This window comes from Poecile atricapillus, chromosome 2 (assembly GCF_030490865.1).
Source record: "Poecile atricapillus isolate bPoeAtr1 chromosome 2, bPoeAtr1.hap1, whole genome shotgun sequence".
NCBI lineage: Eukaryota > Metazoa > Chordata > Aves > Passeriformes > Paridae > Poecile > Poecile atricapillus.
Genome location: NC_081250.1, coordinates 80,898,692 through 80,956,261, shown reverse-complemented (window position 1 = coordinate 80,956,261; position 57,570 = coordinate 80,898,692). Strand labels below are relative to the sequence as shown.

At 41.7% G+C, this 57,570-nt stretch overlaps 2 protein-coding genes across 2 annotated transcripts; both read right to left on the bottom strand.

Moving 5' to 3' along the window:
- Positions 1-10,990: 10,990 nt before the first annotated feature.
- Positions 10,991-18,324, bottom strand: LOC131575766 (carboxymethylenebutenolidase homolog). The gene is made up of 6 exons (XM_058831689.1): positions 18,014-18,324; positions 15,304-15,526; positions 14,698-14,805; positions 13,504-13,646; positions 12,265-12,356; positions 10,991-11,276 (listed from the first exon to the last, which is right to left on the bottom strand). The coding sequence occupies exons 2-6, from the start codon at positions 15,516-15,518 to the stop codon at positions 11,097-11,099; spliced, it is 738 nt and encodes a 245-aa protein (XP_058687672.1). The 5' UTR covers positions 15,519-15,526; positions 18,014-18,324; the 3' UTR covers positions 10,991-11,096.
- A 28,976-nt stretch (positions 18,325-47,300) lies between these two features.
- Positions 47,301-55,956, bottom strand: LOC131575767 (carboxymethylenebutenolidase homolog). The gene is made up of 6 exons (XM_058831690.1): positions 55,923-55,956; positions 52,276-52,489; positions 51,551-51,658; positions 49,553-49,695; positions 49,083-49,174; positions 47,301-47,480 (listed from the first exon to the last, which is right to left on the bottom strand). The coding sequence occupies exons 2-6, from the start codon at positions 52,479-52,481 to the stop codon at positions 47,301-47,303; spliced, it is 729 nt and encodes a 242-aa protein (XP_058687673.1). The 5' UTR covers positions 52,482-52,489; positions 55,923-55,956.
- Positions 55,957-57,570: the final 1,614 nt, after the last annotated feature.

Genomic DNA, 57,570 nt, shown 5'->3' with positions numbered 1-57,570 from the left:
AGACTTGCGCACAGGCCAGATGGGGCTGTTGAAGGGTGAGTGGGTTTTGCTGACCACCCCTTGGCTCTCCAGTTCTCGGATCATCTTGTGGATGGGGATCACAGCATCTCGATTTGTCCTATACTGTCGGCGGTGCACCGTCGAGGTGGCAATTGGCACTCGCTGTTCTTCCACCTTCAGGAGTCCTACTGCAGATGGGTTCTCTGATAGTCCAGGCAAGGTGTTCAATTGCTTAATGTCCTCTGCCTCCACAGCAGCTATTCCAAAAGCCCACCTGAGTCCCTTTGGGTCTTTGTAATAGCCATTTCGAAGGAAGTCCATGCCCAGAATACACGGGGCCTCTGGGCCAGTCACAATGGGATGTTTCTGCCACTCCTTTCCAGTCAGGCTCACCTCAGCTTCCAACAGAGTCAACTGCTGCGATCCCCCCGTCACCCCAGCAATGGAAACAGGTTCTGCCCCCACATGTCCTGACGGCATTAGGGTACACTGTGCACCAGTATCAACTAAAGCTTCGTATTTTTGTGGCTCTGATGTGCCAGGCCATCGGATCCACACCGTCCAAAAGACCCGGTTTTCCCGTGCCTCTTCCTGGCTAGAGGCAGGGCCCCTCTAGCACTGGTCATCCTCTCCTCCTTGGGCATACATGCTAGAGGTTCTTTCAAGGGGATCATCCTCTTTTCTGTAATATCTGGCAGTTTCATCACGGGAGGTTGAGGCTACCTTCACTTTAGTGGAACCTTTCTGGTTACTGGTTCCCTGCCTGAGTTGACGCACTCGTGCTGCCAGGGCAGAAGTGGGTTTCCCATCCCACTTTCCCATGTCTTCCCCATGGTCACGTAGAAAGAACCACAGCTCAGCTCGTGGGGTGTACCCTCTCTCTCTAGCTGGGGGACGTGGGGCTTGGAGTTTTGGGCTTGTGACCCGCACTGGTGCCATATGGGAACTGCTCTTCCTCATCTCTTCCCTCATTTCCCTCATCTCTTCTTTGAGTTCCTTAATCACAGCAGAAATCTTAGCTTGATGTGGGCCATGGACCATACTGTCATAATTTCTAAGCCTGGTGGCAACAGAACCCACCGTCTCTCGGCCGTTATCGGCATTAATCGTTGCAATATAGGTGGTGTAGTCACGTGGCCCTAGATTTGCCAGACTCCACAACATCTGCCCAGTGCACCTGACTTTGTCGGGGTCATTATCATGCTGTCCACCCCTTCCAAAAAGGACCTCTAATATTGCCACTTCTCTCAGCTGTTGGATCCCTTCCTCAATGGTTTTCCATTCCCTTCTATGATAGTGCTCCTCCATTCTCTCTCTATGGACAAACCTTTCTCTTACACTCATCAAAAGCCGCTCCCAGAGGGAAAGGGGCCCTTGCTCCCTGACGAATATCTGATTCACACCTGAGTCCTGCGTCAAGGGTCCCACATTCCTCGCTTCACCACCATCCAGCTGCACGCCTGTACCCATAAGGTCCCAGACTCGAAGTAACCAGGTGGTATAAGGCTCACGCCCTCGCCTCACAATGTCTTTTTGTAACTTACGGAGACTGTCATATGTCAGAGACTCAGTAATGATTTCAACTTCTGGCTCCCCTGTGGGTTGTGAGGACCCTCCTTTCTTATCTTTATCAGCAGGGTGCTGTGATTTCATCTTAGACTTCCTTGTTTCCACAGGGGCAACAGCTGCTGGCTGTGACTGCCCTTGTGGTTCAGCTGGAACCTGGATGGTTGTAACATCTGTGGGTTCCACTGCTGCACCATCAGACTCTCCCTCTTTGGGGCAGGGGAAGGGTTTCCCAGCAGCTGAGTAAATGCACTCCTTTAGCATCTGGCCCATCTCATGCATCTCCTTCACCAGCACCCGCACCCACCCTGGGTGGTTCATTTCTGAGGTGGGCTGTGGGGCAGGGGCAGGCTCTGGAGCAGCACTCCCTGGGGCAGGGGCAGGCTCTGGAGCAGCACTCCCTGTCTCTGGGGCAGGGGCAGGCTCTGGAGCAGCACCCCTAGTCTCTGGGGCAGGGGCAGGCTCTGGGGCAGCACCTCCGGTCTCTTTCCCTTTGTCTCTGAAGGTTAAGTAGAACAGGCCTATCAGCAACACCAGCCACTGTATGATGTCATTAGCATCCAGAGAAGATTTTAGCCCTTTGAAAACTGGCGGGGTAGGCCCAAGGAACTGGGTGAAAGGTTGGGAGAAAATTTCCCCAGCTGTCTTTTTCTCCCAGTAGGTACCATTATTAAAGTAACCTGAAAACCATCCAGTTAGTGTGTGACAGCTCTGAATCCATGAGCCCGCCGTCCAGAGGACGTTAAAAATCCATGAATTCCTCACCTTATCAACCCACAAAACAAGCTGGATAATAGCCACAGTAGCCTTAGTTATAGGACCCATATTTAGGTAAGGTGCAGCAAATGGGAGAAATATAGCTGTGACCACATGGCCCACGAACCTGGGTAAGCTAAACAACATGGTTCTACCTAACAAGGTTTCTAAATCCAGCACACAAAAGTTAGGTTATTTAAGAACTGTTATTCCTTTTTTGCCCTTTTTCTCTCAGTGCCCCACGTTGGGCGCCAAAATCTGTCTTGGTTCTAGAAGACAGGTGTCTGCTAGGGAGAGCAGGAGCCTCCCTTGCGATGAAAGAATGTAGACCCCCTCTCTCCGAATTATTATAATTTTGAAATTAAAGGGTTTTCAGGCAGCGATCTGGGGATAGGAATAACAGTTCTTTACTAGTATAACCAGGTAAACAAACAAACAATAACTACAGCAATAACAAGAAAACAGAACCAGGGACCCCGGGACAGCTTTCTCGGCTGAGACGGGATGGAGGAGAGGCTTGGTTTTCACAAACCCCTCGGGCAGTCAGTCCTGGTGCTCCTGCAGGGCTCCGAGGAAACAGTCAGCTGGAACAGCAGGGACGAGCTGCGATCCTGGGCTGGTGGATGAGGTGTATCAGCAGCTCCACGGCGATGCCTGGCAGGACAGGGGGTGCGAGGCCACCAACCAAAGAGGGGAGAAGGAGAGGCAGCAGCTCCGCGACCCAGCGCACGAACGTCCTTCTTCCCCGAAGCCGAGGAAAAAAAAAAGCCAGCCAAAAAACTGTCCCCACCCTCCTTTTCTGCCCCCTTCCCCGCCACCCTGGGCCCGGCTACTCTTTGTCCTTCGTGAGCACCCTTAAGTACCGGTAGTTAGGCTTCCCAGCACATAATGGGTAAAAATTCCCACCTAACCCTCAACAGCAACACAGTTAAAAAAAAGAAAAAACAACAATAAATGTGAACTTGACAGAGAGCAGTGCAGAAAATGGAACAGAGTTGAAGAGGCATTTTGTGGCTTAAAAACTGTTGCCATAAAGATTTAACTGAAACCCATAAAAAAGCTCCCATTCAGCATGTAAAAAAGGTAAACAAATTGAAGTTAACCCAGCATAATATTAAACTGACTAAAGATAAGAGATGCTACCAAAATGCTTGTGCCAGTATTGAGTTTTCTGAGTCTTTCATCTTAGCTAGTGTATTTTACAGAATCACAAAATCACTGGTAAGGTTGGAAAAGACCACAGTGGGTCATCCGGTCCAACCTCCTTGCTCAAGCAGTCATCCTAGAGCTCATTGCACAGAATTGCAACCAGATAGTCCTGGAATACTTGGAATACCTTCAGTGAGGGAGACGCCACAACCTCTCTGCTCCAGTGCTCGGTCACCTGCAGAGTGAAGAAGTTCTTCCTCATGTTCAGCTGGAGCTTCCTGTGCATCAGTTTCTGCCCGTTGTCTCTTATCCTATTGCTTGGCTCCACCAATAAGAGCCTGGCTCTGCCCTCTTGACCCCTTCCTTTCAGGTATCTATAGACATTGATGAGGTCTCCTCTCAGTCATCTCTCTTGAGGCTGAACAGGCCCAGCTTCCTCAGCCTCTCCTTGTAAGACAGATGTTCCAGTCCCCTCATCATCTTTGTTGCCCTCTGCTGGACCTGCTATTGTACAGAGGAGTCCAGAACTGGACACAGGCACTGGCACAACTGGCACTCCAGATGTGGCTTCACCAGAACTAAAAGGTGCAGAATAACTTCCCTTGACCTGCTAGCAATGATCTTTTCTAATGCACCCTTTTTTTTTCTTCCTTATAAAAACCTATATATATAATATATATATTATATATATTATATATATTATATATTATAATATATATAATTATTATTATGTATAAAATAGATAATATATTATATATATAATAATATAATAAGCTGTCCTGCAGCAACTGATGCTGAATTCTCCAAAGAAAATTAATTTTGGCAAAATACTCTTCAGTTTCACAGTCTTTCCCTGTCTCAGTGAAAATTTGGCAGCACTTACCCCTACTCTGTAAGACATCTATTCATTCACATAAAAAAACCCCAAGCTGGACAGGTTTGCCAACCAAGATATTACCTTCAGAAAAACCAAGACTCTTTTATTTAACATCCAGATGAGACAATAGCTGTAGAGGGTTCAATTTCATCATCTCTCTCTGTTCTAATAGCACCCCTGATAAATTTGGCATGAGAGCTGGCAATTAAATTTGGCAATTTAAATTAAATTTGGCAGAGCTGGGAATTAAATTTACACTTTATAGATTACCTGAACTACACACCTGTCAGAGTATTGTCAAGTACAGCTAGCCTGGACTGGACAAAGTAAATCTGACTATAACACAAATCCAATTTAGCTAGCCTAGTTCATGCCTGAACATGTCCCTGGATAAGTTACAGGGGACCCTCAGCCATCCCCATTCAAGATGAGAAGTAAGCACACCACTGGCCAGGAAGCTGGGCAGGGAGAGAGATCTCAGCTAATAGCTGTATAGCCTGGGAGATTTGAATTGGGTATTTCTTGAGATGAATAATGAGGAATGGGACCACCATGCCTTGAGATGATTTATTGCTCAAGTAGCCAGATAAGATATCATAAAGGCATGAGTTTTAGAGGAGCAACAAGTCAGACATAGGTCAAGGTAGTCATCGGTTTCTTCTTCACACAACAATATATAACATTTTGGTCCAATAGACGGTTAATATGAAACTGGTTTCTACTTATTAACCTATCATCTTTGCTTAATTTTGCTGCACTGTGTCTGTCTCTTATCCACTAAGCTCATAGGCCATGTACTCATACACACACCTCTGTTATAATTTCTAGATCCCTAGCTTACTCTACAAATCACATTATTACAGCTCAAACCTCAAACTATTTTACCTAATATAATTTCTTACTCAAGACATATTCTTACTTATAATTATAGGAACATAAGTATATAATTTTTCTACCCTATGTCTGTGTACCTTCATAATTACATCAACCCAAGCTCTTTCCAAGGCTGAAGATTGAACCCTCCAGCATCTGTAAAATTTTCCATTTTTCCATTTCCCATAGGTATTTAAGTGAATTCTGAATAATAAACAAGGTTGTTTGTCTCATGAGCACCGGGAGCACAAGTTGTGGATTTTCATCTTCTCACCCATGACCAGCACACTACAAGTGGTGACCCCACACGTGAAGGCATAGTCTTTCCTGTGAGCAGAGCGGGGGGGAAGACAGAGTGTGGAGAGATGTTTGCGGTGAAAAAAATCATTTAAAATCCATCTTTTTTTTTAACTTACCCATAAAAATAGACAAAAATACTCATCAGAGCCATGGGAGCTGGGATATCAACTCAACCACCTCCAGTTTTGAAGGTATGGTTGCTTTTTTTACAAGATTGGTGTCGCACTATATTTGAAACAGCAAAGTGACAATACAGTCTCTAGCCTTAGTTGCAAAAGAGAGCACTTTTTATTCATCCATATCTTCTTTTATAGACAGTTCCGAGAAGGTCCAAAAGGTAAAGCTTTCGTTGGTCATTAAACCAACACATCACCATCACTGGACAGTTAGGAACTACACCCCTTGACCGTTTCTTACAAGGAACAAAAAACACCTGTAAAGGTTGTTTTCCTTCCCTATGGAGTGTTTGGATTCCTCCTTATGATTTCCCAGGCCAGACTGAGAAAGTTGTGTACTTGACTTTCCCACAGGCTCAAGCTAGTGCCTGAAGCCTAAAAATCTCTTATTTGACCACTGTCAGTTCCCACAGAATGGGACTTAGAATATGGTGAAAATTCATTATTAGCTTTAATAACATTGGCAAAGAACCATGGATTGGACACAAAGAGGCTGCCCTTGATATAAATACATGGGAACGAATTGGACATTTTATACTTAGGGCAGCCTCAAGGGGAGACGAAAATGCTATAGAAGTTCTAAAGCCTTAGACATTTATTTTCAACGAGACAGATGAATGCTGGACTGGAGAGCAAGAACAGAGCTCCGGAGGGGACAGAGGGAGCTTGGGATTGTCACAAACGCCAGAGGTTTATGTCCAAAAAGGAGACAGAGGAGTCCCTTTTTCTTTATTCGAATAAAGGGAGAGGCCATGGGGCATTCCCCTGGGGTCTCTTAAATTTTTGGAGGGCGCAGCCTCCTTTATATCCTAATTCCCGGCCGCTTGTCCCTTCTCTCTTTCCCCATAGGCTGAGGTACTTGAGAGGTACAGGCTTCCCGGAACGCCTGATACCTGCGGTGATACCTTTCCCCCCCACCCCCCATGCATAATCCCTTCTTAACTTTTATGGAATTCATAGTGTTCTTTCAGTGCCTCTTTGATCTTCTACTGGAATCCATCTCATTGTTTCTGTTGTCTCTCACTGATAGCTACATCTTATCAACTGACCTACAGCTTGTTTGGAAAGAGAAGCTCATCATTCCTCTCAGGATAGCTTTCCAAACCCACGGGGGAAAAGCAACACCGAACAGCTGCCCCACACGGCCAGGCTGCTCTGTATGCTCCCCTCGCCCCAGGACTGCTTTATAACGAGCTGTTTCTTGCAACCCCGCCATGCTGGAGAGCACAGGCAGCTGGCAGTGCCCTGGCGGGTGGACAAACCCCAGCGTGCGATACCGAGCCTGGATTGCGAAATCCTGCCACTTGGCTGGAGCGGCGGAGCAGGAGGGAATGGCGGGGCCCCAGGCTATGCCAACACCGCCGCAGCCCAAAGGAACGCGGCAGGCGGCAGGGGTGTGGCTGCGCCAAAGAGGTGCTGCGGTGCTGTTCCAGAGTGCCCAGCGGCTGCCCCGAGCCGCTGTGTCACGCGGAGCTGCCAGCCCGGGGGTCAGAACGCCGCCACTTGGGCCCCAGAACCCACGGGCGCGTCGCAGCCCCACACCACCGCCGGGACCACCCCCCAGCCACCGGCACCGCCCACGCCCCTCGGCACCATGGAAACGCCTGGAACCGCCCCTGCCCAGAGCTGATTGGCTTAGCCCAGAAGCCGCGCCCGCGGTCCCGCCTCTGCTGGCCACGCCTGCCTGCCGCTGCTGGGGGGCGGGGCCCGAGGTGATGTCACGTGGTGTCCGATCCATACCCGGAAGTGCACCAGAAGCAGAAAGCAGCGTCCCAGTGCCGGGCCCCGCACCCAGCACAGTTCCAGCTTCACCACAGCTACAGCCAAGGCAATCCCAGCCCCAAGGAACCACACAGCAGAAGGAAACGCAAGATCCTCACAGAGAGAACCAAAGTCTTCACATAACATCAGCTCCAGCTCCACCACCACTCCTATCAATCACCATCCCAACACATGTTAACTACAGACTACAAGCCTTAATGAAAAATGCATGCATGTCTACTCCAACCCACAGGCACTCAAGCTTGAAACAAAAACTTATGTATATAAGCACAAGGACTTCTAATCTGTATTACAGTGTTTATTATTATTGTTAAATTGTATCCTAAAGTAATTATTAATCAGTGGGTACAACAGTGGTCCCTTGTAAAGGAAAAGCTAGATGCACTAAAATCATTAGTACAAGAACAGCTAGCTCAAGGACACATAGAGCCATCTATGAGCCCTTGAAACGCCCCAGTATTTGTCATAAAAAGAAAAAAATCTGGTAAATGAAAGTTTCTCCAACCTAAGAAAGGTCAGTTCTGTGATGGAGAGCATAGATACTTTGCAAGCTGCTATGCCATCTCCTGCCGTGATACCTACCTCCTGGGACCTTCTGGTAGTGGACTTGAAACCCAAAAAATTTACCCCAGACGCAAAAGCTGCTCTTGAAACAGTAGAGCAAGCTATCACAAACAGACAAGTCCACCGGATATGCCCAGAGTGATACAAACTATATTTGTTCTCATTGTAAATCGTCACCCTGGTGGTATTATAGGGCAGTGGAACACTCACTGGCCTGATCCTCTGCACATCCTAGAGTGGATGTTTTTACCTCATTGCTACAAGTGTAGACAGTAAGGCCATGTGAAAATAAACTGTCCACACAAGTCCATTCCACAAGAGACATCTTAAGGACCTGCTCTACATCCTGCCTGGGACCACAAACAACACTGTCCTAATGGCCCCACAATGGATGTGATGAAGCAGAATGAAGAAGAGTAACCAGAACAACCTAATCACCTACCTCATGAAAATCTGAGATTCTTGAAAAGGCAGTTAATTTAAAAACTCTGTTTGTTTACAAATTGTTTTTTCTGTTGTTTGTTTTTTCTCACAGTTCTAAAGGTTGAATGCTTTTTGTTTCTTGTTTATAAAGTATAATCTCAGTTCTAAATATGTTTTTTTAGTTCGAAATAATGTTTTTTTAGTGTTAAGTTGTAACTACAAGTTGTTAGTTTACCCGTGGCATGTTAGCTTGAAGGATTGTAATCTTGCCTGCCAGTTCCTGGAAGTGAGTGTTGCAAACTCAGTTTAGTATGCAAAGTATGTTGCTAGCTGAGGGGAACAAGGTTTGTCAAATTAAGTGGAAAACTTTATTTGAATTAGACCCATTCTGTCTCCTGTCACCCTGTCTGCAAAGGGCCCTTACAGTTAGGATAACAGAGCATTTTATATTTTTTAATTTAACCAAAGAGGGTGAATTGTCACAGTATTGTCACAGTATTGTCACAGTACAGCTGGACTGGACAAAGTAAATCTGACCATAACAGGAATCCAATTCAGCCAGCCCCATTCAAGATGAGAAGTAAGCAAACCACTGGCCAGGAAGCTGGGTAGGGAGAGAGGTCTCAGCCAATAGCTGTATAGCCTGGGAGATTTGAATTGGGTATTTAAGTGAGTTCTGAATAATAAACGAGGCTGTTTGTCTCATGAGCACCTGGAGCAGGGGTTGTGAATTTTTGTCTCCCCATCCACAACCAGCATGCTACACAAACCTACCTTGCTTCCTTCCAGGAAGGTTTGTGCATTGTTATGTTCCCATTCCCTAGAGTAGGCACATGCATCAGATGTACCCATGCCAGTGCACGGAGGTGTCTGCAGTTCTCTTCTGGGAACTGTTCCTCTTCTACCTGCTGAGAACAGAACCATGCCAGGACTGTCAGGAAGGACAGAAATCACTGTCTGGCTCTTCTCTGTCTGTAAGTCACTGGAAATCTGCACAGATTGAGCACGAGGGCAGGATCAGGGGAGGCATCATGGAACTTCTCACCTCCAGTGTGGAGTAACTATTACTTCCAGCATGACAATAATGCCCTGCAGACCTGAAGAGGCTTTCCCTGCACTGGCTGGACCCAGCAAGAACTGAAGACCCATCTCTCCTGAAATCATTGAGCAAGAAGATGGAAACACAATGTGTCCAAACCACAGAACAGAAGTAATCACTGACCAAGGGCATAAACCAAGGAGCAAAGGAAGATTTTGCATTTTTTCCTCAGAGGTCCAAATGAAATCTTTTTGAAAGATAAGAGATTTTCTTTAATATCAACCACTGTGGTGCAGAGAGAACTATTTTCTCATGGGACATAGAGAGTGCATTGCAGGACGGAAAGGAGTGATGTGAAGAAGGGAGTTGAAATGGAGGGATGATTGAAGCACTGCTGGGCATTTGGTATCTGAGGTGGGACCCACATGGTGGGAGACTCTGAAGAGACACCATGGAGTTCAGACACACATGCAGCTACAACTCCACCGTAGACTACTTAGGCCCCCAGCAAGGAAAGATCCAGAGGCAATGACTTCCAGAGCTGTCAGGCATGGCTGGCAGCAGCAAACTCAAAAAGAAAAGCTGTTGTGGGGCAATGGAAATCATGGACAGGGTGCAACTTCAAAAGCAATATTCTGTGAAAGTTCCCTGGGCTCCCACGTATTTCCCTGAGGGGAAGATAGGCAATGTTGAGTACATTTTGGCCACATGTACTCCCTCAGCATCAAAAATGCAGGCAAGACCTCACCAGATGTTTTTTGGGAATTACAGTGGGAGGGACCAAGGGAGCTGAAACTGTAATGTTCCCCCAGGCACTAGGAATGGGCTGTGCCTTACCAGTAACAATGTCCAATCAAATCACAGCAGAGAGAAACCTGATGATAAAGGAAAGATTTGTGGAGGTGAGGAGGTAACATTGGAGGCTGGTTTAGATTAAACTCTGAATTAGGTTTGGTAAATGCAGCAACTGCCTGAAACCATGAGAAATGAAGGATTTGCATCAAGATAATCGTGAAAGGATGTGATTTCCTCTAATTTCTTCATGGTTCCCAACTTCTTGCGGCTCCTTTTCTGTTTCTTTCCACTGTCTTTCCCCTTCCTTTCTCTAGCTCTCTTTTCATGAATTCTGAATAGGATATTCTGTTTCCAAGAAAATCTCCCACCCTTCCAACCTAGAACTATATTTACCTAAAAGTTGAAAATCTTGGAGCTGAAAATCTCACAGCTGAACAATGCTAAATACAACTTTAAGGAGATAATTTCTCAAGCGTGGGCAGAGTTTAAATGATTTTTAATCATGTTGCCATTGATATAAAAAAATTAAACTTCAAGTGCCAGAAAATATGCCATATGAAATTCTAATAATTTTAAGATATACAAGACCAGTGTTAAACACCTCTACGTTTATAGCTTTCACCATTTGAAAAGCCATTTCTAAGTCCTTATTTAGAAGGTAAGTGCAAATAAGTAGTTTTAGCAGAAGAGTTTTACAAAATATTTTTATGGGTTAAAGAATATTTTATGCAGTATAGTCTGTATTATTTTCTGATTTCCTACAACAATTGATTTTGTTTATTGACATTAATTTAACCTAAAGATATTTATTCAGCCAGTTGATCATATCCTTTCTTCCTTCCTCAATATAAGGTTTATCTTGAGGATTGATATCTTCTCTTTTGCGATGCACAAACCCATGTGTCTGTCCAGGGTAAATTTTAACTTCATAATCAACTTTACAGTTTTGTTTAAGCTTCTGCTCCAGCAAGGTGACCTGTAACACAGAACATTCTTTGTTGGCTGAATATAAAGTTAACATATTCTATATTTACAGTCCCAAAACTGTCCTCATTTTTTTACTTTTCTGAAAGAAAGACATAATTTATCCTTGCCACCTCTTTCTCTTCTACTAATTTTATACCTAAATGTATTTCTGTTACTGCATTTGCTTTATTTAACAACTTTTTTTTCCCAGTAAAATACCAGCATGTGACTGTATAAAATGTAAAAAAAAAAAATATTATATGTATTATTATTAATACCTGTAAAGGTGAAAAACCTACTGCTCAACATCAAAAGACAGTTATCATGTAGTGAACAATGTATGAATTACTGCTGACTGACCTCACATAAAAAAATTTGGTCTAGAGTTTGAATTAATTTGAAGTTGAGGGAGGAGGGGCAGAGACAAAATCAGCAGTTCAAACTGACTGAAATTTTTTCTAGGAAAGTTAAAGCCAACATCACTCAATAAAAACATGTTTCACTTTGATCCACTTGGCAAAAAATCATCTTTCTCCAATCATTCTTCACTCAGGCTCCAGAGAAAGGCTGTTGGCAGAGTGACAGAAAGGAGAATCTGTGCAGAACAGTGGAAAAAGGAAAAGGATAACCACAGGATCTTTTTAATTCTCCTGCAATAAGTGATTCCATTGGAACAGGCATATTTTATGGGCCAATGGTATCACTAAAAATGGTGTCCTATCTTAAACTTGCCAGAAGGCTTTCTTTGGATTCTTGCTCTTTTCCTAGGAACTGATGAAAATCATCCAAATTTTCAAACAGGAACAGAAAATATTTTTAGCGTCATTGTAAAACTTTTTGATTTGGGGATTAACAATATGAATTTGTGTAGAAGTACTGTAAGAATTAGTGAAAGAAAAAGTGCAAATTAGTTTTCTACTTTGTGTTCATTAAAAACCAAATTACAAAACAAGCATGAAAAGCATTAAAAAGACAAATATCTGTGATAGGAAACTCACCTGCTCCAATGGAATAATGTCATCCTTCTCACCAAAAATAAAGAAGGTAGGATGCAGCAGACTGTGTTTGTCATCAAAATGCCTGATCACTCCTAAGGAAGAAGAAAACATACAATAAGTTATGCTACCTAAAGTAGCTAAAACACTACAAAATCTATACAGTGAGACTTTGAGACATTTTTATCAGTTACAGCTGAGCAGTTTGTAATGGAATTTAACTCACTTTGCTTAGAAGTCCCTTTTGTTATGGAATGTTTGCAATGTCATTAAAAAGATGACATCAGCTGTGTGAAAAAGAAACCAGAGACCAGTTCTGTGGCAGAAAATCACAGAAGAATTGTTACACTTGCCTGATTTTTGTGGGTTGCTTTGAGCAACTGCTTCTGACTACTGTGAGAGACAGGGTTCTGTGAGAGATGGACACTTCCATCTGCTCACCTCTGGTTTGGGAAGACCATTTTTAAAATAATTGTAAATATATATCATTCTAGATACATGGTTACAATTTCAGTGTACATATATTTACACTGATATGATTTCATAACAAATTAACATTCTAATTTTGACTATTCAAAGATATTTGAATAAAAGTTATAGTAGAACTGAACAGCTGCCACTCTGCTACATTTTTAAATCCTGAGATTATTACAACAAAAAAGTAAAACATTAGGAAGCAGCGCTGTTGAATTGACTCAACTGATCAGCATATCAGTATAGCAAAACAATTCCAATACTCTTTCTGGAAAAATTCCTTCAATTTGCTTTCATCTCTAATTAATATAAGTTGGTCTGGGTTCTGTAGAAGTACAGAGTTAATAAGAAAAATATCAAAGGCAGCATAAATGCATTGAGTGTGAGAGTACAAGGTTAAAACAGAGAGTTAAAAACAGTTCCTATTAGTAACGAGGGACCACTGTCTAAAAGATGTAAAAGATGTGCCTAAAAGACCTTTTGTCATTGTCAGCCAAGAGGAGCCTCAGCCACAGTGAGACCATGGCATTTGGCACTATGTTCACAGATGTGATCCTGGTAATGCCACTCTTTAAATACATAGATCTTGCTGGGTACACTTAAGTGTAAAAATGTGAGTGTGCAAAATTAAATATCTTCTAGATTATTTTTAATAAAACCATCTTGTTCCACTAGATGCCACACTGAATTTTATTACAACACTAGCCCTACAGAATTGTTTTCTGCTCTGGTATTCTGCTCAGAATGTAGCAAGCATTTCAGGCTTACCATAGAGGGACACTCCAGTCTTTAAATGAGTATTTTTCAGCATCAGATGTTGCACTGCTGCTCCACCCCAGCAGAACCCAATGACGCCAATCTTCTTCACACCACATTGGTCCTTTAGATACTTGAGGACGACATCAACTTCTCTAAGACATGCAAATGAAAGTGAATTAAGGCTCTAGCCCTGTTTCTCTGGCCTCCTTGGTGGCTGCTGCTCAGAGACTGGGTGGAGATCTGGGACCAAGTGACTGTCTTTGCATCACTCCTAGTTTGTTTCTTTCCCTTACTTATCAAATTTTCTTTATCTCAACCCATGAGTTTTCTTGTTTTATTTCCCTTATTCTCTCCCCTGTTCCTCTTGTGGGAGTGAGTGAGTGAGTGAGTGGTAATCCAGGTTGTTGGCTGCTGGCTGGGGTCAACTCACAACACTGCTTTGCTATTATTCATTTCTAAAATGCAAGACAAACTCCAGGGGAGAAGACAGAGGAGAAAACCAGTCTTCCCAGATGACTGTTACTAGGACACGAGGTGATTTTATAAACAGCAGTTCAATTAATTTCACAAATAGCAGTATATATCATATAGGCTAACAGAAAAAAAGTTTGAGACACACAACCAGTCAAGAGCATCCTGTTATCACAAATGCGACTAATATGCAAAGCATCTCTCACAAAGATTTTTCTAAACCAGCAGTTACTTTATGCAATCAAGCTATGTTTCAGATAAAAATGGCAAAAATACCAGAAAATAAGAAAGCACTATGCTTTGAACTAGCTGTGATCTGATGGGGAGCAGAAGAAACGTTCCCTTATTATAGTGTTTGTGTTTGCACCCTATCTAAAATCCATTTTAGGAATTTGTGTCTTCCTGAAGGATTGAAGTGGCTGAAGTGAGCTGCATTTTCTAGCTTTTGCTGGTTCTTTTCCTTTGAGTCATGAATTTTGCTTCGACTTTCTGTATAGACAAACACTGGGCACTTTTATTCTTCAAATGTCTACTTTTATCCATAAAGCACCACTCATGAGCTTTATGGATAACCATGAGCTTGTCCTGTGAGCTGCATGAAGTTTCTATTTGTGGCCATCCAGCCATATTTGACTCAGTAATAATTTAGGATCTAATTTTACATTTTTACTGAGGCAAAAATTCCTATGAAATACGGATGTCCCATTGGTGGACAAGGAACAATGGCTGTACTTGTCTATTTTGCCAGCATCTCGTGATTTCACCCAGTCATTGAAAGCTGCCCAGTCATTAGAAGATTTCCAAGCTTCTTGTCCCACAAAAAAATCTGGGCAGATGGCTCTGCAAGAAAAATAAAAATATTTTAGTCCATGAAATAATACTGGAAAAGGGTTAAAGGGAAGACCATATGTACCGCACAACAAATTAGTTTTGCTGAATACATAGTACGTAATACATAGTACACTTTCCCTTCATAGAAAGATCTTTAGTTTCTTTGGAATTTTTACCATAACAGCCAAGGTGCACAGAGGAAGGGAGGAAGCAGTCTGCTTCAGGCTCATGGAAGACAAAAGATGCAGATTAATAAAATATTCTGTTTCCCCTCTCTTCTTCTGTGCTTACCTACTAACTTGTTATGGTAAGACTACTCAATTGTTTTAGACTTATTTCACTGTTTTACCAGAAAGTTTCTTGGAGAAAGGGGTAAAGAAAGACTGTGAAATTATTTGTGTTTGTATGGTTTACATATGACTAAATGGAAACAGTTCAACAAAAATAGAAATGGTTCAACAAACTTTCTTATAAGAAAGACACTTTGAAAACAGTAGTATTTCTTACATGTATCCATTAGCTGTTAGCATATCAGCCATGTATCTGGTGTTTGGGAGTTGCCATCCAAATATATCGTGAATCACAATCACAGCTTTGTCAGTGCTGGCAGAAGGTTTGCAGACATATGCCTTGATGTGCCCAACTTGCACCTCCTGCCCACAGCCTCCATAGTCAAATCTGTCTCCAGGATCACATGGGCAGGGCCTTGATTCATTTGCCATGTGTGATACTAAAGAAAAATAACATTCAGTAGCAAATACCAAAGCATGCCACATTGAAAAATGTCAGAAGACAGCAGTATCATTGGCTATTGAATATTTTAATCATTACAGTAATAGGATGAACATGCTTATTACTGTTTGACCTAAAATGAAGCGTTAGTCAATAAACTCATGGGACTATTTAACATAAATAAGATTCCTGTTAGAGTTTCTTATGTTATGAAGTCTTCAGCTGGGACCTGGTACATGGCCTACAGTGAGTGGTACAATAAAAATAAAGTTATGAGCAAGCAGCAAGGCAACCATCACAAACTATTTACATAGTGATGAAGCCAGTCCTTCCACTCTTCATCATGTGTATTTCCTGTAAGGAATGCATAGCTTTCTTTAGTAGCCATAAAGGCTTAATACAAGACTCAGCATTTTGAAAGAAAAAAACCAACAGCCACTGTGTAGAAAGATATAATTACACATAGATTAAGCATTATATTTTCATTCAGGGACTTAAAATATTACATAATTGAATTTTTCAATGTCAATAAACCCATTTTTTAAACAGCTTTATCCTCAGATGTTTCAGACTTTTGGAGAAGGATACTTAAGAAAGATGTCAAGGAAAATGTACCAGCGCAAGTCAGAATAAAAAATTGTATTTCTTTAATATTAAATAAAGAATGCATTAAAACTCTAAGATAGGAAAGAAAGATAACTGAACATAAAAAAACAAAAAATCTTAAAGTTGAGCCAAATCTTTTATCTCGAAGGTAAGAGTAGAGTATAGTTAATTTTTTTTCAAACTATTGCTTAAATGAAAATAAACAATTCACAAAGGTCAAAAAGTACCAGAAGAATCTAACACACGTGTATGTAGCTCCTTAGACTCAAGTTAATTATTTTCTACCATCAAACTTAGGTTAACTAACTGAGTGAACAGACCTGAATAACTCCTTTGAATATTCACATGCATATTTGCGCATGATTCAAGAACATGGAAAGAATTTAGATAAAGCTTTGCCAAAGCTCTCTACAGATAAATCATGCATATTGCCATAGAAACTTTGCTGGTAAAGAAACAAGGATCTTCGAACTTGACTGTGTCAAAAATACAGAGAAAAATAGGAAAAAGCAGATTACAGAACTGTCCCTGGACAAGTGGGATTTAAAGATTTGTGGCAGTAAAGGGGCAGCTTTAGGAAAGCCAGCAAGCAACTGGGCAGCCAGAAAAAATTGACAGAATTCAATATATTCTGGATTTGCTGACTTTAAAATTCAGAATCTCCCAAGCAGCATCACCAGGGCTAGATTGCAGACACCAGGAGATTTAATTTTTGCAGATCAGTTCAGAACAGTTCAAGACAAGCTATGTCATATTTGAAAGCTGTATTATCTCTGGGTACACATCTATACTAGTACTCTACTTTTTCTTTTTTAAATAAGCCACACCCATAAATGTCCTTTTTTACCTACATGTTGTAGTCTCATATATAGGACTTCTAACTTAAAACAAGTTTACCAGGAAAAAAATGAATGAATGAATAAATGAGCATGTAAGGCAAAATGCAGTGCAAATATATAATAGGAAAAATTTCATAACTAATTTTCCATTCACAAACTGTTTCTTTTTGATTAGACTAAATCAGAAAATATAACAACACCAGGGATTAAATATTAAAGAAACATATATTTCAGAACTCCAGAAACACAAATACAATGCCCTTACCAGTATATCCTCAAAGGCTTTGAAAACATTTCATACTCTCTGATAAAATGTAAAGCAACACATAGAACATGAAATATTTAAAAATGCAGATTATTCACTGATGATAACATATCCAGATAAAAGACTGTGAGGGATAACATTGTCTTGTATTTATAAGCCATATAGACTTGCAAGTTCTGTAGCATAGGCAAGACCCTTCAGAGTTTCTGCATCTGCTGTAGTATATACAAACAGCATTTTTTTCCATTTCTAGATGCTGTTGAAATATTACTTAAAAATTAATTTCTCCCTTTTGCATTTGTCTATTATTTTAGGAGGATCTGAAAACCCACAGCCATGGTGTACCACCATTTCTACCTGCAAGGACTTGAGAATTTATTGGAAGACCAAGAAAGAATTAATTTTCAGATACTTGAATCTACAGCCAGTAAAAATATAAAGATATTGCTGTGTGGCACCAGCACTTTCAACACTTTCAACAGACTCTCCTGAGTCTTCCTCCTCAGAGGTCTTCCCACCTCTGGAGGGAAAATAAAAGGTTTCTGAGCCATCATCTCAAAAAGATTAAAAACAAAACCAAAAAAAAAAACAAAAAAAACAAACCAACAACTAACCCCCAATTGCATTTAAATGAGATTACACTCTGCCTGCAAATAAAATGCAAGTCTGCCGAATATGCTGAGTCACACCTCGCAAGCACTTGTTCTACGTTTCTGGGGAAAAAAAAAAAAAAAGCTATGAGTTTAAAAAAGAATCCAAACTAACCTACACATACCTGTAGCACTGCAAGTGTGCGAGACAGTAGAAGCAGGATGCAGGAGCTCAGCGTGTATGGTTACGGCTGAATTGGATCTCCAAACAAAGCGCTAACTCACAAACGAAAAGGGTGAGCACAAGGATCAGGTTCCTTTAAAAGAGAGTTACATAAGCCAGTGCCTGCCTTTATCTTTGTGCCTCTCGGAGTGATGAAGGCTACTCTTTTTAAAGCTGTTCGTTTCACTGCTAGCGTAGGTGGGGTGTGCTGCAACGAGGAGCAGCGGTAGCTGAGTACCAAGCCATGAAATGGTATTCGCCCCTGGAGGGCTTTTTCTTTCCGTTTCGAAAACATGCTGATTTAGCTGAAAAGCTCTTTTTTCTTTTTTTCTGTTTGTTTTTTTTTTTTTCTGGTTTTGTTGTTGTTTTGGGGTTTTTTGGGGGTTGTTTTGTTTTTTTAAAGGGTAGATGCTTTTAAAGTTTGGGGTTGCACAACTTTTAAACACTACATTGGCATTATTAGTTCCTTAGATTATTCATCCATCGATAAAAGACATATTTAAAGTCATCAGCAGGGTGAGGTAGTGAAGTAGAGACATCGTTTCAAAGCTCTATACTAGACAAAGCTTATACACTACAGGAAAAATATTTTCAGATGAAAATAAGTAGCATGTAAGAAAGTAATAGCTTTCTAGATTGCTGTACCTCCATGCTATACAATAAGTGTTTAAAATATAGACATTTTTGTCCTATCACAGGATATTTTACACATTTTTTTTTTCTTTTTTTTTTTATTTTTAGTCTCTGGCTGACCCTTGTATTCTTCCCAATCTCCTGATTTTCTTTTTATGGAGTAACTAGGATTATTTTTTAAAGATTGCTACTTTAGCTAAATATATTAGCAATATAAATATATAACTAAATAGATTAGCAATCCAAAATTCCCTGTTTCCTCAGAGGTGCATCTATGAAGTAGACTAAATGCACGTTAGTCTGCCACACTTTTGTCTTACAGTTTAATATTCATATATAAGCTGTTTGCTCATATTCTAAGTAACATGGTTAGCGCTCTTTGTTTGCAATCTCTAAAATAAAACTAAACAAATGAAAAAAAACTATCCAAGAATTCCAGAGCAAAGTCATAAGGGTCAAAACCTAACCCTTTTGTTTTAGGTTTTTGGCTTGTGAAAAACAGGGTCCACTCTCTAGAATTTTTAAAAGTCTAATAAAGGATGAAAGAAGGACTAACAATCCAGCACTGGGGTGTTTTTGGCAAACGGCCAAAGAGCATGAAGGTAGCTTAAAATCATGTTTGCTATATACAGTTACTTTGCTGCAGTTACATGCATATTCATTAGCTTATACATTATTCAAAAATACCTTTGAGTTTTTGATGTTTTAGGAACTCTCCGGTTTTAACCTCTGACTTGTCTGCAGGACATTCTGTAAATTAGGTCCATATATTTTATTTCTTCCTGTAGTTTTATTCTGTTGGTTCACATTCTCTGATGGTGCTGATAAGAGTCGATAAATCCTTTCCAGATGCTTGTGTTGTTTCCTGTCACTGTTATCACTTGGAGAGGCCAGTCTCCAGATACAAGAAACAGGATAATTGCTTTACACCATTCTCTAAGTTAGTTATAGTCTCTATTTTAACATTTTGCTAAGGCCTACAATATAATATACTTGTTATAAATGCAAAGGCAAATTTGGGATAAAATCAAAAAGAGAAATTTATTAATAAACAGCAAAGAATGACAATGAGAGAGAAAAACCACAATAAAAATGGTCAGCGCAGCGCTGGGTGGACAGGGTCTACACCCGAGGTGTAGGGTTCCCAAATCTACGTCTGAGCGCTCTCAGGATTGGGGTTTTATAGGATTTTTAAGTCCTCAGGCTAAAATTCCAAGCAGGCTCCATTCACCAAGTGTTCTTGATTGCTCGGTGAATAGATTTCCTGGCTTGGAAAAATAGACCTAACCAGTGTCCGGACAGAGTCTCCTCATATGCAAAGAGACTCTGTATGTATTTTAATTTTGGGTTATCAAGGCTGAAGTGATGTGATCCGGGGTTGGTGCCGATGGAAATCTCGGTGGAGTCTCCCCCTTTGTTTCCAGTGATTGTATCTCCAACACTGGTCTGACAGGTGGGCGATTCAGGACTAGCGGCGGATACTTCTCTGAGGCTCGTCTTTGTCAACTTTGATTGTTTCACAACCGAGATCTGCAGAGACGTTGGTCAGGTCCGGAGTTGGGTTCCTCCTCCGAGCTAGTCCTTTTGTTGTCCTTGATGGCTCCCATCCTGTCTATTTTCCGAGTTAATGTTCGTTATCTGGGTGTTGGCTACAATCCTTTGCCTTCGGAGAAGAACTCCCGGCCAGGCTTGGGAGGAGGGTTTCTTTCTTTTTACATACACATCTTTGGTTTTTTATTATTTCAATATATACATCTCATTTATATCTTTACGAATTTTTATTTACACATAATTTATTACATACTCATTAAACTACTATTCATATAAACTATACGGTGCATACATAAACGGAAAGATTATACAAAGCAGTTAGAAGTACATATAAGTTGTACTATATCAAAATACTTCTGATACAAAAAGCTAATCCATGAATGCAAAAGCCAGTATTATTTTATCATCTATAACAGGCTCTTCCCAATTGTGTGCTACAAATTATAGCACACAAGGACATTAGGTACTCCATATCAACTTGAGAGAACCGCAGTCAAATAAATGAGAGAACAATTGTGCGTTTTCATCATTCCTAGAAAACAAAAATGACAACAATGCTTGCAGAACCTTCACTACAGCTATTTAACCACATTTCCACTTTCTTAGTCATGGGGTCCCTGGAAATAATTCTTTATATATAAGACTATTCCACTTTACCTTAATATTAACATTAAACTTTGGAAACTAAACTACTTTTAATTTGATTTCCTTTTGTTTCATGTTCCTTGATGGGCAATCCATGCTGTTTTTTCACTTAGAAGTCAAAACTTAATTTAATGCATCCACGATTTCCATACATGTAGTTGGCTGCACTTCACACTGTAAACACACCTCTTTCAGATCCCACATTTCCAGCTCCTACTCAGGGGCTTACATTTTTATCATGAAGATTTGGCTGTACTTGTAGTAACTATAATAATATATTAAAAACGAGATTTACTTAATAAATTATAAAAAGAATTTAATATAAACAAAAAGACAATTAGGAGACAAAAGAAATAAAGCAAAGGGTTAAAATGGCTGGGTGCCCTGGCGGGTTGCCAGGAACACACCTGGTATCTTGGGAACACTCTTTTTATTCCCCCCTGCTGTGAAGGTTTAATGCATATTCAAAACATGTCCCCTCCCTGGTTCTGCCTTCTTAGATTATGCTTTTCCATAATTTTATTTTCTGCTGGTCAGCATATTTTTTTTTTTTTTTGCTGGTCATCATTATTCTAGCTGGTCAGCATTATTTGAAGTTTGGTTTCCTTTCTTTTGCAAATGGTCACTGTTGATAACCGTCAGGGCCTCTCATCCTTCCTCAGAGGGCAGCTGGGCTTCACATCTTCTGCGGATAAGTTTGGGCTCTATTGTTCTCCTGATAAGCAGCTTGGGCCCCACTGTCCTTGCCCTCTGGGGTTTCCTTGCCCTGTACCTAGGAAATTCTTTCAAGCTTAAAACTTGTTAAGAAGAAAAAAGTACATACATAGCTAAAAAGTATTTAACATATAATATTCATCTACGAAAGCCAATATCACAATACAAATTTATAACAAATACATACAATGTATATATATATATATATATATACATATATATATATAAACACACATTTATAAAATAACTATGATAATATGGTTCAGCAGCTATCTACCCTTTCATTTCATGAAAATACTGCATGTCAATTTGGTTTTTTTCCCTTTTGCTTAGTCACAGTGTTAGTATTACAGTTCACATGCCATTCCAGAATTTATGAATGACTGCTGTTCTGTAAATAGATGTTCTGACTGTCGTCTCCCACAATACCTAACCTTCTAATACTAATGCAACACCATTAATGTGGAGTCACCCAGGTTTGACACTGGGGTAATTAAGGCACAATACACTTCCAGACTTCTGCATTCTTCTCCTGAAAAATATATGTTTTGACAGCTGTATCGCCCAGGAAACAGCAGGGTTATATTATTACATATAGGTGGCATCACATGAAAATCAACAGTTAATCAGCAGTTTCAGGTCAGAATTCTCTGAAGACCTCTCTGTGGGAAAGATGGAGGGCCATTAGGAGCATGTAAAGGAGGAAAACTTTTACAATTCCATTAAGAGAAACAGAGGTCATTAGTGCTGTTGACTATATTTACATGGGGGACATCATAATAAATATTTCTCTGCCAGTATTTTTAATTTGAGAGACTGTCATTAGTAAAATTAAGACTTCCCTAAATTACATTTTCTCCCCATTTAAATTACATACAGTCTTTATCTGTAGCACTGAAAAGGTGAAAAGGGACACACACACCTGTTTGGTTTTCTTACAGCTTTGGAAGTATGAATGAAGATGAAGATGAAGATATGAGGCAGCTGGGTTCAAATGAATGATAATGAGCCTTTCTCCCTCTTTAATTATGAGTCATAATTAAACTATGGAAGTCACTGTAACAAGGCATGCTAGAGCTTAGCAGTTCAAGCAAGTTCCAGAAAGAGTCTGGCAAATCCACAAACTCTTGGTCCACCAAGTGGCCATTTGACACAGTTGCAGATGTGAGATTAGAAATTTCTAGCTCAGAAATCCCCTGAAGCACAGGTTGCCAGGATGTTTAGTGCCGCGGCGGTGGAAAGCCCGGAGCACCGCGACTTCTCCAGAAGCAGCCTTGAGAAAGGCTGGCCCGAAGCGCATGTGAGCAGCTTCGAGCAGTCGAGTGATTCCAGCTCAGCTCAGTAATAGTATAGTGATTTCAGCTCAGCTCAGCTCGGCAGCGGCGGCGGGCAGGCAACACAGGAAGCAGGGACGAGATAGCTGGTCCAGCGTTCCACCGAGGCACAAGCCTTTATTCAGGCAAAGCTTCGGCAAAGGGTGCCGGTAACAGCGAATCTCCCGAACAGAGGAAAACCCGGGATATTTATGGGGAAGGAGAGGGGCGGGGGGAAGCCCGAGATACCTGTATCGGGGTGGGACAGCAGGGGGAACACCAATGAAACACAACAGTTTAACATAACTAACTCAAAGACCCCTGGGAGCAACATTGTGTCGCTCTTACAGAGAAGTATCTCCTCTCCAGGGGAGGGCCAGTATCTCGGGCCCAGCGGGCTCCTCCGTACCCACAACTCCCACTTCTTTATTTATTAAAAAGGCATCCCCTAGAGAGTTAGCTGATAGCTTCTTAAAACATGAAAACATACTTAGGAAGATAATAACAACTAGGAAAACCCAAGAAAAAAAAATATTTTTGAGGAGGGAGGCAACCCATCCTTTGAGCCCTTAGTTCCCAAAAAGGTCCTCAAGCCACTGGGGCTCCTTTTCAGTTTGGAGTTCCTGGACCGTGTGTTGGAGTCTCTGGATGCGGGCGTGGATGCCTTCACTGGGGCTGGAGAGGTCAAAGCAGCACAGTCCGTTAAATTCTTCGCAGCCATGTCCATGGGCCAGGAGCAAAAGGTCTAGAGGGTTGGTGGCACTGCCCATGGACAAGCACATGTGGTCTTGTTGGAGCGTCTTTGCAAGGGTGATCCACACGTTCTCCTGGGGCTGTGCTACTAGCCAGGCATTCACAGCTGATGTTTTCAGGAGCATCCAGATAATCAGGGACATCAGGAACTCAAGGATGGTTTTGCTCTCCATTTTCTACAACAGGACATAGAAGATTAGCTCTAATTTTTGGAGGGGGGGGAGCTATTTTCTTTCTCCCTTTCCTCTCCCGTCTCCCCCCTCTTTAAAAAAAACAAAAAACGAAACAATTATAAGCAAGGTTATTCTGTGTATTGGGGACACAAGACTCGACACCAGCAGCAGCAGAGGTGCACTTGGGTGTAAGCTGGCAATTTGGGCTAGGCAACGAGGGCAAGAAGGGGAAGGGGGAGGGAGTTAAGAAGACTTGTGTACTGTCACGGTGTCAGGCGTGACGTTGGCAGTCGTCTCGTTGCAGCTCTGGTAGCAGGACGGTTTGGCCTCTGTCTGGTTGTTGGTCTGGTGGCAGGTCGGTTCTGTGGACTCCGACGACATCTCCGCTTCCAGGCTGCAGTGGGCTGCTGTTTTTCTGGACCTGTGTGGGTCTCAGGAGACTTTGAAAGTTCTGAATTTGGTGCAGGGTTTGTAGGGCCTAAGTAAGGTTTTACATTTTTCCCTGGGAGCCACTTAGGTCCTGATGGTGTGGACACACACGCATACCCTCTCCCCCAGGTAATCAGTGGGAAGGGTCCTGATGTCCGTTGTGATTCAGGATCCTTGATCAGCACCGGCGGCTTCTCTGTGAGTTTGGCATGAGTTGAGTTAGAGAAGTGCCGTATTACAGGGGGGTCAGGCTCTGTAGGCGAGCAATTTAGAAAGTTCATGACATATAGAGCCTTACAGAGCCTCTCAATGGGAGGAATGATCTCTGTTTCTCCCCGCTGGTGATTAAGGACTCTTTTTAGGTTTTGGTGGGTTCTCTCTACTATTGATTGCCCTGTAGGGGAATGAGGAATGCCCGTGGTGTGTTTCACCCCCCACTCATTGAAAAAGTCTCTTAATTTGTGAGAGGTGTAAGCAGGTCCATTGTCTGTTTTAATTTGTTCTGGGACTCCCAGGGTAGCAAAAGCAAGAAGAAAATGTCGGATGGTGTGCTTGGCATTTTCTCCTGCATGGGCTGAGGCAAACACTGCACCAGAGAAGGTGTCTACGGAGACATGTACGTATTTGACTCTCCCGAAGGATGGGACATGAGTGACATCGGTTTGCCATATCTGGCAGCTGTTAAGTCCTCGGGGGTTAACCCCGGAGTTAACAACAGGTATTTGGAACGATTGGCAATTAGGACAGGTGGCAACTATTGCCCTAGCCTGGTCTCTGGGTAGTCTGAACATTCTCATCAGTGCAGGCACATTTTGGTGGAAGAATTGGTGGGACAATTTCGCTTGTGCGAAAATGTCAGGGACATTGGCTGCTCCAGCAGGCATGGCTAAGGCGTCTGCCCTCCTGTTTCCTTCGGCAATGGCACCTGGGAGGTCGGTGTGCGCCCTCACATGCATGACATAGTAAGGTTGCTTTCTGTGAGAGATAAGATATACTAATTCAGAAAGCAATTTGTATAAATTTGGGTTAGAGACCTCTTTTAGAAATGCATGTTCTGCTCTCATAGCTATTCCAGCCACATAAGCCGAATCAGTCACTAGGTTGAAAGGTTCTTGGAATTTCTCAAAAGCTCTGACAACGGCTGCTAATTCAGCAATTTGTGGTGATCCCTCGACCACTTGGACATCAGACTCCCATTTCTGTGTCCTGGGGTCCTTCCAAGTCATGACTGACTTGTGGGATTTCCCTGAGCCATCTGTGAAAACCGTCAGGGCCTGGAGCGGTGTTTTGCTCTGTAATGATTTGGGGACCAAATTAAATGTGGTTTTGAAAAGTTTGTGGCCAGGTGGGTGTATAGAAATTTGGCCTGAATAGCTATCGAGAGCGAACTGAAGGCTCTCATTGGTTTGGAGCAAAGGCTCCAAACTTCCAGTTGCCAATGGGAGGAAGATGCAGGTGAACTCACAGGCTGCAAGAGTGCGGAGACGGACTCTAGCTCTTTTAATGAGTTCAGCCATGATTTCTTGTGGAGTGGTGATAGTCTTAGTGGGCTGGTTATGTGTAAAGATCCACTCAATGATAAGGAGAGGATCCTTCAATGCAGTGTCCCATTGAAAGATGAGTGCGTGTAAGCGCGGGGCCTTACCCAGGACAACCAGCTGGAAGGGCAGGCTGGGCTCATACCGGTGGGCTTGCCGTGAAGACAGGGCCTCCTGGACCTTGGTGATGGATTCTCGAGCCTCCGGCGTGAGGGAGCGTGGTGAGTCGAGGGCTTCACTGCCACGGAGCAGGTTGAAGAGGGGTGCAAGGACTTCTGTTGTTACCCCAAGCAAAGGGCGTATCCAGTTGATGGACCCACAGAGCTGATGCAAGTCTCGCAGGGTCTTGGGGTCGTCTTTGATGGTCAGCTGCTGGGGCACGATGGTCCGCTCACGGATCTGGAGTCCTAGGTAGGTCCACGGGCAGGTGTGCTGGATCTTGTCCTCACGGATCTCAAATCCAGCGTCCTCGATCGTCTGGATAGTTTTTTGTAAAGTCCGGTGCAGATAGTCATCGTCAGCAGCACAAACCAGGATGTCATCCATGTAATGGAGGATGACGGCATCTGGGAACAGGGTCCTCACAGGTGACAGGATGCGGGCCACGTACCATTGGCAGATGGTAGGAGAATTTTTCATCCCTTGAGGAAGGACTAGCCAATGGTATCTTTTTAAAGGTGCTTGTCTGTTTGGAGAGGGAACCGAGAATGCAAATCTGGGGGCGTCCTGAGGGTGGAGGGGTATGTTGAAAAAACAGTCCTTTATGTCAATGACAGCCAGCTTCCAATCTCGGGGGAGCATTGAAGGGGAGGGCATGCCAGGCTGGAGGGGGCCCATGTCTTCAATAACATCATTGATTTTCCTGAGGTCATGAAGGAGTCTCCACCTGTCCTTGCCTGGTTTGCGTAGGACAAAGACAGGGGAGTTCCAAGGGCTATTGGTCTCAGTAATGTGGCCCTTGGCAAGCTGCTCTTCCACAAGGGCTTCCAGTGCGCGCAGTTTGGTCTCAGATAGGGGCCACTGATCAACCCACACTGGATGGTGCTGTTTCCAGGTGAGTTGGGGGATGGTAGGCATGGCGCGCTTCTCAGTGACCCCCACTAAAAATCCCTGCTGGGAATCCTCAGAGAAGCTCCCCATTGGGACAGGAGATCCCGTCCCCAGAGGGTGATTGGTGCTCTCACCACAAATGGCCTGATGGTTGCCATTTGTCCCTCAGGTCCTTCGATGACAATATTCCGTTTGCTCCTCATGGAGGCTGTCATCCCTCCAATTCCTGAAATCATGCCTGCTACAGGCTGTAATTCCCAATTGTCTGGCCACTCGGAGCGGGCGATGATGGTAACATCTGCTCCAGTGTCTATCATTCCTGGGCGCTGAATCCTTTCCCCATAACAAAACAGGCTACAGTCCACAATGGGTTTGCAGGAGCCCACAACCTGTGTCCACATAGCACTGGGGTTGAGGGGAACATGATCTGGGCAGTCACTAGGAAGTAAAAAGGCCTGTGCCACAGGGGTCTGTTCCTTTAAATAATAAGGAGGGTCTATGCAGGCCAAAGAGATGGAAATTTCATCTCCAGGGTATATAGTCTGGACTTCAGGAACAGTCTGAATTTGTCCTGGACAGTTAGTTGGATCCCCAAGTATTAAGATGTTAGAGGGACCACCTGGTGGTCCACGTTTCCCTGTGGGGACTTTGTAAACACAGTCACCTTTCATATGTAAAGAGAGTCTAGTTACCAGTTGACGCCGAGTTCCCATCTGAAGCGCTCCACCTGCTGGGTTTAATATTGGGGTCCCCGTGGAGGCAGGATGGTGGGTTTGGCAGGAGGGGTGGAACGGTGCGGCATTTGACTTGATGTCGAAGTGCAGGGCCGTCCCGCGCTCTGCTTGAAGTTTCCCGAATGCCAGTTCTGTCTGGGGAATCGTTGGTGGGCTGGCGGTTGTATAGAATGTCTCTCCGGACAGTCTTTGAAAAAATGTCCAGGCTCACCACAATTAAAACAACAATTTCCATTGGGGTTTGCAGCATAAGCTCCAGATATCGCCTCTGCCACTCCTTTAGCCACTGCAAGTGCCACTGTATTCTCACTTGAGGCAGAGGAGTGTTTGGTGCAGGCTTCAACCATCTGATCTATGGTTGGTTCGGGGTCCAGAGGGAGGGCTCGTAAAACTGCTTTGCACTCCTGATTAGCATTGGCCATTGCTATTTTTACTAATAATTCCTTTTGTGCCTGAGGGCTCTCTATCTGCTTTTCAATGGCTATTTTTAACTTATCAATATACTTAATAAAAGACTCAGTTGCCCCCTGCTTAATATTGGTGAAGCACTGCGTTGGCACTTCATCATCAGGGGTGGTAAAAAGAGATATCTTGGCAGCATTAGCTATATCTTGTAAGGCTGCTTCAGGCAGATCCCTGGCCTGATCTCGGGGCTTTTGGAAATCTCCTTCTCCTGCTAATTGCTCTAAAGTAAAATTGGGTCTGTTAGCATCTCTTGCATAAACATCTGTCAATTGCTTTAAATGTTTTTTCCACTGCCTCTCCCACAACATGTATTCTGCTGGAGAGAGGAGGCAGTTCATAATATTTTTGATGTCATGAGGGACCATGACGTGGGCAGAGAAGGAGGCTTCCAGCAGGTGTTTAAAAAAATGTGAACTCCTGCCATGTTCCTCGGCAGCTTTGCAAAGTTCCTGCAGTTCCCTATAGTGAAGGGGTTCCCATGCAGCAACCTGTGCCCCTGTCCTGTCTCTCCTCATTATTACAGGAAAGGCAAGTATTTTCTGTGACAGAGCTGAGTTCCCCGCCCGTGTGGCTTCCCTCTGCACCTCAGCCCAGTGATCTTCATACTCAGAATCTGAATAAGAAGATTCACTGCTCTCATCTCCTAGTGGAGATGGGGGGTGCTTGGTGGCAGCGCGGGGCCGGCTCGGGTGTCTAGAGCTGGCCCTTTTGTGGCTGCGTGGGGAAGCGGGGGTGGCCCCGCTCCGGCCGGAGCCGTCCCGGCCTCCGGGGCACAGGGACCCTGGAGCCGGAGCGCCACTGGGGACGGGGCCCCGGCACAAAGGGACAGGAGCGGGGCCCGCGACGAGAAGTTTCCCGATGGATGGGGGAGGGCCCGACGCGGTTACACCCAACGACGCAGTGGGGGGGGAGGAGCCGCAGGACGCGGCAGGAAGAGAAGGGGTGAAGGCGGGAAAGTGGCCATTTTGGGCATCGAGGGCGGGAAAACCGGGGTGGGAGTGGGACAAAATGGCGGGGCTGGCCACGCTGCCGGCGCCATCTGTGCTAACGCTAGGAACTGGGGGGGACACAACCGGGTGTGAGGGCATAGGAGAAAGGGTAGGGGAAAGACCCAGAGCGGCATGGCCACTGCCACCCTGGTGCGGGTAGAGAGACGGTAGGAGGGTGTCAGGGAGACGGCAGCAGCCCTGTGCCTGGGGGCAATGTCCACCCGCCGACCGGCTCTCAGATAGGGAAAGGGGTTCAGGGACACCTGGAGGGGCTGACGGGGTTGGGGGATTTAACTGGGGACCCAAAACTCCCTCTTCTTTTTTTCCCTCTTTTTCCAATGAGAAAATAATATTTTGAAACACAGGAAAGAACTTTGCAACAGAAAAATCCCCTTTAGCTTGAACTGTATATAACTTTCTCCCCACATTATCCCAAAAAATTCCTGATTTAGCAGAGTCCGAATTGATCTTAAAATGTTTAAAAACCCAATGAATAAATCTTTTTAAATCCCCTTTAGAAAACTTAAAATTTCCCGCTTTTAAGGTAGTTACAACTTGGATATAAAAGTCCCTCTCAGGTGGGGTCAGCCTCAATACAGAGGACTCATTCCCCATCCTTTTTCACTCCCCACCCAGCAGTAAAACAGCAAAAAAAGAAAAAAAGCCCGAAGAAAAAACCTTTCACGGGATACACTTACAATTTCTCTTCGGCAGATGCCGGCGGGCGAAAACAAAGCTGCTGGGTGGGTGGTCACCTGACGACCGGTCCTCAGGGGCTCTTCCTTGCCCCAGATGGTCAGCGAGGGTCCCGGTCGCAGCCTCTTGGATCGCTTCTTGCTAGAACGCAAACAAGCTTCCTCGAGGGGTGGCGGCTCCAATGGCGGCTCGCCTCGCAGCTGAAGGTGCGGGCGGACGCTTCTTCAGGGCTTCTTCAAAGCTTCACGGTCGGGCGCCAGTTGCCGCGGCGGTGGAAAGCCCGGAGCACCGCGACTTCTCCAGAAGCAGCCTTGAAAAAGGCTGGCCCGAAGCGCATGCGAGCAGCTTCGAGCAGTCGAGTGATTCTAGCTCAGCTCAGTAATAGTATAGTGATTTCAGCTCAGCTCAGCTCGGCAGCGGTGGCGGCAGGCAACACAGGAAGCAGGGACGAGACAGCTGGTCCAGCGTTCCACCGAGGCACAAGCCTTTATTCAGGCAAAGCTTCGGCAAAGGGTGCCGGTAACAGCGAATCTCCCGAACAGAGGAAAACCCGGGATATTTATGGGGAAGGAGAGGGGCGGGGGGAAGCCCGAGATACCTGTATCGGGGTGGGACAGCAGGGGGAACACCAATGAAACACAACAGTTTAACATAACTAACTCAAAGACCCCTGGGAGCAACATTGTGTCGCTCTTACAGAGAAGTATCTCCTCTCCAGGGGAGGGCCAGTATCTCGGGCCCAGCGGGCTCCTCCGTACCCACAGTTTAGTAAAAGGGGATATTCCCTGCTGCTGGCCACAAATGGAGCATGGGTGCTGAGATGGATGCATACTTGAGCTGATGCAACACAGAGAATTTTGTCATATCACTGACAGAAAAACTAAGGAACAAGATACATCATGCAAAAACATTGAATGTTTTTGAAATGTGAGATTTCTTCTTCAGACAGCAGCCATGATTTTAAGCCTCACATTAAAATGTCCTGTCTGCACATTGCATTGCACACTTCAATTCTTAAAGGCGTCAGTATAGGAATCTATAGTGTTTCACAGAGCCACAGGTAATCCAAGAAAGTAGAATCCCTTCTGAATAACCTTAGCCAAAAATTTTGAAACTAGATGTGCTCCCTTACATCACCTGCTAAATACACATCTGCCACTAGGCTACAAGTCCAAAAAAAGGCTCATCTCTGTAAATGAGCTTCACCAAACAATGTGTTTGTGTTCCTAAATTTTGGGCTTGTGATTTATTTGGAACATAGATGAACAAGGGCCATAACACAAAGATTAATTTACCACTAGTCTAACTTCAAACATTAATATGAATCTCAAGGAACTGGAGAATATTTCAAAGCATGTTAAAGCATGACATCCAGTTTTGCAGTCAGATTCTAGAAAATTTGTTAAAAGGAGGCCTCCCAATTGCAAAGACACGGACATAACAAAGGTATTTCCTATACGTGAAATATATGACAGAGCCACATACGCTATAACTGAACAAAAGCCTCTAACAGACACATTTGGATACAATTCATCACATTGTAAATGATTTATGGGTTCCTAGGACCAATAGAAAAGTGTCATACAGGAAAGGATAGGTCCCTGAGTAGATTACTCCAAAAAAGCAGTGGAATTTTGATAAAACTTTTTTACTTGGGTTAGTAACCATGCTTTTACAAAAGAAAGAGACTTAAAAAAAATAGAGAGATTTCATTCTTTGCCTAGGCTACATTAGCCTTCTATGTCTATTCCCATTTTTCTGCTTGTTTTTTTGATCTTCAAGCACTATTAGGAGGCCAAGTTTTAACTCACAATTTAAATTAGGATGGAAATGAAACCATGCAGAATTTAAAGACGGTGGAGAATGTCAGCATATTTGATGAAGGGGAATGAAGCCATCTTTTCAGCAAAAATGAAAAATTTAGGGTTCATGAGGTTGGATATATCATCAGAATAAACATGAAAACGAAATCTTAAATTGATGTTTTAGGGGAAATCCAGACTCACATAGAGCATCCTGCTTCTACAGTGAGAAATTTTCATATCTCACACAATATGTAGCCATACATACTAGCTTTATATTGAAGCTACTGATATCATGGCTCCTCAAAGGATACTTTTCTAAATTAAAACTCTAAGACAGTTTCTTAATATGGACTGAATATCTGAATTAAGACTTCAAAGGTATCTTCTGTGTCTATAAGCTTGAGTTCATTCAAACTGACTGGGAAAAACAATGCTTTAGTAAGCAGTCCAAAATATACTTTCTGAAAACATCAGGAAAGGACATCTATCTCAGCTTCTTGAGTGGAACACAAAAGGAAAGATGGTGTTAAAACAACTGCAATCTAACTTTACAGAGCAGCTGCAACAAAAAATACCTCTCTGCTCCTGGGTGAAGTTCTGGCTCTGCAGTATGCAGAAAAGGAAAAAGAAAGCTAAACTGAGAAAGCGACCCAAGGACAACATGTATGTCTGTCCAGATCCAAAACAAGGACATGGTTGCTATGACCCATTCCAAAACTAGGAACAAATATCCCCACCACTGTCTTCTTTGCATAGTATTCTTTCCAACTCTGCTAAAAATATCTCTCTTCATCAGGTGATGGACTCATTTGAAAAAATCATGCTACATCAAGTGTTTAGGCTACACAATATGTTTATCTATGTGTACCTGCTTGTAGGACATTCTTGGATTTACCTACCACAGAGAGATGCACTGGTCTTTAATTCCTAGTGTGTAAACATCAGGTGGCCTGCATCAACACCACCGACTCAAAAACCAGTAACCCCTAATTTCTGTGCACTACACTGCTCCCTTAGGTATTTCAGGACAGCATCAACTTCTCTGGAACATGTAAGAAAATGCAAATCAAGGAACCATAGTAGAACCAGTATTTGAAAATATGAAAATATAGAGATTCATATGACTGTCACCATATTATGCTGCTGCTATATTTTCTTTTGCATACTTTAAATAATTAATTACTTCAGGTAAATGTTAGAGATTGCTAATCTGATATCATCAGAAAGAGAGAAAAAATATCTCAATGGGATTCATTCAAAAAAGCAACATAACTACACCAAAGAAAACCTAAAAGGATGGATTGGAAAAGGATGGATATTGATTACACACCTACCTAAGAGTTAAAAAAGCTTACCATTCTATGAGAAGCTGGACAAATTTTTGCTTTGTAAATTTTGATAGAAAAGTAGTAAACACCTCTCTAGAAAATGCTAGTTAATAGCCAGTGAAAATGCTGACAATAAATGTAAATCGTAATCTGGTTTATTTATTGCAGGGAAGTCAATGTAACAAACATGGTAGATGTTTCCAGAATTTACAACACAGCCTGAAATACATCTTGAGATGCTGTGAAAACACGTGTTTACCACTGGAGCATATGTCACCATGCAGAGACAGTAAAGAGAAAGTATTGGTGGGAGTGGGGTGGCAGTTCAGGCTTTTATATCACCTCCAGGCTGCTTCCAGACCCAGATCCTCACCCCCTTGGACACCAGTGAAATTACCCAATAAACTAGCCTCACAAACATTGTCAACACACAAACACACACAATAAGTAAATTAAGTGCCAACAAATTATTTCCTTATTGGAGCTGACACTTGAAAGGTGTGAATTGCCTGTAAGAAATGTCAGGCAGCACCCAACCTTGCCTTCCCACTGCAGCAGACGGGACAGATTCCAAGCTAAAACGTCTCCAAGACAACTGACCCCTCTGAGACAAGAGCACTCTAGAAATAATTCAGTTATGTCTCACATAACCTTCTCACCAAATACCCAAGCTCAGCAACGTTCAATGCAGCTACTCCCAATAATCCAAAATATTTGCTTTCCCAGGAAAATAAATTAGTTTGGCTTCTAATTATTCTGAGCCTTTCTCAGTGTTGTCTTGCCAACAGCTTCCCCCTCTGTTATTAAGGCAGCAGAGCCTGCTAGTGGCAGGTCTTTGCTGATAAAGGTATGGGCAGTGTTGCACACAAGAGAGGAAGATGTGATACTCCTCCAGACTTTCAGCACCACGTTCCCTAGGGAGCCACTGGCCCTCACTCTGCCTGATGATGCAGCCATCACCTTCCCGAGGGCAATTACACCATGCTGGGAAAGTTCTCTGGCACAATCAAAAACTGCTTTCTTCTTTCCATACAACTTCTTAAACACTGTTAGACTCAGTGAAGACACCAAATCAAAATTATGTTTTTTGACGATGTGAGTCACTGAGCACTTTTAAAATGGGCTTTTTGAGGCAGAGCAAACAACTTTGTCATATTTCAACAATAGACGACAAAAATTCTCCACCAAGCCACTACTGAGTTGTCCTTGAATCCTCTTCAAGGCGAAATCATTGATTCCATCCACTTCTAGGAAGTAATTTCAAAAGGCCACTTTTGCTAGTGTAGCTAAAATAGCTGAATCCAATCTCATGCAAAACAAAAACAAAAGAAACCCTAAACCAAACCAAACAAAAACAAGGTGAAAAAATGCAGGATCTGAGAGCAGCAGTGTTGGGGGATTAGGTGTCTTTCCTTTAGTTTTGGCTCACCTGTGGAATTTTTACCCATTAGTTGCAGGGAAAACCTCACTGTGGGTACTTGGTGGGTGCTTGAGAAACACAAAGAGTTCGGCTGGGCCCATGGGGGAAGGGGGGCAGGAAAAGTGGAGGGCGGGGACAGTTTGGCAGGCTTCTTCAGCTTCGGAGAAGGACACTTTGCTGGAGCTGTTGCTGTGGAGAGGAGGGAATTTCGCCATCACCCAGACGGAGCTGCTGCTTCTTCTTCTTCTTCTTCCCTCTTTGTTGGTGGCCTCGCACCCCCTGTCCCGCCGGGACTTGTGGCAGTGCCAGCCACTGCTGCAGAGCTGCTGATACACCTCAGCCACCAGCCCAGGATCTCTGCTCATCCCTGCTGTTCCAGCCGACTGTTCCTCGGAGCCCTGCAGAAGCACCGAGACTGACTGCCCAAGGGGGTTTGTGAAACAAAGCCTCTCCTCCATCCCGTCTCAGCCGAGAAAGCTGTCACGGGGTCCCTGGTTCTGTTTTCTTGCTAATGCTGTAGTTATTGTTGTTTGTGTGTTTTGTTATACATACTAGTAAAGAACTGTTATTCCTATCCCCAGATCTCTGCCTGAGAGCCCCTTGATTTCAAAATCATAATAATTCGGAGGGAGGGGGTCTACATTTTCATTCCAAGGGAGGGCAGGAGCCTGTCCTAGCAGACACCTGTCTTCTAAATCCGAGACAAGCAGGCAAAGTGATATCCAGCTTCCTGACATTTTGCTTGTGTAATTTCCTGCCGTCTGAGGTTTTCAGCCAATCCTCAAACTCAGACCACTCATCAGAAGACTTCTAAACTTCTCTTCATGAAAAAAGTCTGGGCAGCTGGCTCTGCACACACAGACAGAATCAAAATTGAATTAATCATACACTGAGATATTTTTTTTGTCCCTTCATTGGATGGAAGATTTCTATCCAGACATAATTTTAATATCTTTTTTCCTGAGAAAGTAATATTTTTAAATAACATTGTTACCTATTTCACAGAAACACCCATGAGCATTAGAAAACTTTTAAATATACCTATAATTGCTTTTTTCAATAACTAAATCACAAAATACATTTTGTGATACAAATCTGGAAAATATTAACACTCTTATCCATAGTATTTTACTTGTTTTTACCTGTGTTTGAGTACATAACTTGAAACTATACACAGTAAAACAACACATGATCTTGTAAAAGATGATAAAACTATGTCTTGATTACAAAAAAATTACATTTTGCATACAACATATAGTATTTAACATAAATCAATCATTGATGGTTTTCATGTAAACCAAAATAATAACATAAAATAGTTGCTTGCTACAGAGCACATGGTGAGGCTTACTTATGAGCTAGGAAAAAACCCAAAACAACAGACGGCTGATGGACTGAGGTCAGCAAAGAACAAGTGATTGGAAACTGGAAGGAGTAGTGTTTTATTCATTTGGTGACTGGAAAAGGGAAGTTCAGTAAGTCCACTCAGTACTGAGTTCCTGCATCACAGAATGCAAACCCTGGCTCAGGATGACCTTGGCTGAAATGTGTCTCAGGACCAGCAGCAGAGTTGTGACAGCGCACTCACTAGTGGAGAACAGATATTCCTCATGGCGAAGGGACTCTGGAGGCTGCCATCATTAGGTCACCACCAGGTGCTGCTGCATGTTCTCCCAAGCCCATCCCAGTTGGAAGCAATGGGATCCCTAGGAAACAGCAATCATCTTTCACTTTTAAAAGCTGTCTTTGGTTCTCTGCATCCTCAGATATGCCTCATGAACATGCTGAAATGACTATCAGTTTGGCCTAAATCAGACTGAATTATGTTGCAAGCATTTATTTTTCTTCATCTTATCTGATCATTTTTGTAATGTCTATAAAAAAAGCCAAACAAGAAACCAACAACATGACATCCAGAGCATGTGTATTTGGAAATGTATGGGCAAAACTGTTCAGCCTTTGGATAAGAATCCATCAGAAACACACAGTCCTTTGAAAGTGAGCCTTCCCAAACCCATGCAGAAGAATGGGTTTTCCCACTCAAACTGATCTAATAAGGCAATATTAGCCATCAGGCTTAACATGGTCTCTGAAATGGACCTCCCATAGCTCTTCATTCCATACTACACTAGGAAAAAATCCCTCTATTTTCCTCTCAGTAAATATTGGTGCACCAGTTCAGCAGTATCTTGGAAGATACATACAACTTCTCTTAATTCAGACACTGCTGCCTGAAAACACTGAGTTCTCCTGAAGCCTTCTTCCTTTGACCACTGCATTCTTAAAAGTTTGGGTGGAGGGAAAGAAAATATCCCAAAAACAAGTATGGCATAGCATGAATCATAAGGAAAATTTGAAAGGTGGTATGGAAAAATACCAGTTGATCAGATAGTGGGCACTTTTGGCAGAGCAGACTTTTGCTCCAACAAAGCAGCAGGTTGTCATACCAGTGATTTGCCAGTATTCTGCAGAGAATGAAGAACACGCGTCCAGTGTCACATGGAGAACATTTGCATTTGGTAACAGGACAAACATACTTCCAAACATGAAGCAGAATAGGGAGCATCGAGTCCTCAGGAAAGACAGTAACAGGTAGCAGGTAACAGGTAACAGCAGACAACAGACCCTTGCATTATTCCAGTGTATCAGAAAACCCTAATGCTTATAAAGGTAGAGGGGTTTTTTCTCCAGAGACAGTTTCTCCTCCTTTCAGTTCCACAGACAGATCTCAGCCATACCACAACTGTCTGCTGGCATCTGGCTTCGCTGGTGCTCCACAGGCTCAAGGCATTAAAGGTACTATCTCTCCAAACTAGACTCCTACGGAAACATGTGGAGGTTTGCCTTTTGGAACTGCATGCCTGTTCAAACCCTGCATGAATGTCTGTAATGTATAAAGAAAATAGAATACATTGCACCATATCCGGTTATTGCAAGATTTTTCTGCATTTTGGAATTTAACTGTTGCAAGACATTGAAAATGAATGTGAAAGCTTTGAAGGGGAAAGGAGATTGTATTTAATATCCGTGTGTGCATATGAATCATTCATATGCGCATTCAATGTCATATTTAAAATATGACATTCATTCATATTTCTTCTGATGGAAATTTTTTAAAATCCCGTCATAGATCTCAGATTTAATTACTTTATTTTAAAAAGGCTTGCAAAACCAGAATATATTCTTGTGTTTCAGAACACATTTTTAAAAGCCATCTCACTTTGCTGGGAAAATAAGCAAAATCACTTTTTACTGCATAGTGTTTTCAATATTCTATGTATTCTATGAGTGCAGGCACTTTCGTGAGCAGCGAAGAATGAAGGAAGCCTGCCATACCCTGCTATGCTTCACAGCAATGTTCCTCTTTGGGTTTGTATTATGGGAACATATTGCTCAAACTGCCCTGGTAATAGTTTCCTTTCACATATAACAGTTTTAATGTAAGGCTGGAAATCATAACAAGTGGGATTTCTTAGAGAAAAAATATTTCTTACATGTATCCATTAGTTGTTTGCATATCAGCCCAGTATCTGGTGTTTGGGAGTTGCAATCCAAATACATCATGAATCACAATCACAGATTTGCCTGTGCTGGCAGGTGGTTTTCAAATGTACACCTTGATGTGCTCAACTTGTACTTCCTGCCCCACAACCCTCTTAGTCAAATCTGCCTCCAGTATCACATGGGCAGGGCCTCATTCATCAGCCATCTAGGAATCTGCAGGAAAGCAGAAATGAAAACCAGTTGTTATCTGCAATAACAACTATGATTATGAGTCAATCTTCATGCAGCACTTCTCAGCCCCCTCCAGACACCTAATAATACCCACTTGGTATGGCAAGGTTGGAAGTGGATTTCCAGGTGTTTATTGTAAACAGGCTGTTTACATTTTTATGCTACAAATCTTCATGAATTTCAGGTCAGTCAGCATAACCCATGAGTGTGTTAAGACCAGAGGAAAGGTCTATGTCAGTCCACCACTCTTAGCTTTGTGCCTGGAGCAATTCAGCTATGTCATAACTAGATTTCCATGTGATGTCCCCACACACTGTGCTTCAAACCACTCCTCTCATTTGGTCTTACAGTTCCTCCTCACACTGTGGCACCTGGTAACCTCTTTCTGTAACTCCTGTGGGACCCCACTGTCATCATGCTGTTTTTCTGACTACTGTTCTCTTCAAGCTTTCATTCTGTGTGTCCCCTTTCCCTTTCTCTTTAGGCGATCCAAAGCTGTTGCTTCTTACATGCACTTTGCTGGTCTCTTGTATTCCCTGCCACATATAATCCGGTCCCAGAGAACCCATCATCAACTTGTTATAAATGCAAAGGCAAATTTGGGATAAAATCAAAGAGAGAAATTAATTAATAAACAGCAAAGAATAACAATGAGAGAAAAAACCACAATAAAAATGGTCAGCGCAGCGCTGGGTGGACAGGGTCTACACCCGAGGTGTAGGGTTCCCAAATCCACGTCTGAGCGCTCTCAGGATTGGGGTTTTATAGGATTTTTAAGTCCTCAGGCTAAAATTCCAAGCAGGCTCCATTCACCAAGTGTTCTTGATTGTTCGGTGAATGGATTTCCTGGCTTGGAAAAATAGACCTAACCAGTGTCCGGACAGAGTCTCCTCATATGTAAAGAGACTCTGTATGTATTTTAATTTTGGGTTATCAAGGCAGAAGTGGTGTGATCCAGGGTTGGTGCCGATGGAAATCTCGGCGGAGTCTCCCCCTTTGTTTCCAGTGATTGTATCTCCAACACTGGTCTGACAGGTGGGCGATTCAGGACTAGCGGGGGATACTTTTCTGAGGCTCGTCTTTGTCAACTTTGATTGTTTCACAACCGAGATCTGCAGGGACGTCGGTCAGGTCCGGAGTTGGGTTCCTCCTCCGAGCTAGTCCTTTTGTTGTTCTTGATGGCTCCCATCCTGTCTATTTTCCGAGTTAATGTTCGTTATCTGGGTGTTGGCTGCAATCCTTTGCCTTCGGAGAAGAACTCCCGGCCAGGCTTGGAAGGAGGGTTTTTTCGTTTTTTATATACACATCTTTTGGTTTTTATTATTTCAATATATATACATCTTATTTATATCTTTACGAATTTTTATTTACACATAATTTATTACAAACTGGCATCTTTAAAGGTGCTAATAAATCAGCTTGAAGAAGGTAAATCAGCAGAGGGTTTCTTTGCAAAGTTATGAACTCTGCAATCTGAACTGAGAGCTGCCAGAAGAATAGAGACATACACCAGTGCTGTGCATATAACAGCCTCATACAGCACAGATATGTAATTTCTCCAGAGGAATACATTTTAAAGAACAAGCTGGGAACTACTCCATTTCTCCTCAAATGAAGAAAGGTTTCTATAGAGTTTATAATCCAGGAGGTCTTCTCAGAAGGAACCCTCATGCTCAGTTTAGTTTATTTTATCTTTCAACAGGAGAAAGGCCACTGTAGCATTTTTTTAAACCAAACTAACATTTGACGATCCCTGCTTTTTGCCTTCACAGGCACTAGGTGGTCATACAGAGAGAATTTATTCTACCCTAGCTTGAGAAGCTGTTTAACCTTGCTCTGCTGTCACTCTTAACTGATCAAAATGGAACTGTTGGCTTATTCCCATGTAAATGCATATACTGGAACAATATTCTTTGGTCTGGCTAGTCCCCTTACTAAAGCAAAATGCAGCATGCTGGCAATAAAAATCAAATACGTTCTTGAATGCTTAACTGTTTTTTGTTTGGAATATATCTTAGTAATTTATCCCATTCTAGATTTTCTAACTAATTAAAATAGATGCCAAATAAGACCCTTATACACTTCTAATAATCCCTCTTCAATTTCTCTGCTATAATTGTAATGCAGTAAATGGTATTAAAAACAGTTTCAAGATTTTGTTTATCACATAAACTATATCTAGAAAATAAAATCAAATAGCAAAACCATTTGGGTAAGACCCAGTTTGGGCAGAGTCTGATCTGTGAACTCCTAATACTGCAGCCACAGCACAACAGCATCTGTGCTTCTCTCTCCCCCACACTAGTGAGTCTGGGGCTATAGCATCAGCACAGAAATAGGTAACAAGGCTCCAAACTGCACTAGTTTGAAATGTTTCTCTGCCTTCTCCTTCATTCATCTATTTATGCTGTCCATTGCTCATCAGTCCTTGTACAGTATCTTGTACAGTCATCAAGGTGGCTACTCCTCATTTTCTTATGCACCCTAGGAGTGCCAGACACAAATCTGTCTCCAGAATACTTAATTCTGTAGTAGAGGCTTCTCCTACCTCTAGTGAACACTGGTGACGCTTTGATGGCAGAAATTCAGATTTACTAGCTGCTATTTTTGAATACTACTTTTTCAGTAATAAATATTTGGGCTGCCCTTCTCAATTGAGTTTTAGTTTGCTGAGGAACTTTTAAGTGATTTTGCACTATTTGGCCAATTAAGTTTAACAGAGAATTGCAAGGAGATTAACTCAGCATTTTGGAACTAATACCGTTTGCCACAGTAAAAATTCCTTTAAGCAGCTTAGTGTAACTCTGCTTTTACTTGCTTATATTGGAAAAAGAAGATATGACTCATGATGAGCAAGCATAAAGAGAAAACTCTTGGGTTAAAATTCAAACCATGCTTCTTCCAACTTATTGGCTTATTAACCTCTTACGATATCCCAAGGTGATTTGATTTTGCTACATATAGGAGATAAACTGATAAGTATTCAGTAGTGCAAAATAAAACACAGGGTGTGATGATGCTAAATGACAACCAGTGTTTTCTCTGAATAACTACAGACTCCAAATGAGCAGGTAACATTCCACCTTTTATCACAACCCAACAGGCTGGTGCCTCGCTGCATGCAGAGACAACAGCATTCAACAGCTTTGCTTGCTATAGATGTACAAAACATACATGGTGAGAGACTTCTCCAGGGTAAGCAATTTATTATTTGGGTAGAGGGACTAAGAGACCCGTTTCCACCACCAGCCACAGCGTACAGGTGGTCAGGGAGGGAGAGAGGGAGAGTGGAGAGAGAAAGTAGGAGAAGGGAGTAAGAGTTAAGAGAGGGGGGAAGAGAGCTTAAGAGCTAAGGGTTAAGAGAGGAGAGAGGAAGTTAAGAGGGGAGAAGGGATAAGGGAATAAGAGTTAAGGGTAAAGAGAAGGAAATAAGAATTACGAGAGAGTAAGATCCCAAAGTTCTTGTTACAATACATTATATCCTTTTCTATAGTGAATATTCTAATTCCCAGTAACCAACCACTATGACACACATTCTAAAGAATTTACATATAGGCTATAAGAACTATTACATTACCATACAGTGTTACATTTTAAACTCTAAAAGCTATGTTTCAAATTCTTCTCTTGCTGCTTGACCTTTTGATTCTCTATCAGCAGAAGGACATTGTTTCATCAACAGGGATTCTCCTTCAGCTGGCTAGGCTATTATTCTTTGGTTATATAGTAACTAGCGCTCAGTATCCTATGACTCAAAGCTAACTTTCATTTCTATTTTGATTCTAGGTTTCATATTTTTAGAATCTTTTGCTAAACAATCATATTCATAAGGTTTTCCTGTTTCATCCTCCTCAACAGCTTGCTACAGCTTCCACTTACTAGGAAGCAAGGTTTCCTCTGACACTGGTGTACTTTTACTGTAGGATTTGAAAGGGACCATTCAGAGTGTTGATTACTGTAATTAGAGCCAAAGCCCCTAAAAGTCTTCTTCGTGGCTGTCAAGGAAAGGGGCCCCATCTTGTGGACATTTCCCTGAGCGAGTATGGTCTGGCTGTGAAGCTGTTAACCGTGGTGCTGTTAATGCAGTGCTGAAAACAAGCTGTGATAACCAACTGCAGCTGATTTTCCCTAAACTGCAGTTATGTCTGGCCTGAGAAGTGCAAAAACTGCCTCATTTCCTCCTCTCAAGTCAAACCATCTTCTTCTTGCTGTAGGATGAGTAATGAGGCATCCTGCCTCAATACAACTTTTAAAGATCTGAAGGGCACTTTTACATACTACTTGCAAACTCCTTACCTGCTCACTGAAGAAAGGGAATGAGAAAAGAGAAAGGTGAGCAGAGATGAGGTCAGGGTATCTACCACCAGCAAGGTCAACTAACCAACCCAAGGAACAATTTCTCAGGCACCCCAGAGGCAATGGCACACGTGGCCACATGCTGTGAGCAGCAGGAGAACCTGGATACCCAGAATGGTTGGAGACACCCTCTGCCAGCCCTGATGACCTGTGTCTTGGTGCCTTTGGAGAAGAATACAAGCAGGCTTTCACATCTCTCCTATAAAATCTCTTTACACAACATGCACCTGCATCCCACACACACTATCCCACACCCACAACACCTGGATCATAGGGACAAGCATCACCTAAAGAGGTTCCCCACTGAATGCTTATTTTAAGAAGATGCCTAGTATTTAGGAAAACAGAGAGGAAAAAGTTGTTGCACATGCAGTGCATGTTTCTATCCCACTTCAAACATGTTTTAACACCAATAATGTATAACTTTTTAAAATTCTGTTTCTTTTTCCTTTTGATTCTGCTGCTGTGCTTCTTCTGCACTTCTCTTCACTCCTGGATTTCTCAGCTTCTCTGAGCTGAGCTCCTTGGGGATACTCCCTCATTAGGAGTCCCACTTACCTCAGTTCTCTGGGTCAGGACAAAACCTCCAAAGCCTGTTAGGATCTTGTTTCTCGTGTTTATTAGGATGTTATCACAAAACTTGGCAGGTCTCTCCAGGCTTTCTGCACAAATTTAATTCACCACAACCTGGCTCATTTTGTTCTGATGGTACAAAGTGTCCCTGAACTACGCAGTTCTTTTATCTTTATACTTATTCTTATCCAATTAACTATAGACATATATATTATTTTTCTTAATGACCCAATGACCTGTGTGCTGCACTGCGACATTTTCTATCCAATGACCTACTATTACCCAAAAACCTCTAGAAGGAGAACATGAAGAAGAAAGAAGAAGGAAAAGAAACAACAGTCTAAATCCTCCATCTTGCCTTCTGCTTTCTAAACTATTTTAGACTCTAAACTAACTTTTTCACCCAGTGACTTAAGAAAACTCTCTAATCTACACACTTATACTTTTAGCTTTTCTATCTAACTTTAACAGTTGTTTTCATGTAGCACCATGAAAACATGCTCATAAATTTCATGTTATATGAAATTTATATCCAGTGTTCTCCTGGATCTCAGAGCCAGGCATCAGAGACAAGGGCCCACACTCTGTATTTCAGACTCCAACAATAATGCATCCAGCATTTTTCACTTCAGGACAAACTACAGCAGACACTGCTTTTACAGCTCCCTCAAATTCCTATTTCCAAGAGCTTCATCATGCTTGTCCCTTGTCTCCTACAAAAATGACATCATGTATGACACTGCCTTCACAAAGCCATGACACTTGGATAATTTTTCTGAAGTCAGGTAGGCACAGGAGTGGTACCAAGGGCCTGGAGCTCTCCTTGGCACACATGGAAACATAGTGGGACTGGGGCCTCAATGTTTGGCCACACAAGATACAGCTGGTACAATTCTCTGGGGACATGGGTAACAGACTTGTACTGAAAGCACCAGGTCGGATCATCATGAGGACTTTGGGGATCAAAGGAGGTTGGAGGTTGATGGTGCCCTTGGAACTCACCTTGTCCAATTTCCTGTGGGCCAGGACACAAGGCCATACCACTCAAAGTTTCACTCACCCTGAAGGTCTTGAAACTCTCCAAAGAGGGAGATTCTGTCACTTCTTTCGGTAGGTTGCCCCAGACAGAAAAGTTGTGAAACATCTCAGAGCTCCATAGCTCCCCTAATGCCTGCTGCCTCCTCACCTTCCCCTGTGCCCTCCTGACACAACTTTCTCCACTGCACCCGTGGAGGGTGAAGACAGACGCAGCGCCCCAGTCAAGCTACTCCCAGTCCCCAGCCTTGCCCCACTCCTGCTGAACTCCAGGCCAAAAAACACCAACTCTCTCACTCTATCTCCACTGGAAAGGTGCTCCAGCCCTCTTATCATCTTTGTGGCCCTAAGGTTATTTTGGCCCATAACCTGCTTCTGATGCCTTCCTTCATTCCTGAGAACCATGAAGGCAGCCAGTGGCTAGGTCTAGTAAATTATTTGTTTGTGTCAACACACTCCCAGCCACCATCTTCCCAGGGCAAGTCAGGAGTATTTCAGGACATGTATGTCCTTTTTGCAGCAAATTAAGCCTGCTTAGTCCTAGGACTGTGATCTAGGCATGACTGCAATCACCCATTTGTCAGTCATCTTGGGCACATTCATTTCCCCCTTTGCTTTTGGAAAACATTACGTTCCTAATTTGTCTGGAAAATTTGTGCATCCGTTATCTATGATGTTCCTCGGAATTAAAAAGAAAAAGCTTAAGTACTTGATTGTAGTGAATCTAAAAGAAGACAAATCTAACAATCCCCTGTATGACTATGGACTTTCTAAATGCAAGTATTACATAAATTAACAATGTCTTCAGTCCTAACTCTTTGTCATGCACAACAAACCAATAGACCAGACTTATTTACCGGTACTGGAAGAACAAAAAAGTCTCAGTTCCAGCATTTTTTGGACGGCAAATAGCAGCAAGTCACACTGGTGATAAATGTGTTGTACTGTACCTTAGTGCACATTTTAATGTACAGCAGTGACTTTGGTCGTGTAATTTTGTCAGTCCTGTTTAAGAGATAGACTTGAGTTTAAGAAATAACCATATGTGTCATGGATTTCAAGGTCCCCAATACAACTGAAAAGAAAAATGGCTATGTTCACATACCTGAAAATGCCCCTACACACACACACACACACACACACACACACACACACACACACACGCACACACACACACACACACGCACACACAGATTCTACAAATCCTACTCTCTTCTTCTACCTGAAAACTCATTGACTGTAAAGTAGAACCTTAGACTTGGGAAATAAGCAGCACAGAATCCTCTGTTAGTTAAAGTTCATTAATATAAATATTTTCCATCCAAAGTGGTCTCACAATATAATTTTATGACTGTGGCTCACAATTGCCCAGAAATGGCTCACCATCTTCACTAGAGATGAAGGCAGCAAATAGTCTTAAGAGACGGTTCCCTGGCAAGGCAAGGCAAGGCAGAGCAAGGCAAGGCAGGGCAAGGCAAGGCAAGGCAACTGCTGCCTAATCTGTGCTTTCCCTGTCAGGTTTGTATTCCATAAAGAGGTGAGGTTCTCCAGATTTCTTATGGCACAGTGGTGATATGTCTTTATACATCTAATCAAAATGATTGCATATGTATCAGAGTGTGTCTGGGTGTCTGGGTAACAGAGGTGCAAGGAAAAAAGGTACCGAAATGTCAGCTCTTTTGCAAGCAATAGAGTGCTAGAGGAACTCCTGCTCATGTCAGAAGGAGTAATTATCAAAAATCAGGATCTCACACACAGAAATGACACCTTTCTGTAATTAAACAGGACCATCTACTGACACATTGAATAACAACACTAAAATATTTAAATGCATTAATACAGATGGGCATACACCTGTGAGAGACTGAACACTGATGGAATTAGGAACAGTATATCTTTTCTATATCTTTTCTTTGTCTCTTTCTTCTAATTCCGTCTTCTTGGAGTTTTGAATAATTTAAAATTAGGTGGGTTTGGAGTTTGATAAGTTGAATAGACAAGGTTAACACTTTGTGAGACATTTTATGTTGATAGAATGCTGCTCTAAACCTTTTGCCATAGTTCTCTGATTTTCTATAGTTGCCAGTGAAGATTTGTTTTTTCTTTTCGGCTTCTTGACAATATCTAGTTGGTATTTCTCCCATGCATCTAGCTCAGAGTACATAAAAAAGTGTAAGCCCTTTCAAGAGGCTCATGGAGCAAGAACTGTTTAACATACTCAGTCTGTTGAGGTCTGTGGACAACCAACGTGCTATGATCATATAGTCACACTGATAGGATAACAATGTGTGAAACTGCCAGAATGTCTGATATCAAAGGGAAAGTCATATTAATGTAGCTAGCTAGCCTTAACTTATGGAAACATTAAAAAGGTGACAAGGTGAGAAACTAACAGATGTAGAAAGTAAAAAGAGCAATGGGTTCCTTAGAGAATTTCTGAGTAAACACTAATTGCCAAGTCATTACCAAGGCAATGAAATTCAAAAAACACACAAAGGCAGGGTGTACATGGGCATGCTTATTTTTGTTTTAAGTTATGTTGTTGAGAGGATATAAGAGGGATAAAGGGGAAGAACTTGAGAGAGGAACAAGGATATCATGTGAAGCAAAAAATGTAAAGAGGATTGCATGAACCCTGTGCCTGATCAGCACAATTTCGCCATGACATCAAACCCACTGTTTATGCAGTGTTTGTGTCTGGGTTACTTCCATGGGAGGGATTGTTTATGTTTTTCCTTGATGTAGATGAAGGAATACTAGCCATGCCCTTCTCAATATTGCCAAGGGAATACCTGGAGGGTGTCATTTAACAACATAATTTCTTCCTAACTCCTTAGTATAGTCAAGTGTTTGTTTCATGCCTGGGAAATTCTGCCCAGTACAGCTGAGAAAAATACTTTGTAGATAATAAAAGAAAATGTCTGTATGCAAACCCAGAGTACTTGCATATGAATACCTATGACCACCAATCATCATACCAAAATAAAGCTTGAAATTACTCAAGTCATGATGAAATCATGCTTACTAGCAAAGAAAAATGGATAAACACTATCATGACTAACAAAGTCATAATGTAAAATAATGAAGCAAATAAAAAGCAAGAAAACTTTTTAATGCCTAATTTTCCTTTAGTCTGACTTCTATGTCACAATCTTCCATAAATATTGTCAAAAATAATTTAAAGCTATAAATTAAAATGTTCCTATTTTATTTTATGACAACTTTCAAAATGAGATATTTTTCCCTTGACTGTTTTCTTCTCTCAAATTAAATCAATCACTGATCTTGAAGTCTAACATTTCTTTCTTCTATTGTCAAACAAACATTTTGATCCAGTCAATCATATCCCTTCTGGCTTCTTCAATATAAGGTTTATCATCAGGTTTCATATCTTCTGGCTTCAGTTGTGCAAACCCATGAACTTGTCCAGGATAAACTTTAATTTTATATGGAACTTTACAATACTGTTTCAGCTTGTCCTCCAATAAGAAGATCTGTTAAAAAAAAACAAAACAATTTTTCCATTACATTATGGGGTTTTTTAAGTTTTCCAAATTTGCTCTTCCTCATAGAGAAAATGCCTCTTTGGGTGTAAGACTGCAACTTTTTTTTAAGTATGGGTGAGTCTAAGAACTTCAACAGTTGCAGCAAAGACGGTTTGGTAAACCTCATTGCCATAAAGGAATAGGTGTGTTTCTTCTCAGACTCTCAGGCTTGTAACCTACACTTGAAGCTCTGATCTTGAGAGAACATATTCCATAAATCTTAATGACCATCAGTCCAAAACAATTTGATAGATTTAGTAACAGAGTTTAAGAAAACATGGAGGGCTTTTTTCTTTCAGCTTACTGAACAACAAAAAGACATTGCTCTTGCATAGTGTTTTGGTGATTGGTATACATACAAAGTACTATTTATGTGTTTATGTGCCCATATACATCTGCTGGCACAGTTTGTGCTTATTTCCATCAGAAGTCAGAAAATAGAAGGATGAACACTTTTTTTTCCCCACAAGCTCACTTCTACCCAATTGTGCAGATTAGAGAGAGTATTGTAATTTATTTCATGGGTTTTTTTGTTCTTTTAGTTTGTAGTTTTTATATGGAGCCCTTTATTTCAGTAGAGAAAACTATGTATTTGAGGATTGGATTTTTTTTTTTTTTAATGCAGGAATTTTTACTTATACAATCTGCACAGAAAGAAAGCTTCAGGAGAAAAGGTGTGGTTTCAATGTGTAACACAACAGAAAAAATGCATTTACCAAAACTGTCCCCCTGGGAGAAAGACTTGCCATAAAATAAGGACAGAGAGTGAAGGATTTGTTTCCCTCTGCAAAGGAGACACTTATGTGGTATAGATTAACATGCAGTTAGAAGTAAATATTGAATGACTTCTGCATTCCCAGAGTACACTGTCAGTTCTCCAGTCAGACCCCACCCTAAAAAAACAAACTGTGCTAGAGGTGGTACATTATCCTTGTCACTGAAGAAAAAGAATTTATGCACAGAAGAGGGCACCAGTTTCCTACCCATATTATTTATCCAGCCTCTCACATATGCTTTCAGTAGGGGTTATATCAGAACATAGATGGCAGCCAGGAGTCAAAACATTTGAGTCTGCAAGTTGTTGTCTCAGCAAAAATTCATGCCCACTCTTTTGACACAGTTAATTTTGTCTTCTTGTAGCAAAAGCAGTTAGTCATTGGTCCCCATTACTAGGAAGTTCAGTTACTAAACTGAAACTACTCTTTTTCTCCATTCAGTGTCCAAATTCAGCGGTTTAGCTACCTGATTTCTCACCCATAGCAGTAGTATGCAAGTTTTTGAGATGCTTGGCTCATACCAAGTTGGATATCCCTGCCCGATTTCACATGCCACTTATCTAGCCACTCAGAGACTGATGACTGTTCTTTACTGTATTTCTTGCCTCATAAAAGAAGTTTTGAATAACCCAAATAAGATAGGAGGGAAGTTGAAATACAAACAGAACCATCCAACCTGTCTAATTTTTTGTATATGAAAATGGTTTCTAACAAGGATTTCTGTGTAGGATAAATGAACTATGGAAAAAGAAATCTTTCCAGAACAACAACTTACCTGGTCCAAAGAAATAGTGTGGTCTTTCTCACCAAAAATGAAAAATGTGGGATTTAGTAAACTGTATCTTTCTTCAGAGTCTCTAACTATTCCTATAATGTTTTGAGAAACATTGAGTTGATTAGTGAGGTTAGCATTCCTACGAGATAAATTACAAATTAAAAGAGAACATTTCTATTTAAGTTTACTTATTAGGTACATTACTTAGATCAGGAGAGTGGGTACTTGGATGGAGAATAAGCATTTGGAAAGCATATTTCCCTGCTCTCCTAAAACAAGGAATGATTTTTTTTGTTGTTTACAGTATCCTTAATATTTTTATATCAATATAGCCTATTGCTGAAATAACTATAATTAAAATCTGAAACTCACCTTTGAGTTTTTATAGAAATTGTTGCAAATGATAAGTACTATTACAAACTATGCATAGTCATGTGAACCCATATAAGTTTTCATGTGTTCTACACTACCATAGAGGGACACCCCAGCGGTTAATTGAGGATTTTTCAGCATCAAGTGATGTACTGCCATTCCACCCCACGAAAACCCAACGATACCAATCTTCTTTGCACCGCATTGCTCCTTTAGATACTTCAAGACAACATCAGCTTCCCTAAGATATATAAAGAAAAGTAAACTAAGGAATCTATTGCAGAACCAATACTTGACAATTCAATGGTATACATACATGGTATTTTTTTCTGTGTCTGCACCTTCAATAATTTAAAACAGAGATTACTTTAAAAATCACATTTCAGGCTAGAGCAGTGGCTTCTACTATTAAATAAGAGTTAACATCTCTCATTTAATAGTTTAGGGAAGTACATGTGTAGGCACTTAAATACTTACCTGAATTGTCACCTGCTCCTTTGTTTTCAAAATTAGTAAATTTTTATTTGAATCACTTTGTCTAGGACAGGACAACTAAAGACAAGACATATCTGCAAGTAGAACAACATCTTGCATTATGGACTGTAGGAATAGATAAGCTTCACTGTACTATCTGTACAGAGTTCACCTACTTAGATAAAGATTTTTCCTATGTCATTCCTGTTACATGAGTTAATACTAAAATATCTTACAGAGCCCACATGCAAGAATGTTAAGCTAAACTAGCAATTACTCAAATTACATTGTAACTATGTTTAAATGTTTAAAAAAATAACTTTGGCATGAGGTGCAATGAAAAAAAAACATGAAAAATATTTTTATTGTAGATGTGAACAAGTAAATTTTTTCTAGACTGCTGACTTCTGAGGTCTCAGTTTTATCTTCTTCATTACCTACAGTTTTAAATTAAGTTTAAATGCAGAGTTCATAAACTATTAAGTAGATTTTCAAACATTCAGTAGAGTTGTATGGTCATTCAGGTGTGGTTAGCCTGATCAAGAAAAACCCAGTATGAGAGTGACATGAGAGGACATTGTGTCCTAGGCCTGTGGCCATGCTCTCTCAGATTTGGTTTGTTTGAAAGTCATGTGTATGTCTGGCTTCATGTTCTCTGAAACAGCAATAGATCTGAACTGGAATGTTCACCTAAAAGTGATGCCTCAGAAAAGAGCAAAAGCATGTCCTGAGATCTTAATTTTTTAAGACAGTGCTCACATATCTGCTCCTTTTTGGAGTAGGATTATTTATAGTTGTTAGACATTTGTCTTTTCAAAAAATTTGGTCACAGGCTCTGGAATTATAGGTCAAAAAGTGTGCTGAGAGACACTGAAGATAGACTGTGGCTGTTGAATTTCTGGACAGAGTCAGAAGAATATTTGTGGCTTGCATGATGGTAACTGAATAATAGGGTGTTATTGCTTCATTATCATCTGAATTATCATCATCATTTTGAGCTGTGGTGAGAGATGCTGAAGAAATAGCAATGCCTCCCATAATTCAGGGAAGCCCTGTTACAGGCACTATTAGGTTATACAGATAATGATCCCTCTATTACACACTGAAAAAAATAGTGCAGTTGATTGGATGTATCTTAGGTTTTGGTCAGTCTAGCAAATTTTTATGTTGTAGTGCTCAGAACAATCTCATCAGTACCTATCATAATCTGCAAGGCAGAAAGCAGGACGGGCATGTGACAACTGGCAGATAACATTTGCAGTTGTAGAAGAATTTTCCACTTTATCTTGAGGAACTGGGCACAGAATCAGCACTTGTGGGTGAGAGTGTTGGGTATTTCATAGCCTATGAAACACCGTGAGCCTGTGTGGCCAGTATAACATAGTCAGAAAAGGGCTCAGGAAAACAAGATAGGGACAATAAGCAGTGATGGACAGAGGAGAAGATCCTTTTCAAATCCCATCCAAGACAGTGCCCAGGACCACAAAAGAATCACCCAGAATAAGAAACTGTGGTTGTGCAACCAGCTTGCCCTGCTGTGAGGTGCCACTTCTAACATCTCATGTAGATTCTCCTTGTTTGCTGGACGCTTTTTAAAGTTCAAGTACAAATACATATCTTACTTGTCTGCTTTCATAGGATCATGATTTTTCATCCAGTCAGGAAAGTCAGCCCAATGATCAGTAGATTTCCAGGGTTCTGTCCCCTTGAAGAAGTCTGGGCAGATAGTTCTGTGTGAGATATGGAATTCAGTCAATTTTCATTGAATCTGTGGATGTCTAAACGTCTCCTAATATCTTCTAGTCCAGAGTACATGTCTACATGATCATGTTTTACTCATCCTATTCTGGAAATCAGCTAGTTAAAAGTATATGTCTTTGTATGGAAAACAAACAAACAAAACCCTACAAATAAATGTCCATGGTTTCCTTAGATACAATACAAAAATAATGGGATTAAACAAACCTCCTGATTCTATATAAACACATATATACCTCTTTACTGTTACAAGGTAAAGAAAAGGCTCAAAAAGTTTTGTTCTGCAAAGCTTATTCAACTAAAAATAGATACCACTACTTTTTAAATCACCCACACTGCTTCTTAAACACAAACACAGGCACTTCAAGACTCCTTGTGCCTTTGTGCTCAGGTAGCCATTTTTCCTGGGTCAGTTTTAGTAGCTTTGGTGGCTCCATGGATATATTTTGTCCATTTTCTCTTTTATTTGCTCAGACTGAAATGGTATGGTTGTCTTATGTGTATTGAAAACATCATATGCCATGCCTAGCTTTGGGCCTGGTGATCTATCAGTGCATTTAAGGGGAAGATAGGAAAGAAAGTTGCTTACATATATCCATGAGCTGCCATCAAATCAACTATGTATCTAATATCTGGGAACCGCCATCCAAATACATCGTGGACCACAATCACAGCTTTGTCTGTGGAAAAAGATGGTCTACAAACATATGCCTTAAGGTACTCAATTTGTACTTCATGTCCAAGGCACCCATAGTGAGACCTTTCTCCAGTATTATATAGAAAAGGATCAGCCATTTGAAAACCTAATAAAAAATAAAATAAAAAGAGAAGAAGTAAAAGATAGCAAGAATTTAAAAATAATTTGTTAACAAAAATTATTTCGGGCAAAAAGGCAAATATGGTCTTCCAAAAGTAGTTGAAAAACCTCTGTAAATAACATTGACATCCTTGTATGAAAAGAGAAAGTAGAAAAAAGAAAAAGCAATGTTCCAGTGCAGAATCCCTCTTTGTCTATTATGTCATTAAGCTGAGAATAAAGAGAAATACCAAAATCAAAGTTATCAAATTACAAACAACCTGCATATGTAGGTCTTGACACTCATGTCACATTTGTTTTGCTGCCATGTGGCTCTGTCAGCACTGATGTGAAGCACTATGGCTTCTGATGTCACTCTCTTCTGAGGCATGGAGCCATCATGCATGTCTTCATGGGGAATCCTGTGCTGGTTTCTCTGAACAATTTGCAAGGAACACAGCATTCACTTGCTGCATTGAAGTGTAGTGTTCACTGCTTCTCTCGGTGTTAGTGCCTGGTAGCTCATTTGTGTTTTCTGTAGCAGAATCGCAGCTCTTCTCAGAGCAGAAGTACTGGGCACATTTAGTGAAGAACTGCAACATAGATTTATAAACTAGATTCCAATGTCATGTGCCCCTATGCCCTTGAAAGGGATTGCAAGAAAATGAGCTTATGTGCAAGCTTCATTCTGAATATTTGAGAGTATATGGTTCTCCCAAGGTAGTAATTAGAGACAATGAGCCAGTAGATGTGCTAGACAGATTAATGTCAAAAGTTGTTCTGACTCTCTGTGTCAGGAGCTTGGAATGGACTCTGTGCAAAAAGTAGATTGTGATCCTGTAATTAAAAGTGGTGTTACAATGCATCTATACAAGGAATCCAATTAAGTCTGAAGGGACAGTGATAATAGTAGCATTTCCTAGTCATGTACTGACTTTGAAACTGTCCTTTGACATGCAGTACACAGGCACATACACTATGACTGTCTCCATCATTTCTACATCAAACTATTCTTTTAGTTTGCATTGTAACATGTACTTCATAAAACTATCTAATCTTTGTGGAAGAGCAGGAAATTCTCATAAAAATACATGCTATCCTCAGCCCTCCATTAACTAGAGCAACAGAGGCTACATTTCACAGGGTAATGGGAAGTTTTGCCAAGGCAATACTGACACATTTGGAACCATGGTACAGACAGACTAAAGAATAGAGAGTTGATGCCACAAAGACTCACTGCTTGCTTATGCCCTACACAACACTTCCCAATTTGCATGATTCACTCTGGCTCAAGAAAAGAATCAATATTTTATATGCATTTAGACTGCTTTATACCAAAGATAATTGACCTCCACAATGCATAGTGCAGAGACACTGTTCTTCTCCATCCTCTCCCAACCCTGGAGCTGCTGTTACCCAGATCTGGCAGGGCCAGCACTCAGTTTGAGCAAATACACTTGATTACCACCATAACCCTGGCTGATAGTGGTGTAGACGTACAGGAACTGTGCAGACATGGCTTTACTGCTCTAATCAAGTTCATTCAGATAAAACCATGAGATGGATGATCTCTCATCATCAGTAATTCCCTGTGCTGATAACTGAGAATTGATTACGTGTGTTAATTTTCATCCCACCTTTCTCAACATCTGTCAGGCTTGGTTCTAGGAAGTATGAAGTATCCTGATCTTCAGGATTAAGTCCTCCATTGTTTTGGCATTATATGAAAGTGGAAGGTGTGACACACATGAGAGATTGCCTCCTAGTTTAAGCCCCCCATGCTTGAAATGCCTAAAAGTGCTTGAGAGAGGTCTGTTCATACAGAAATGCTTCCTACCTCTCTTTTTTGTAACCTAAGATGAATGAGCTTGTTGAAGTACAGGAGGCTGCCTGAAGAAACCACAGGCACTCATAAAGATAGCTGAGACTGCTGCCTTCTGAGATGGCAGCCACAGTCTTACTCCTCTGTGGTATTTTGTTCAGAAAGGCACAACCTATGGTGCCCCCTTCAAGGAAGCATTGTTTAGGAGGAATTAACCTATGCAATAGTTGTGAACCAGCCTACTCCCTATCCATTGGTTGCTTCCCAGAAACCATTTCTTTGGCCTGTGCTGACTGAGATGCAGCCAGCTGGCTCCTTTCCAGGCACCAGGCAGTGGAGAACATTAATAAATAGTCAGCCACACCTGAACTGCTTAGAAGTTTGATGGGATCCTGTTCAGTCAGAAGCTTTATTTGCTCCTGCCTGCTTTGTCCCACGCAATGTGGTGTGGCAAAGCAACATGCCAGGATATTTCCTACTTTTCCAGTCTCACCTCATTCCCTCTTCCCACCAATTTCAGCCATTACACTTTTCCTTTTCCTGCTTTCCCCATGGCACAGTTCCAAGCAGGCGGCATCTCACCTTTATGTCCTGCTCCTCATCACTGTGCTGCCACACAAATGAGCTGCAGGGCCTGCTGGGAACAGGGGGAAAAGTTACTGCTGCTAATGGGGAAAACCCCAGATATTGATGAATCTTGTGTCATCCTACGGCTCCTTAAGAGAAAGAGCAGTAAGATGCTTCTAAGAGCTTGTCCTTCTCTCCAGTGGTCCTGGTCTTCCTTGGTGTCTTGATATCATTCAGTTTTCGTGCAAGTAACATAAAAACTGAGGAGTTATTTACACAACTCAAAGATAGGTTCCACCAAAGGTGGTAGGACAGACCCGAACTACTGCATTTCTAGGAGCAACAAATCGCACAGTTATATTCTGCTTAATTTTCATCAGGAAAAAACAAATGTCTGCTTGGAAAGTGAGGTTAAAAATATTTTTAAAAACAGTCAGGTTAAACAGAGGCAAAGATCCTGCTAAGGACAATCTCCACTTCTCAGAAAGTGAGTATGAGCACGTGATCTCCAAGTGCTGTGCTTCTTGGCAGGACCTTGGACTACTGATGCCAGGATGTGATATCTCTGCCTTTTTCCCGGGTCAAGTGATAATATTTTAAGCTATAGCAGCGTTTAATGTCAATGCTAGGGTCTCAGTAGAGCAATCCAGGAAAAGAATGGAAATTCATTACCATAACAGTGAAAAAAATTATTATGGTCCTTAAATATGAACTTGCTACTTGATGAACATAGAATTATCAGTGTCCTCAGAACTATTGCTGTACCACAGCTTGTAGCAATGACTCAAAATGATATTTCATCTTTCCTAAAGTTGACAGCCTTTATCTTCATCTTATCTGCCCCTTGATACTTGTCTTTGTGCAATTTTTTACTGAAACCAAAATAATAGTCTCTCTTTAAAGGAGTAGGTTTTACTGATTGTTTCATGCCTTTTCAAAAAGCTATATCTACTTGCTTAGCAATTTCAGATTTTCCCTTTCAGTACAGGTAAAGTAGTTATCTTTTTCTGCTGTCAACTCAGTCTGCATGGACCAGTTTGCCCTCACATACCTGGAGTGCAGGATCCTGTTTCAGCCCAGCTCACTTCTTCTGTTTGGTGAGACACCAGCTAGATTTCTCTAAACAGAAGAAAACCAGTTCTTGCTGACAGTTTTGCTCCTGGTGCTGCCCATACAATTTTCAGGTGCTCTTCAACTCTTCTGCAGATTTTGGGATTGGGAAGTGAGGAGGAGAGGCTTCACTCAAGAGTCATCCTGAACGGAAGGGGTGGGGACAGATGATGCAGAGAGGCAGTCTGCAGCAGGCTCCACATCAGTTGCCTTTACTCCACCTTTCATTTTTTTATTATCTAAGGAGCTTAGAAGGAAAGATGCACCCAAACACTGTACTACACTATGATGTGTGTGATGCAGACATTCAAGACACTGCAGAGGCTTTAGACTTCAGTATTTATAACTGAGATATTTAGCATTAGTGGCATGTTTGCTGATACATTTTCTTGAAGAATATTCATATACTTCTTGACTATAATAGATGTCATTAATGAAATTTGAGGCAAATTAAGATGAGTCTGTCCTGGCAAACTTGCAGCTTGAAAATCTTACTAAGTCTCCCTAGCACACACATTAAACACTTTACAACCACACCCATAAGTATTCTCAACAAGTTGAAAAGTGTTCCAGGTTATTTGTGATTAGACTTGCATTTGAAAGCAAGAAAGACTTGAGTCTGTGGTGGCTCATTGAAATTTTCCATTCCTATTTCCACAATAGCACTGTATGCAAGGAACATTAACTTAGCCCTCAGTCTGACACACACTCATTTTCTCTGTGTGTACACATGGTCTGGGTTTGTGTGCATGTTGGAGGGTGGGGAGTATGCAAACAAGAGAGACAAAAGAGCTCAAGGAAAATTATAATGTAATTTCAAGAAAAAGATCAGTAGAGAAATTTTTATTCTTGGTGTATATGACAAACAAGTTCCCCAGTCACCCAGTAGATGCTCGGGAGTACTCTGTGGGGTAGGGACCATAATCTGAGGACTATGTTAAGTAGGTGAGAGATGGACTCAGTTCACCAAACTTCAGACATTTACAATGCTGATGTCTTCATGTCAGTCAGGTGTCTACACTCCCACAGTGCCATCAATATTTAGAGTATGATTCACACTCCATGGGTGTCTTTTTTTGAATGAAAATAAGTAGTCCCCTAGATGACCCAATGAGTGCAATATGAATGCTGTGCTGAATGCACAATGAGTCCTACCTCTCTGTGCTGTGGGAACTGCACACAACCCAAAATTAAGGTTTGTCATGACCAGAAAGAGGGTGTTTGTCCTGTTACACACGTCAGTAGATTTGCACATCAGGATTGTACAAGAAATCATTAAAAAGATTGCTTGTGTTGCAAGGGAGGGAGTGGGGAGACTTGACTGAAAAGATCTGGTTTGTACTTTGATATTAATAGCATCTTGCTTGACCTTGTGTAACCCCACCCAAGTGGGTCTTGTACTCAGATCCACAAGACTGAAGTATTGTCTTCCTACCTTGCCCCCACAGAACATTCAAGCTGCAGTACCCTGGAACAGACTGGGCTAGTAGAAGCATATAGCTGATCCCATATACATCTCATGACTGTAAACCCTGTCTTGGTGCCCAGCCTTGTGGGTGGTTAAGGTAAAAGGAGAGCAAAGGACTCAC

What these genes read in the sequence shown, in the direction of transcription:
- LOC131575766 (XM_058831689.1), bottom strand. Translation starts at nt 15,518, where the DNA reads ATGGCAAATGAATCAAGGCCCTGCCCATGTGATCCTGGAGACAGATTT. An exon ending in CTAACAGCTAATGGATACAT is followed by an intron (nt 14,806 to 15,303) that starts GTAAGAAATACT and finishes TTTTTCTTGCAG; the next exon opens with AGCCATCTGCCCAGATTTTT. An exon ending in ACATTATTCCATTGGAGCAG is followed by an intron (nt 11,277 to 12,264) that starts GTGAGTTTCCTA and finishes TCTGTGTTACAG; the next exon opens with GTCACCTTGCTGGAGCAGAA.
- LOC131575767 (XM_058831690.1), bottom strand. Translation starts at nt 52,481, where the DNA reads ATGGCTGATCCTTTTCTATATAATACTGGAGAAAGGTCTCACTATGGG. An exon ending in ATGGCAGCTCATGGATATAT is followed by an intron (nt 51,659 to 52,275) that starts GTAAGCAACTTT and finishes TATCTCACACAG; the next exon opens with AACTATCTGCCCAGACTTCT. An exon ending in CGCTGGGGTGTCCCTCTATG is followed by an intron (nt 49,175 to 49,552) that starts GTAGTGTAGAAC and finishes AAAACATTATAG; the next exon opens with GAATAGTTAGAGACTCTGAA.